The following is a 71,541-nucleotide window of genomic DNA, read 5'->3' as shown; positions in this document are numbered from 1 at the left end:
ATCCTCGACATGTCAGTCTTTTTTTGTTCTGGAAGAATGTCCGCGATGAAAACAAAGAAGATAGAAGAAAGGCAGAAGATGAAAGCACGGGAAAAGTGTTTCTGGAGATCTGTTTAGAAGAAATGAATGATAGTACTGCGAGTTGCAATGTTTGAATTATGTTGATTTAAATAAATAATCAGTATTTTGTACTATTTTTGCTTATTAACTATGTACGTGTATTGGCAAGGTGCGAAGTCGCTGGAGAGGGAAGTGGCGCTGATAGCCGCTTGAACTAATTTTACGCCATAAGACTTAACGTAGAAAGTCCGACAAAATGAGGAGCACTAGTCGTGCACCTAGCGAATTCTTCATCCAACATCCAACAGCCCATTACCTATTTTTTTAAATTCCCTTTGCCATATTTATGAGTAGGTACAAAATGTAAGAAGTCACAGCGAAAAAAATTAAATATACTATTTTTTGTTAAGTCAAAAGAAGTAAGTAACGTAACGTAGGACTTAATAACTTGGTTACTCGTAATTTTGCATAAAAATACAATACTAAAAAATAAAAATACCTACCTATACTTTTTTTTAAACCTCCCCGTGCCATGCAAATAATAGCACCAAGAACGCAAATACATGCAAAACAAAACACAAACAAATAATTGGAATTAATTTTATTTTTACTAGGTACCTATCTATTTAATCTTGTGAGATATGATATACTTACCCATAATTTTTTTCGGATCCGTCCGTAATTTACTGACACACTTGGCCGGTTTTTACCGTTACCGCCATTGTCTCTGCCGCCAGCAAGTACTTAAATACAAGCTAGTCGAACGCTCATATAAACCAGTAAGTATAAAACGTTTTCCATTTACGTAAAATTCTGAGCACTTGTATGTATAGCCACAACAGTAAGACTGCCTCAACGGGTTAAATACATTTTATTAAACTTAAAATGTATTTCTATGTACTAGATACCATATATGATATAATTATCTCAATGCCTAAGCAGGCATGGCTCACTCCGCGATTCTTCGCGTCGCTACAAGTACATGCGGCCCACACCAATTTTGGTGTCTAGGTTTAGCAGTAGTAACTAGTAATTGCCGCGCATCGCTACGGAACGGACGCCTGCTCGCGCTTGCGCTCATATCTCTCATAATAGACTCTACGCGTTTTGTTAGAGTGAACCTTCTGTACTGTACCTAGTAAGAGTAGTAAGTACTATTATTTATTCTGTGCCTAACTACATACATATACATATTTAAGCCCTATTATTTTGTTTGGATACGGCCGCGATATGACGGCGCCGCTATCCTAAGGAAACAGAGGGCCTACAGCGAACCACGTTCGACGTGTTGCCTCTCTGTCGCACTTGTAAATTCGTACGTAAGTGTGACAGGGAGGTAACACGTCGAACGTGGTTCGCGGTAGAACCTCAGAGCTTTACTACACCGCAATATCGCGAAAAATCTACACGGATCTCTATCGCGCCTACTTTCTCAATCATAAATATGTATACATACTTCCACCTTATCTCATTGACATAAGACACAAAGCTGTTTACATATTTATGACCGTGCTTAAAGGCGTGGTTGAATGTATTGAAAACGCGACGCGGCATCGTCACTACTATGAAGTGACGCTGCTCTGCGCTGCGAGCGGCAGCCATTTTGAATTACTTCCATGTGTTTGGACCGTATATCAATCAAATATAAACCTTGTGCCTGCGTAATAAGGTCTTCTTTTGATTGTGTTACTTCACCCTTAGCTTAGCTCGGTCGTTTAATTTGTTCAATGATAAAACGGCGTATCTCAATGCTAGTTTCATAAATGATGTGTCATTTTGTTTGATTGAGTGTTGTCTGAACGTTGTCTGTCGTTCTCACACATAGACGAAGGTCTTTTGTCGTTCAGTTTTACCCTCCGCGTGGTAAGAAGTGAGTGTTCTATGGTGTTAAATTATGTTTTTATAAGATTTTAGTCAATTTGTTGTAGTTTGGTGTAACGAAGATATTCGGAAAGGTATTTATGATTGTTGATTGATTGTTGATTATGCAATTTAGTCTGAATTTAGTGTTTTTCGCTGGTTTTTGTACCATTTTCAAAGGTGTGAATAGGCTTGTCAAGTTGTCACTTTTAGAAAATCTGTTAAAAATACCTAGTACTTTTATTAAGGCCAGATTTGATACGCCTTTTATAAGTCTGGACTGGAGATCAAGCAAATTAAGTTGGTAAGGCATTTGACATATGTCAAAACATGGTCAAAACGCACAGCTAATATCAATATCTATCTTCTGAGCATCTTGTACTTAATAATTTCTAATTTTCTACATTTTGTTGACATTTTCTAGGCCTAACAAAAAACTTATTAGGTATTTATAATATAGGTATATTGTTAATGTATTGTATTTAGGTATTTTGTATTGTATATTGTAAACAGGGTTTAGAAACTTTAGAAGATGCTCCAACCTGAAGCCGGTACCAGCGGTTCAAGCTCCAGAAAGACCAATAGAAACACTTCTACAGCCGGTGAGTGTGAAATTAAGCTTAAAGATTTATTAAGCCCCCTCCAGACTATGTGCGTGAATCGCGACGCGAAACCGCGAACGCGAGTGTGGAGTGGAGTCGATTTCGCTGTCTGTGAAAATCGACTCCACACTCGCGTTCGCGATTCGCGCATGAGTGTGAAGGGGGCTTTAGGCACGCAATAGCCAGTTTAGACTCGCGGCCCGCGGCTCGCGTTCGGCTTGTCATTCGGTTATAAACCTTATGCCGTGCCGTTAGTGTTTAAATTATATTAGCTCGACGAGCTTACGAGCCGCGAGACGAGACACGAGCCCACCGTTTACACTCACGTCTCGTGGCGCGGCTCGCGGCTCGGCTCGTGGCTTACGCGAGAATGTAAAGCTATTATACTGTTTTTAAAGGTTCGATACAGGGCAAAACAGAGCTAAAGTCCGTCAACCAAATCTTGTCAGTAGTAAAAGGCGGCAAATTTGAAAAATCGCGGGTTAGCAACACTGTGTTCGAATAATTCCAAAACGCGTGTCATCTGTGTTTTATCTGTGGAATGTGGATCGTGAATGACAGCCGTCACCTTATTTGTTTTCATTTGGTTTTCATTCTGAATCGTTTCTGTTTCAAGAGATATTTCTGCTGTCACCATTAAATACCAATACATTAAATAAGAATAAGCAAAGCTAAGGGGCCTACAATGTACAATCATGCTCGTTGATGGTAAACATTACTAAAAATTGAGGTTATGACAAGTACTGGAAGAACTCTTTCGAACTTTTAAGATTATGTTCAGTTTTTTTGTTTTAGGGTTAAAAAGCATAAATAAAATTAAAACGTATGCCTAAATCTATCCAACAAGACCATAAATTGTGTCCTGGAAACCGTCCATAGGCCCACATGTCTAATATTTACAGCAATCAGTTGTGACTATTTACAAAGGTAAACTTTTAAACAGTATTAAGAGCCTTGATTATATCGCCGTTCTTTCGCAATATCTACCTAATCCATACATGTTTGTTGCAGGATTAAATCTTGCCCAATATAAGGCGTTCGTAGTAGGTAGTATCTCTTCAGACAATACTTACCTATGGCGGTTTATGTACGTGTACAACGCAACCAAGTCGAAAAATAAACTTATTATTTAAAAATGTAACAAAAATATTGAGAGCAATGGAACAGGTTATTCTTGTAAAAGTTGTGATTATGTTAATCAAGAAAATAGATTATGTAGGCTGATTTGATTCACGCACTCCGTTACTGCACATTTGTACCTATGGGACTGCCTATGGGAAATCCTAGTTTATACTTGCTGAAGTAGGGATGTATCTATTTAAAAGAAGTTTTAAGTCGCTGTACATACCTGTTTGTTCAATAAAAGTCATGAAATAAAATAGGTACCAAGGTACTTAATTTTTAAATTAGACAAATTACTTTACTTACTTTAGGTAAACTAAAAACAGTTAATACCTCAGAAATCTTTGTTGTAAGTTAATTTAAGTTATATATTTCATAGAGAAGACTTAGAGTAATTCCATATGTTTGAAAACTTAAATTACACATTTTGAAACAAATCTGTTTTATGCTTAAGATGAAATAGATTACTACAGAGTATTATGCTTGGTTGAAGTGACCCGGTAACATTGGTAACTTCATTATATTTTTTCAATTAATGACCTGAATTATAGTGTAAGCTAAAGTGACCCTTATCTTATTTACCTTTAAATTAAATAAACACCCAAATATCAGTTGTTTTATTTTTAATATGTATATTGTACAATATATACCAATCAAAAAAATTACACAGGTATGTCATATTCATCCAGAAGAGTACACTAATTTACATTAACAAGTGGCATATTATATTGTAAATAACAAATATATGCACTATCTAACTATCTGCATTTTGATATGATTTTATTTTAGTAAACTTAGAAGACAGACAGGGAACAAAGAGAATATAAGCACTACGATAGGGAGTTGTTTTTGATATCTTCTAATTTGTTCATCATTTTGATTAACATTGTTTTAACATCGCTTTTAAATTGTCCGTACATGTTTCAAATTTTTTCCAAATTTTTTCAATAAACCGCGAGTGACAATTTGAATTGACGTACGCAGGGCGCGCTCAGCGAAAAAAAAATCTTTTGGTTCGATGTACATTGCTGCTTTTCTTAGCGCAATACTGCTCTTTGAGTGTTGCCCTACTTTAGTTTGCTTTACATTGCTACTGACAAGATTTGGTTGACGGACTATATAACCAAAGCTATAACCGCGAAAATCGAAGTTCCCAAATTGCGGGGATGTTTCTCTTTTACTCAAATGAAGGCGTAATTAGAGTGGCAGAGAAAGATGCCCGCAATTTGCGAACTTCGATTTTCGCGGTTATTTATAGCCCTCTGCCCGTGCCACAATATACTTAATATAGCTGGTCAACCAAATCTTGTCAGTAAAAAAAGGCGCGAAATTCAAATTTTCTATGGGACGATATCCGTTCGCGCCTACATTTTTCAAATTTGCCGCCTTTTTCTACTGTCAAGATCTGGTTGACCAAGTATAAGTTAGATTGGGTAATTTACTCAAACAACCTGCTTTTGTGCAAATTACGTACTGAAATCATAGATCGGGCAACACATTGGGGCAATTACATTGTCAGTTTAATAACCAGGATATAAAAACAAGGATTACAGTAGGTAGTTTCTTCTGCTCGTGCAATAAATGTTTAATTAATTAAAATACGTATAAGTATGACTATTGTAATCTCCCTACAGATACGTGGAGCGTGCCGTCAAAAATCCAATGCTGTGTGCCTGAATGTGGCAACACCGAACAGGGGCAACCCGGAAAGGTGTTCTATGAGTTCCCCAGGGAGCCATTATGGTACCTAATTTACTTATTCCATTTACAAAATAATGCAAGAGCAATAGAGTTAGACCAAGATAAGTCTGCAGTGATCGTTTTTCGTCGTCAGATCGCTGTGACATCTTATAAGCATTGTTCGAATTGGGCCGCGTGCGTCATATTGCGCACTTCGCAAATATCGACGGAGGCTGAGGGACCTTGACGCGCCCTTCGGATTTGCGGGATACTGGGCCTCTACCGCGAAAACCGAAATTCGCAAATTGCGGGGATCTTTCTCTTTTACTCCAATGAAGTCGTAATTAGAGTGACAGAAAAAGATTTTACGTTTTTTTTTGTATTTTAGGGGTTATTTTATTTTTAACATAAGTAGGTATTTTAAAATTGGTGGCTTCTCCTACAGGCGTTCAAAATGGCTACGTCTGATCAACCGTCTCGACATGGCACCGACAGCCGAAGACCGGGTCTGTTCAGACCACTTCTCCCCTAATCAGTACACCGTCAAGAGAGCGTTGAGGGGGGACGCACTACCGACGATCGACAAGCGTAAGTATCTATCTCTGTCTCGGTCTATATTGTACTTGAAGAAAAAAAACTGTATATTTCTTATTTTGCTCCCCCAGAGCCAACGGCAACGCCTCAAATGAAAAGGAAACCAGAAGATACGAACGTGCCAACCAACAGCAAACAACCACGCCTAGAGACACAACCCGACATAGAACAAACAACTGAAACAACAATACAGACCAAAATAGAACTGGAAGAACCAACTACAGACTTAATAATCAAAGAAGAACCGATAGATTTTTTAAACATAGAAACCCAATGTCAAGACAATGATCCTCTAGCTATCGCAGAACCAAATAACGAAGAATTAATCAAGGTCAAAGAAGAACCAATCATAGAACCTTTACACATAGAAACACAATGTAAAGACAAAGATCCTTTAACTATTAAACCTGAGCCCGGCGTACGCACTACAGCAACTCAAACATTTTCTCGCAAAAAAAATTACCTAAGCGTTGCTTGTATTACTGGTGCCGAACAGATAAATCTAGCGCAAGGAATCAATGAACAAAAGACAACCAAATTAGCTCAAACGCAAACCACGGCGCCTCTTCTAGCGTACTTTACAGAGCCAATAAAGAGAAAGATGAAGGCAGAAATCAGGGACGCGAACAGAAAGACCAAGATATTGACCAACGCTTCTATGGACAAGAGTAGATTCCTGCAATGTTGCGACAGTTATCTAAACGAGAAGATCGCTCATATTGTAAAGACTCACTCACATATACAAGAAAAATTCAAAGGGAACCGATACGGAAATGATTTCAAAGTATTTGCACTGAATTTGTGTCTAAGCAATACGGAATCTTACAAATTTGTTGAGAAGATCTTCAATTTGCCGTCCAAGACCACGCTGAAACGATTACAAATGCCGGCCAGAACAGGAACTAATCCAAATCTGATGGAATACTTGAAAGTCAAAGTGAGCAAGATGTCTGAGAAGGAGAAGGTGTGTGCTATATGCTTTGATGTGATGAGAGTTAGCAAGAATCTTTGGTACGAAGTGAACAATGACTTTTTGTGTGGGATGCAGGAGATCGATCAAGTTTTAGGGCCTGAGCCGGCTGAATATGCCGCTGTGCTGATGATTAGAGGTTTATATTCGAAGTGGACACAGCCTGTTTCATTCTCATTCATGACGGAGAAGCGCCGGTATCCGGAGCTGAAGGAATGGATGCACAAGGTCATGGGAATAATGTTTGATATAGGACTGGACATCAAAGTTCTAGTAGTCGATTTAGAGAATGACTTCATGGATGTTTCTTTACCGGACGGTGAATACTATTTCGAAATGGATGAGAGGAAAATCTACCACTTTTATGATGTGAGGTACCTCTTTAAGAGTGCTAGAGACGCGCTCATGAAATATAACTTCCACGTAGGGTCAAAAGTTGCTAAATGGAGTCATATACTAAAGGTTTATGACAAAGACAGCGATCATGACTTAAGTCTGTTGCCTAAAATCACGGATGCACACGTAAGACCCTCTGGAGATGCAAAAGATGATGTCAATTTGGCAATTCAAATATTTAGCAACAGTGTCGCTGCTGCGATGAATTTTCATGTTATTTCTAACATGGCAAACCAGAACATAAAAGATACATTGGAATTGGTAGCCAAAATGGGCAGTATTTTCGACATATTAGCTTCAAAGTCTCTGGCAAAGGCTTATAAAGGAACGGATCAGCAGAAGAAAATATTGTCTGATGTTTTAGAATATCTCCAAAACTTAAATGTGAAAGATAAGCGTGGGAATGAAATTGAAGCTCAATTCGTTAATGGACTTAAAGTAAATATAAAATCAGCAGTTTCTCTATTAGAAGAGTTAAAGAAGGAAAACCTTCAGTACCTTAACACGAAGGTTTTAAGCAAGGACTGCTTGGAAGTGTATTTCGATGAATGCCGCCGCCTAGGAGGCAACTGTTGCGAGAAACCAACACCCATCATGTTCGCTCGTTCCTTCCGTCGCCTATTTCTAGTAAATTTAGTACACAAAGATGGTGACAGCGAAGACTTGAAATCAACGTTGTACAGAATAAGCGAATATATGAAAACAGACACTGAAAAGAAAGATGAACTCGAAGTGGATCGATTGAAACGAATATTAGGTGCCGGAGTCGGTGACATTAAAATACAATGGCCGTCAACTGAATATATAGCTGGATATCTAATTCGGAAGTGTCTAGAAAAGCATCCTTGTGAGAAATTTATAGAAAAACTGAGCACACATTACGATATCCCTGTTGAAGAGAATGCGGAGACGCTACTTGAAAATTTTCGAAAGTATAATGCAGAGAACGTAAACAGTATCCATCTTCTCAAACCTCCTGGTTACCTGGTAGATTTTGTAGACCTAATGGATCAGAAATACTGCGAGTATTTCACTAGACAGGACAAAGACCCGATGTATTTCGCTTGGAACACATATAAATTTATGGAAGGAGATACTTTTGAATTACCGTGTGAATGTTTTCCATTGAAGTTTATGAAGGTGTTGTTCATAAGGCTGAAGATTGAACATTCTATCCGAGAGCATAATAAGTATAGTAAGAATCCCCGCAAACCAAGACATCTGCAGAGGAAACAAGTTACTAAGAAGAGTAAATAAATTAAGTAGGTACCTATGTAATATACTTATTTACTGTTTCTTTTATTCCTAAGGATCCTAATTGGACACAGAAAGTACACAGTTTAGCAGAAAGGATGCATTCACCAAATTCTGATCTCTGGCATTAAAATAATAACATGACGTATGTTTTTCTTATTTTTCGGTTTTTTGATTATATCTCAGAAAAGTCGGAAACTATGCGTCTTAGCGACATGGCCAGTTGGCCACTTATACAAAATGAAAGGTGATTTAATTTGTTACTTACAAGTTTTATTTGGTCAAGAGTTTCGATATCTTGTAGGTGTAGTTTTTCAGATATCCGCTTTTGAAGGTTTATTTAGGGCTCTCAATTTTATCTTGATTATCTAGGTATAAGTACCTAGGGGCTATCCACAAATTACGTCATCTATTTTTGACGATTTTTGACTCCGACGTCCAGACCCCCCCCCCCTAATTTGAAATGACGTAATTTGTGAATAGCCCCCTACCGTAAAATTTAGTAGGTAAACTTTTGTCGTCACTAGATATAAAATGACGCTAAATTGCCAAAGGTTAGTTTCAAGACCTGAAACTAGTTTTTATTAACTAAGTAAGTAGGTATAAATAAAGACCTTAAGCGCTACAGAACATATACAACATGAAACCTTTTGGTAGTGAATGTATCCCAGCGGCAGCGACTGGTTCATTCCAAATTTAGAATGATCAATATAAACAGCGACGTTGCCAGCTCGCCTTTGCTCTCTACTCGCAAGTATTTACACGATACAACGTATTGACATAAAAGGGAAATACTAAAACACAACCGTATTGCAAACCAATAAAGCTCAAATTCGAATAGTCGTTGGCATTGCTTAACCTATTCTAGAATGTTGGTACGATGTAAACAAGTTAATTAGTCATTGGATTATGAACTTTATTACGTAAGATGTAAGATGTGAAATACAAGTGGCTTTGATTCGAATTTTAAATGGCGTGACAGATTGTAAGTGGGAATCGTGAAAACACTCACGTAGCGAAATGTGTTTGTTTGTCTTACAAATCTTCCGATATAGTTATCCACAATGCATTACAGTAAATGAAAATGTTGTAATAAGTTATTATACCTACCTATAGGTTACCCAGCTTGTAGAACTTAAACTTAAATTTGTAGAAAAAAATCCGGACAAGTGCGAGTCGGACTCGGAAAAAGTACGGAACCCTCGGTGGGCGAGTCCGACTCGCACTAGTCGCACTTGTCCGTTTTATTTCCTTTGTAGGGTATGTATACCCTTTTAATAGGGTTCCGTATTTTCCTTTTTTCACGTTCCTTGGTTTATGTTATGAATACTTATGAATCACTTATGAATGAATATTAAATTTTGTCGTTTTTATTAATTAACGAACATAAAGTTTTTTTTTTAATCTTGTTTATTTTATAAGCCATACATCTTATGATTAAGTCGGCTGAGTATAATAAAGTTAATAATATAACTTTCCACCGTTTGTACCGTTATTCAAGTAAAACGTTTTAAAACCCCATTTTGAGGTTATAAACCGAATGCATGCACGTTATTATGTTAAATTACATTTGTTTATTATTTCCATATCATTTAAGGGTATAAATAAAGACAAGGAAATGAATTTAAAAACAATAATATTAAATTTCTAATTACTTATTGACAATTAGCAGTAATTTAGTAATTTTGCTTCAGAGTTCCGCAAGATTTGTATAGAGGGCACTTATTTCAATACATGTAGCGTAGATCAAGTGAATGTTTAGATACTTTAGATGCGTTACTAAGTATTGTTATAATTTTAACATTTTTATATTTACATTTACATAGGTTTTCAAATAGCAGTTAGGTATTACTTAATCAAAATAGAGGTGTTGTGGCATCTTTTAACGTACATTTTCCGTTATTAAAGGTAACTGGTAAAGTAAGTTAAGTAAAGTAAAGTAAGTAAGTTTTCAAAAAGCTCTTGAGCTACCCTACCCTTGGTGCTGATAGCACCAGCGCATCTTCATGAGTCCTGGACGCTCGGAGCAGAACCGGTCGTCCATCCGCGGCCGCGCCCGCGCACCGCGCCCCGCGCACCGCGTACGCCATTATCTCACCAACCGCGACACACGAAACACGACGGCTCGCGCCCGTCCCGCTCGCGATAGACTGTACGCGCCGCGCTCTGATTTATTGTAACGGTCAATTGGTAGTTTTTAATATATTTTTGCATAAGTTTTACAGTCCACTTATTTCTCTCCAGTAGCTAGACCAACAACCCTACTTTTCTCTTTTTCATATAAACAAATTGTAACTTGTAAGGTTAGCTACTCTATTCGTAATGTGCTGCCATCAATCGAATTTACTCTAGAATCTTGAGAAAGAACATAAATCATAATACACAGGTGATGTCAGTGTAGATAAAAAACGTTTTACACCTGTAAACTTGTAGGTTATAAAACGTCCATGTGTGAACCAGGGATGTTGCGAATATCCGCATCCGCATCCGCAACCGCGGAACTTCCGCATTATTCTCAACATCCGCATCCGCATAAAATCGATGCGGATGCGGATGCGGATGTGGAACAGGTCGGTACAGGAACGTCTTAGCATCGGTATAAGTGTTAGACTGCTAGGAAATTTCGTCATTAGCCAAAAAACCTATTAGAAATTAGCAGTCAAGCGTGAGTGGAACTTAATGTACGGAACCCTTGGAACGCGAGTCCGACTCGCACTTGGCCGGTTTTTGGAAATAAAAATTACTAAAATGTAATTATTTGACGTTTTTTATGTATCTATCTTGACATCCGCATCCGCATCCGCGGATGTGAGCCTTTAAAAATCCGCATCCGCATCCGCATCCGCGGACGTCAAAAAATCGGCATCCGCAACATCTCTGGTATGAACTACTCACCCCCATCTCCCTCAACCTCAAGGAACACTTCTTTCTCCTCCCCCTCGCCCTCCATCTCGGCGTAGAGCTGCCCGTGCACGCGCCAGAGATAATATGCGTCTTCAGATTAGCTGTAGTGGTCTTGTACGAGATGTGCTGGTATAGGCTACCTACTCACCCCCATCTCCCTCAAGGAACACTTCTTTCTCCTCCCCCTCGCCCTCCATCTCGGCATAGAGCTGCTCGTGCACGCGTCGGAGATGCGTCTTCAGATTAGCTGTAGTGGTCTTGTACGAGATGTGCTGGTATAGGCTACCTACTCACCCCCATCTCCCTCAAGGAACACTTCTTTCTCCTCCCCCTCGCCCTCCATCTCGGCATAGAGCTGCTCGTGCACGCGTCGGAGATGCGTCTTCAGATTAGCTGTAGTGGTCTTGTACGAGATGTGCTGGTATAGGCTACCTACTCACCCCCATCTCCCTCAAGGAACACTTCTTTCTCCTCCCCCTCCCCCTCCATCTCGGCGTAGAGCTGCTCGTGCACGCGTCGGAGATGCGTCTTGAGGTTGGCCGTGGTGGTCTTGTACGAGATGGTGCGCTGGCACTCGTTGCAGCTCGCGACTTTCTTCTCATTGTCGAACACCTGTGGATTAAAAGATAAAGATAAAAGATAGTTTATTCAAGTAGGCATAATTACAATGCGCTTATGAACGTCAAATAAAGTTACCTGCACCTGCACGGATTGCACCTGTTACGTAGTATACAGTGATTTTATCGCGACTCGCGCATATGACACCTTTAGTCAGCTTACTATTATGCTGACTATGTGTTCAATCGCTAACAACAACAAAAAATTAAAAATAAGACCGGAAGTAATAACACATGATGAAAATCCAATTAGATGCTTATCAGTCTTGCAAGATAGTTAATATCTTAAACAAACAAAAAAAAACGTTTTTTGCGGTAGCCTGGTTTAATTTTTAACGGCAGCGCACATGTGACACCTCAGTACTCTAGTATCAGATGGATCGTACGTTTATTTACCGCCATTGTGTCAAGACGAAATACATATGTACTTGAAAACAGCTCTAGCGAAAATTTGTTGCCGGTGCGTACCTATCAGTATGAGTGTTGAAGAACGAAACGACAACCAGCTTCAAATCGTTTATTTATTTAGGTTCTCAATATAAAACGTAAATATTTCATTCGAAAATTTACTCAAAATTTAAGTATCTTACCTCAAAATATTCCCATACAGAGGACCTACTCTTCCTAATTTTCATAACCTTCCCCGGTGTCTCAGTTACCGGAATACTCATAAATGCATCGTTATGCTTATGCTTCAAATGATTTTTGAGGTTATGCGAGGTGGACCTATAATTAAACATGTTATGGCACAATTTACATTCAGCCTCCTTATTCTCGTCGTCCACTTTATCAAAGTATTCCCAAATCATATTCTTCCCGCGTCTACCAGAGTCACTCATTTTCGTTAAATAACTGGTTAAATTAACGGGAATAACGAGAAACGCGTTGACGCCAAGATGGCGGGCCGGGCACTGACGGCGCGCGGCTGCGATTCGTAACGCATGGTTCTAAAAAAGCTTAAGTGCTTATTGAGAATAAAGAAAAAGCTACTGTAAATCGTAGTAATAAGGTTTAGAATTGGTGTTAAAAATTTAAGCTATAGGACGTTTTGCGATCCAAGTTATTTAATAAACGGATTTTATTTTTCATGGAGAGTTGGCAACGTAGTAAAAAGTTCCGTTATTTTAATACTTACAATTAGTGATAAGTGATAAATTGATAACTTCTTCCGACTTGTCGGAAACCGGTGTTGCTCGAAGATTGATAATCTGATATTTATAGTTGCTTAAAATAACTTAGTTTCATAATTCTTACTAATATTATAATATATATGCGAATGTAATTCGGTCTGTCTATTGCTTCTACTCTACAAACACAGCGCTGAACCGATTTAGGTGAAATTTGCTATGGAGATGGAGATAGTTTGAGGCCCGAGGAAGGACATAGGGCAGTTTTTATTTAGATAAATGATAGAGTACCTAACCTGTATTCGGGTAATTTTGAAACGTTCATTCACTTACCTGAACGAATTTTGTCAGAGTGGGGACTTACCTACTTTTCTAAGTAAGTAGGTAGTATGTACTTATACCTACCTACCTACTTTATATGATTTCTTCAGAACTTCCAAATTAAATAAAACTATCTATGATACAAAACATTTATTTTATTTAAATAAATCATTCATCTTTTAGTTTTGTTAATCTTATTACACTCCTTAACACTACTGAATATCTTAAGTCGAATATACAGAACCCTCAAAAACTTATTAGGAAAACATTCACATGGCATCTTAAAGGAATCTTTCTCTATAATAGAATACAAGTTCCAACCAAAATTCATATTATCCTTCGCACTTTTGTAATATTCGTTAAATCTCTTTTCCATTAAATTTACGAATTCCAGTAATAGTACAGGAGGTTGAATATCACATATTTTATCAACATTTTTATTATTATAAAACTGAAACGTATTTAACAATACATCATGGCTCTGTGTTTCAAAATTATAATAATCACATATATTTTTTACAGCTTTCTCACATGTATGGTTTTCAAGACATTTGCGTAGGATATATCCAGCTATGTACTCGTTTGAAGGCCAGGAAATCTTATAGTCGTTAATGCCTATACTTAAACGTGTAGCATCTTCTGTCACCTCCATTTTATCCATATCTCCTTTGACATATTCAGATATTTTGACTAAAGTTCCCATCATGTCTTCTCCAGTTGCAGTATTTTTTGTGTTATTCAAAATATTACTCAAAAATAGCTTTCTGAATCCTCTGGTGAATTCAATAGGAGTGGGTAGCTCCGATACACGTTTGGTGTCTTTGAAATAGTCTTGCATAAAATCCTTGCTAAGATTTTTTGTTAGTAAATAATTCATTTTACATTTCTTTAAATCTGCTGCCAAAGACTTGATACATTTCACTGTGAATATCAGTCCAGTGACGAATTTGCTTTCAGTAACATTTCCGTTATTGTTTTTCATTTGTATTCTTTTGAAATACTCAACAATTTCCTTTAAGAATTTATTTTGCGCAGTCGTAGATCTGTAAGCGTTTGTTAAACTTCTTGAGTACAATATATCGTATAATTCCTTCATATTGTTCATAAATTCAACTGTAGCTTTAATCTCTTTATTTTGCAAGCGACCGACTACGTAAAAATGCATGGCGGCAGCTAAATCGCTGCTAAAAAGTTGCGTCGCCAATTTAACATCGTTTTTTGATGTATCGTCAGGTCTCACATGTTTATCTGTCAAACTTGACAGTACTCTCAATTCCTGTGTCTTATCAGAATCATAAACGTTCAGAACATGCTGCCATTTAATGACAGAGCTGCCTATATGGAAATCGTTTTCTATTAATTCGTCTCTAGCCGTTTTCAAAAGATCTGGAAAGTCAATTATGTTATAAATTTTTCCACCTTTAATTTCAAAGTAAGGCTCTTCGGGAAGATCTAGAAATTCCTCATCTGGGCTTGTTATTAGTGCTTTAACATTTAAGCCCATATCGAAGAGATACTCTATGGTTGCATGCAGCCACGCTTGTATCTCTGGATGTCTGCGCTTCTCAGCCACGAAAGCGAAGGACACTGGTTGTTTCCATCTAGTATAAAGTCCACGCACTGCTATTAAAACAGCATACTCCGCTTGCTTCTCCCCAACAACGCCATCTATTTCTTCCAGTCCACACAAATAATCAAGACCCACATCATAATATAGATTCTTTTTTAGCTGGACCACATCAACACACACAACACACTGCTTCCCTAAGATCGACATTTGCTCTATTTTAACTTTCAGAGCCTCCATTAGGCAGGGGTTCAATCCACTCCTCACTGGCATTCTGAACCGTTTTATAACATCTTTCGAAGGCAAATCGAAGAACTTTTCAACGAATTTATAAGATTTAGGATTCCACAAGTACAATTTCATTGCGAAAATCTTAAACTCATCTGGATATTTATGTCCAACAAACTTATTTGTCAGATAAGCGTGTGATTTAACGAAATTAGCTATCTTCTCGTCTAAATATTTATCGCATCCTTTTAGAAACTGTGTCTTCTCCATAGTTGGGTTCTCAGCTCCATGCAAATTCTTATTAGCTTCGTCCAATTCTTTTCCAAGCTTTCGCTTAACATCTTCAATGAATACTTCTACCAATTCTGGGGCAGTTTGTGAAGCGACTGATCTGTTCATTATATCTGCTAGTCTATTATCTTTAGGTGGTGGTATATTGATATGTTCTACAGCAGAATACGTTGCTTTTCTGTAGAAAGCTTCTTTCATATCTGTCTGTGTTCCAATATTGACTTGGTGGTCTAAATAAGTTGGTTCGGGCAGTTCTGGTATGTTGCGCATTTTAGTCATTTTAAGTCTATTTTCTTGGTGTGGTACTTGAGTTTTGATTGGTACTTGTGTTGGTTTCAATAGTCTTGGATTAAATGATATTTGTCTTAGATTCAATGATATTTGTCTTGGATTAAATGATATTTGTCTTGGATTAAATGATATTTGTAATGGGTTGAATGGTATCTGTGTTGCGTTCAATGATGTTTTAGTTGCGTTTACTGATGTTTGTGTAACGTTCACTGATGTTTGTGTTACGGTCACTGATGTTTGTGTCGCGTTCATTGGTACAATTATCGGAGTATGTTGAGGTAGTGTGACAAGTCCTGGAGTCAGATTACTTAATTTTGAATAAAGAATCGGTGCAGTGCTGCATTGTGGTAGAACTGGAATTATGCCTGTACTGTTTACTGTTTGTGTTGTATGTTGAAACACTTGTATGTTTGGTATACTTTTAATTTCAGCCTGGCCCGGTGATGGTTGAGATTTCTCGACAAAGGTGCAGGCGGGAGGGGCCTCAGGCTCAAATTTGATTTCGATCTCAAAGTCATCTTCAGTTTTCAATGGTGCTGACAAGGCCACAGAACCTGTAATGTGAATAAATGTTGTCAAAAAACAAATCTATGTAAAAAGTTAATATGATGTGATTAATATAAAAATACTGGAGAAGAAATTAACTAGAGAAAATAGATCAATACACCGAAAGAACCTAATAAGAACTGTCTACGACAACAAGTCACCGCGCGGGGCGCGGGCGCGCGGGGAACAGATACGGACCCCACCACACTCCATTAGCTCCAGCGGCACCCACAACGCCGCACGCGTCTTACATACTATTTTTATCTCATAATACGCTTGTATCAGTATCGGATATTAAATCCCTATTTTTATCATACATCAAGATCTTTTACTTGCACCATAATCGCCTGCAAGTTTTTGGCGACCGTGACAGGACTAGTCACCTCAAGACATCTGCGCGTACGCGACATAGCAACAGGGAAGGCAGAACGTTCGAGAAGCACGAACAAAGAAACTGCAGCGCGCAACCTTTGGACTGCATGCCACGCGGGTCTCGACGGCGATCTACTTCCAGGGGAGTGCTCAATCCTTATCCTTTACCCTTTTACCTATCCTAGTTTTGATTTTGTGCTTAGCGTACTTTATTCCAAAAAATAATTACGACTTTTAGTAAATTTCTAAGATTCCGCTAATCATCTTTCTTATCTTGAGTGCATTCTTCGTCTATGCTGCTACGCGCCTATACTTGCCTATACATAATTCAGCATTAAAATCATTATAAAAATTAAAAACATTTTAAGCCTAAAAGCACTTAATCCATTGGCCTGCTGGAGCTAATCAACCTTAATCTATAAGTCATAAAGTGCTAATTGCATTGCATCTTGAATTGCACTGCTTAATATTATAATTAATCTTTAAGTTGTTTACGTAAAATAATAAGTGCTTGTGCACCGAACACGCCCTTGTTCACGCTTTCTTTATACAAAGCATTCCTTAAACATTATTTCGCTAAGATATTTCATAAAAGCAATTAATTTAAGTAACTTTAAATAAGTAAAATTACGTTTTTACCAGTAAATAATTACTATCTCACATTATTAAACATAGTGTTTATTCCTCAAAGGTCCAAACCATTAGATACCTTATATACTTGCATCATAGCTCATTTCGTTTCGGGCCGACATTTCCAGGATAAATCCTTCGGACTGACTGCGCTCGCGTCGGCGGTGCCTGCCTACTCGCTGCAGTGCCGACCTACTTCGCGTCAGCTGTTCGAGCGAGACTTGACCTACTTTCGCGCGGTGTCTCCGCGCACCTGGAACTCCTGCCTGGTTTGATGCACAGTTTTCTTATCTTGTTTATTGATTGCCCTTTACTAGATCTTGTTTATTACCGTTTTTGTGTTGGGTCATTATTTATCCATTTCAACTTTAGTGTCTCGCATATAAATATTAATATAACATAATGACTACACCCACCTCTCCTAACGGCGGCGTAGACATAGGTGCGCTTGAAAATGAATTAAAGCTTAAAGATTTAATTAAACAACGCGGTTCAATTAGAGGTAGACTGACACATTTTGAACAGTTTATTGAAGAGTTGAAAAGGATAAAACCTGACCAAATTTCTGAAGCGCAATTTAATGAATTGAATTTGCGAATTGCAAAAATGGAAGCTTTATTCTGTGATTTTGAGAGATGTCAAAGTCAAATAGAATTATCTTATCCTAACCCGGATGAACAAATTCGCGAAAGAGAGAAAACTGAAAAACGGTTTTACAGTGATATTGCCAGTGCTCAAACATTATTAAAATTGCGACCCATAAATAATGAGGATAAACAAAGTTCGTACAGTAGTTGCTCACGTCAGGATAACGTTAACGTAAAATTACCTGTTATCAAATTACCAGTGTTTGACGGTAATTACTTTTTGTGGTTGGAATTCCGCGATACATTCGAGTCATTAATAAACAATAATGAAACTATCCCTGACATTAACAAATTCCACTATTTACGATCGTCCTTAGAAGGGAGCGCGGCACTTGTAATCAAGTCAATTGAATTTTCTTCACAAAATTACAAGGTCGCATGGGATTTGTTATGCCAGAGGTATAATAACAAGAAAATTCTTATTAATAATCACCTGAAGGCTCTCTTTAAAATAGATCCTTTAACCAGAGAATCACATAAATCTTTAAGATACTTAATTGACCTTGTGACCAAAAACCTGAGGGCACTGACTACGCTTGGACAGCCGGTTGACCAATGGGACACGCTGATTATATTTATGGTGTCCAGTAAACTGGACTCGACCACTAGTGGTAAGTGGGAGGAGTATAGAAACAATCTCTCCGACTTGCCACTCTTGGACGAATTTATCGAGTTTCTTCGCAATCGAGCGGACATTTTAGAAACTACATTAGCTAACAGACATGAAAAAAGCGTCTCTCATATTCCTAAAGATAGTCATCCAAAAAGTGAACATAAGGGCTCATTCACAAAAAATGAATATAAAGGCCCATTCACACAAAATGAACATAAAGGCTCATTCACACATAGTAAATTTGCAAAAAGTTTCCTCACGTCCAGTACTCCTAAACCGGTAGGTTCATCGTGTCCAATGTGTAGTCAGGGTCACAGAATCATAGACTGCGAATCATTCAAATCTTTACCGCTCGAAAGCAAGTGGAGCGAAGCCTTAAAGTTAAATCTTTGCACCAACTGTTTACGACGCGGACATGAAACACGTAATTGTAAATTAGGAGAATGTAGATTATGTCATAAGAAGCATAACACATTACTGCATAAAGATAATAACGTAACTAAACCCTTGTCTGCGACGACACCCACGGTTGGAACATCAAATGACCTTGAAGTAGTCAACCAACCGCATAGGGCTTTATCAGTCCGATCAGATAAGCAGATTATGCTTGGTACCGCGTTAGTTAAGGTATCCAATCCCAACACAAATGTATCATATGTAGCTCGCGCTGTCCTTGATGCCGGCAGCCAACCTTGCTTCATTACTGAAAACATAAAAAATAAACTTGGATTAGGGAATCCTGAACCCGATTCTTTAGATATATCGGGCATTAAAAACATTAAACTCTCAGCATCCGATCGATGCGATGTAGTTGTCAGCTCCATGTCAAATCAGTTCCAAGTGACGCTAAACTGCTTAGTCCTTAATGAGATTACAGATCAGTTGCCCAACTTACCTGTAGACCTTACTCAACTAAACATACCTAAACATATTCAGCTCGCTGATCCTGAATTCCATAAAGTTTCTGATGTCGATATATTGATAGGTGCCGAAGTATTTTACGAACTGTTAGGTTTTGAAAAAATACGTCTAGGCCAAGATTTACCCCTTCTTGTAAGTACAGAATTCGGCTGGATCGTAGCAGGTCGTTTAATTCCAACTCATGTTCCTAATTCTAAAACGTCGCAAAAGCTTCATAGTTTTTTCACAAAGGAAATTAGTGAAAAGTTGACCAAGTTCTGGAACCTTGAAGAACTTCCAGAAGCCAAAGCTCCCTTGTCAGCTGACGAGGAGTTTTGTGAAGAGCACTTTAAAGCTCATACTTACCGTTTACCAGATGGCAGGTTCACAGTTCAGATGCCACTGAAAGAAACCCCTGAAAAGTCATTAGGCGATTCTTACCGAGGTGCTGCCAAGCGATTTTATACCTTAGAGAAAAAATTAAATAAAGATCCTAATTTGAAAAAACAATATAGTGATTTTATACATGAATACGAGTCTTTAGGTCATCTCACACGAATCGATAAGCCGACATTCGGTTATTATCTAGCACATTTCTGCGTTATAAGAGAAAATAGTGAAAGTACCAAATTGAGAGTAGTCTTTGACGGAAGCATGAAAAGTGCCTCCTTAAAAAGCCTTAACGACATACAATGTGTAGGCCCTGTCGTACAAGACGACCTCTTTAATATTTTAATCAGGTTCCGTCAACATAAATATGTTTTTACGGGAGACATAGAAAAATGTTATCGCCAAATCCTAATTCATGATTCGCAACGAAACTTACAGTTAATATTATGGCGCGAAGATGACACAAAGCCTTTAGAAGTGCTTCAATTGAATACTGTCTCCTACGGCACGGCCTCAGCACCATTCTTAAGCACACGGTGCCTTTTACAGCTCGCATTAGAATGCCCGGATCCTTTAGTATCTGAAGTCATAAAAAGTGATTGCTATATGGATGATATCTTAACAGGTGCAGACAGTAAAGAAACTTTGTCTCACGTACTCAACGGAGTAGTAGGCACACTTAATTCGGCATGCTTTCCAGTGCATAAATTCCGTAGCAACTGTCCTGAAATATTTAAGGATTCGGTAGTATCTGACAATCTAAACCTAAGTAAACAGTCCAGTGTTCTAGGTGTACAGTGGACACCAAACACTGACAATCTTGCATTTGCGATTGAACCAATTCCTAAAGATGAAATCGTTACAAAGAGAACAATCTTATCTAACACTTGTAAGATATTTGACCCTCTTGGGCTCCTAAGTGCTTGCACTATTACACTTAAAATCTTACTTCAAAAACTGTGGTCTATCAAGTTGACTTGGGATGAGGAGGTACCCGCGGACATTAAGAAAACGTGGCTTAAACTACATAACGACTTGAATGCTTTACTTTCAGTTTCTGTACCTAGACATGTACAATGTTCATCTCCTGTCGCTTGTGCGATCCATTGTTTTGTAGACGCATCTAAAGACGCTTACGCGGCTTGCGTATACGTACGCACCACGGATAGTTCAGGCTTCATAACTGTCAGATTGCTTTGCGCAAAAACCCGAGTCTGTCCCCTTAAAGTTCAGACTATACCTAAACTTGAATTGTCAGCAGCCCTATTGGGCGCTCGACTCGTTTCCAAGGTCAGCGGAGCCCTTCGTTGCTCCATACAGGAAAAGGTTTTCTGGTCAGACTCCACTATAGCACTTGGCTGGATAAAAACAAGCCCTAAAATACTTAAAACATTCGTGTGTAACAGAGTGAATGAGATTCGTGAGCTTACCTCGAGAGACTCGTGGCGACATGTACCCACTGATAAAAATCCAGCTGACCTGGCCTCGAGAGGCGTAGCTCCAAGCCTCCTTGTTGAGTCATCCTTGTGGTGGGAAGGTCCAGGTTTCCTGAAACATGACAAATCTGAATGGCCGCAAAACCCCGCCACCGAGACCGCTTTACCTGAAATGAAAGTCTTACACTCCAATATAAATCAAAACAATGAAACTAAAAACTTAATTGACATACAAAGATATTCAAGTTCATTACGCTTAAAAAGAATAATTGCATATGTACACAGATTTATAAACAATTGTAAAATTAAAGGAAAAAATAATCGGTCAGTTGGACCCCTTAAAGAAAACGAACTTAGTTCAGCCTTAACTTACCTTATAAAACTAGCCCAGTCAGAGTCATTTAAAGATGAACTTAAACTAATAAAAAATAATAAAAAACTTACCTCGTCCCATATGTTACAGCTGTCTCCGTTCCTTGATGACGTCGGCGTGCTGAGAGTAGGTGGTCGGCTTAATAATAGCGAATATAGTTATGACAAAAAGCATCCAGTGTTACTACACGCTAAACATTACTTAACAAAATTGTTGATGCGAGCCGAGCATCTACGCTTACTGCATGCTGGCCCTCAGCTACTCCTGGCAAGCTTCAAAGACCAGTTTTGGCCCCTGGGAGGTAGAACGTTGGCACGAAGCATATACCATCGCTGCGTAATATGCACTCGTCTTAGAGCCAAAGCCATGGAGCCGCTGATGGGCCACCTGCCAGCTAGTCGAATCACTCCTAACTTCCCCTTTGCTATAACGGGAACAGATTTTTGTGGTCCATTTCCAATTTCGAGCAAAATAGGACGCGGAAATCGAATTAGCAAATGCTATATTTGTATATTTATTTGTTTTTGGACTAAGGCAGTCCATTTAGAAACCGTTAGTGACCTTAGTGCTAAAGCATTCATTGCCTGCCTTCGCAGATTCATTTCGCGTAGAGGAAGACCTAGTAAAATTTATTGCGATAACGGTACTAATTTTGTTGGTGCAAACAATGAACTGGGACGAGCATTACAGGCAGGCATGAGGTCCATATATAATTACACAGCCGAAGAGCGCATTCAGTTCATATTTAATCCCCCTTATTCCCCCACATTCGGCGGATTGTGGGAGGCCAATGTTAAATGCTTAAAATACCATTTAAAAAGAACAATAGGTAACTCTTGCTTAACGTTTTCGGAGTTGAGTACCCTTTGCACGGAAGTTGAAGCGGTCCTTAACTCCCGACCCCTTACTCCTCTTACATGTTATCCCAGCGACCTTTCTCCCCTCTCCCCAGGGCACTTCCTCATCGGGCGCCCTCTGACTTCGCTGGCGTCCCCTCCTGCTGCATCCGGAAAGGGCATAAAGACGCGCTATCAGCTGCTCGAGTTGCTACGTGACAGTTTCGCGAAGAGGTGGAAAAACGAGTACCTCTCCGAGCTACAAAAACGAACAAAATGGAGACATCCCTATAGAGATCTCAAGGAAGGCGCTATGGTAGTGTTCAAAGAGGATAACCTACCTCCCATGAGATGGAAACTTGCACGTGTCCATCGACTATACTACGGCAAGGACGGAATCGCCAGGGTAGGCGATTTTAGAACCATCAGAGGGATCGAACGACGGGCACTGAACAAGGTGTGCCCCCTCCCTGATGACAATGACGAGATGTTGGAAGAAGCTTCAGCGCCAGCCAGTCCTACCGACCCCTCAGCTTCCTCCAACGGCCCCCCAGCATGTCTACGACAACAAGTCACCGCGCGGGGCGCGGGCGCGCGGGGAACAGATACGGACCCCACCACACTCCATTAGCTCCAGCGGCACCCACAACGCCGCACGCGTCTTACATACTATTTTTATCTCATAATACGCTTGTATCAGTATCGGATATTAAATCCCTATTTTTATCATACATCAAGATCTTTTACTTGCACCATAATCGCCTGCAAGAACTAAGCCGTGGATGGTATTTTTTTTTTATAAAATAATATGTGTTTTAATAAATAAACGAATGGACGAACCGCCTGATGGGAGGCGGTCATCGTCGCCCATGGACATCATAAGCAACATCACAGGAGCCACTTAAGTTGCCGACCCTTGAGAACCCTAAATACATCTTGAAGAACCCCATGTCGTAGCGTGAGTGAGATGCATGTGCGTAGAGTGAGACGCAATGCACATTGGACAAAGAAATTGGACAAGTGACAAGTGGACACCCTTAGACGAGCAACCAATGACCAAATTTTGATGTTAATACTCTTATCAGGCGTGGCTCACTCGCTACAAGTACCTACAAGTACATGCGGCCCAGACCAATTTTGGTGTCTAGCCATAGTAGTTGCCGCGCACCGCTACGGAACGGACGCCTGCTCGCGCTTGCGCCACCTAGCGGTCATATCTGTCGTAATAGACGCGTTCTGTGGTTGGGTTAATACATACCGTCTACTACGAACTGATGTTTCGTTGTAGGCAGTAGCAGGGACGGTAGAGCGTTCTGAACCAATACCCCGTTCACAATTTGTTCAGGTAGAAAATGTATGGAGCACACCACGGCGTGTTGCCCGGAGCGAAGCTTGTCGGCGAGGTCTTGTCTGTTGATGAGCTTCAGCCATTGGCTGCATCTGAAATCAAAGGATTTAATTTTTAATGCCAATAAATTTAAGTATTGCTTGTATTTCTGTTTTATTTGTAGTCTTCTTTTATTGAGGTGTGCAATAAAGAGTATTTGTATTGTATTGTATTGTATAATAAAGTGTAATCTTATTTGAGTAATAAATAAATAAGTTTGATATAAATAAATATTTTTCATTTTTATTTGATACCACCACAAATGTCTGTCATGTCTGCAATGTTCTGCCGCCAGAGTGCTAGTGCTGCACCTATCGTAAACCATAAAGAAACTTATACCATACATACTGTGCCTTAAACTGTTTATTGACAAGTTTTCACAGACAATCAAATATGACATCGATACAACAAAGGGCCTACCGGGAAATGTGAAAATCGAAACTCAGCTATCTGCCTCTTTATCACTTGAATATGCAACAGTGTCAACAGTGATAACAAAATTTCGACTCTCTCGTTTGCGGTAGACTCAGATTGTGACGGACTGTGGAAGTGGCGCCCCCTACACAGTGTCGCGTAATATTTCCTATTACCAATTAATTTTAGGACAAAAACATAATAATTGGATAGTTCATTGACTGATCGAAATCCATTTAGTATTTTGGATACAAAATTCAACTTACCTGTCAGGATCTTGTGGCAGCGGGTGGAAGCTGACCTGGTCTCGCTCAGAGCTGCGGCAGCCGAAGACGGAGCACTCCACGCGAGGGGCCAGGGGCGTTGCCGCCGCGGTTAGGATGGGGCATTCTGGAAATATGGTTTGTGAAATATAGAAAACGTGCAAAAACAATTGTTCTTCAATTTGCTACAATGAATTTTATAGAGGGGCGAATTAAATCAGGGACCAGACATGATAAATTATTATATTCTTATAATAATGTTTTATTTTGTATATGGGTTCTCATATTTAAATACAAAGATTGTCTGGAGCGGAGGGCATGAGCGTTTTATATCTCACCGCTCACTCCCCGCCCGGAAAACGCGCTTGTGTGACGAATCCTTTAGCCCTCTACACAATGATATTATATAACCATAGATAGGTTATACTCATACTTGAGGAGCACAAAAAATACTTCCATATTTATTTCTGTGCCTACGAAGAAATCTGTTATTTTTGATTAATTTTCTCATTCCATCCATCTTTGTCACACTCTTTGTTAAACATAAGGTCGTCTCTTTCTCTTTCGGTGTGCGGGAGCTCGCTAGCACGTGCACATTTCTCGCTTGTCCAGCCGCGTCTAAAGGGAACTTGTCCAATTTGTCACAAGTTAAGCGCTTCAATTTTGGAACGCCTATAACCTATCTTGAGTTAGGTAATCTATTTAAATACTTATAACAGGGAGGTGTTAACATAAAAAAAATACAATAAATACATTACCTAAGAACTTTCCCCCTTTGTTTATCATACGTTTATCCATGATAGTTACAGCTGAGCTTATACACTGATCTACTCATGCTTTATTTTATCATTCTGTAGTCCATCAAATTAGGATAATTTTATTTACGCCCGATGCGGCGATGCAGCCGATACAACAATTACAACAAAACAACTCTTTGACTTGTCAATAATGTCAATGTCAAGCAAATGGACGTCGGAGCGTTCAGATATTAACCTATGCATCACAACGATCGTTATCTAACTTAATGATTTCTGCATTATTTTACTACTGATTGCAGTAAGTTTAATATTTTTGTAATATTATCACTATTTTGCATTTCCGCGCGTCAAGATCCGTAAGGCATGCTAATGTGTTCGAATATTGAAGCGATTACAAATAGGATATGATGAGATATATGAATACTTCCACGAGCTGTCAATAATTTTTTTTTTTAAACAGTTATGGCCTGGATGCGAGTTCTTTAAGCCAAGTCTTTGTTTTGTTTTTACATAGATGGTAGTATTAAAATGGTATTTTTAAAATGTCAATCAATTTATTCAATGGTGTTTGGTGATTATTTATCTATGTATATAGTATTATTCCAAGCTTATCAACGTAACGGCTTAATAAAACAATATGGCCATACAGTGTGCCAACATAAGGTGATTGTAATATTAATTCTAATGACAGTTATTGAAAGCCCGCCAAAACTATACTTTGAGCGCGTAGGGCTGATATATGTTATCTGTGACAACTTAGCTTTTGCCTGTCACTTATCAAGAATTACCAATAGAATTACCGCTAAGATGAGAGACCAGCTTTGTAAAACTAATATTAATTATAAACCTGTCAAGAAGAACATCGTCTTTACATTTTTAAGCAGTACCCGAATCCCCAGAACGAAGCCCACAGGGTGTGCTACTATGGTTTACGATGGGTGCTAGTGCTGCACTCTGGTGGCAGAACATTGCAGTTAGCCTCGTGTATGGCGGCAGTTACGTGGGGTGACAACAAATTAGAATACACCAAAAGGTTTACCAAGAGGTCCAAGCCTTGCTAAGTATGGCAAAATGTTGAAATAAAATTAAATACATTAGGAAATAGAAAACTGGTAAGTGCATCAGATTAAAACACTATTTACAAAAATTACAGTCTTTATTTATAAATCCATAATAGTATCATTTGTTTGTCATTTACCTTAAGTATAGTACATATACATTTTATTATAGCTAAGTACATTAAAATTGTGTAGGTAATAGTAGGTATGTATAGAAATGTTTACAATGAGAGAGTCTTAAAATATATTATCTAACCTAAACAAAGTAAAAAGTTCGTAAATATAGAGTACTATACATATTCCAGAAATAACGAATAGACGCAATTATCCCACATGTATGACGGTGGACGCACATATGCGTTGGAGGCAGTGTGTTAACTTGCGGTGGTGCCACAGAATACATTATAGTATGTACTATCATACAGAAAGGACACTTCCTACAAAACCGAAGTTTGACAGCAATTCAGGGACGAATCCTTCCCCTTCCCTCCACTATCCCTTTCGGCTATTTAGGGTTGTCAAAATTCAAGCCTTTATCTTATCTATGGTCGTGCACGCAAAAGGACATGAAGTGGTGCCAACCCTAATAATTGCTCGGAGCAATGCTGAGCCGAATGGAGCCGAGTTTGCCCGAAAGGAGGAGTGTCTCCTACTAGTGGTGGTGACTTCTATTGTGGTTGCCTCTTTTAACACATTCAGTGCCGAAAACTATCGGGTATTTTATGATTTTGTTCCCAGGCCGGACGACCCGATAGTCGAGATCGTGGTATTCGTGGTACTAGAGCTTTATATGACGAAATTTTTGTGGCCTGGCGCGGATGTCTTGTTTGGCGGGGTGGCATGAATGTGTTAAAGTTTACTGACCCCTGATGGGGAGAGTATTTAAAACAAAGGCCTCTAAAATCATGGTACCGTAAAATGGGGTGATTAGGGGCAAAACTGACATTCAAACCTCGATAACATTTTATTTGTACATATGTAAACTGAATGTTGTATATAATAAGTATTCCGGACGTTTGTATTTTAGTTTTTATTTTATTTTGGGTAGTTCCATTTCATAACTTTAACAATAAACAGGAAATCCCACCTCACCCCGTAGTCCCTCGTAATTGGGGTGAGATGCGATTTCATACAATGGTGATTTTGGAAGATTGTAGGATCGATTTTTTTTATTATGAGTATTATTATTATTATATAGCCCTTTATTCTGAACATATTTGTTGATTTTAGTAGTAATTTTAGTTTTGAATATTTATATGAAGTCTCTTAGTTCAGTGTGCCTGTCGGCAAAGGCCTCCTCCTCCCCCAGTATTTCCTCTCTCTTGCCACCCTTGTCCAGAGTGGTCCCACTGTGAGTATAATTTCGTCTTCCCATCGTGTTAATTGAGTGCCTCATTATCGGGTTCCGGTTCCGCCGCCATAACGAAAACACGTACGACAACGACCTCCGAGAACATTATTAAATATCAGTGCAAAATCACGGCGTACAAGTGTTTATCATAACTTTTCATAAGGGATGAACCAAGAAAAACGTTCAAAAAAGTGAAAACAGTGCGGAACTAACATATTTCAAATAAAAATAGTGCAAAACTTGTGTGCATCATAACCTAAAAAAGGTTGCATTCCCGGATGTCAACATAACTAGAACTACCAACCTGACGTTAATTGACATTGACAGTTATAAAGTGTTGCCAGTACTAGAGAAAAAATTACCCACCAATCTGCGAAAAATGGATGAAGCCAGCATAAACCTATTGCTGTCAAAACTCGACAGCAAACTGGATGAAAAATTGGAGAAACAACCATTACTCATAACAACAACGGTTACACAAAACGTCATGGAAGCGCTAGACGAAAAAGTAAAGGCAATCACTGAAGAAAACAAGGTCCTTAAAAACAAAGTAACAGAATTAGAACAGAAACTCGGCAACATCGACAAGGAGAAACGAAAAAATAACTTAATATTTTTTGGAATAAGTGAATTGGGAAAAAGTGAAACTGAACTAGTAGATTACATTAAGGATATCATAATAGAAATGGAAATCTATATAGAAAGTCACGAAATTAATAACATTTACAGAATTGGAAAATGGACTAGCAACAACAACCGTCCTGTCGTAGTTTCCTTCTCAACGGTATGGAAAAAACACCTGATCCTAAAAAATAAATCTAAACTTCCTGAAGGTGTTTACATTAAGGAAGACTACTCCAAAGAGGTGCTAGAAAAAAGGAAGCAACTACAGCCAAAAGTAGAAGAGGAAAAAAAGAAGGGTAATATCGCATTCCTGGTGCATGATAAATTAGTTGTGAAAAAACCAAAAGAAAGCACTCGAGAAAAAAGAAAATGGGAAGAGTCGAAGTCACCCAACTCATCAGCGCAGAAGAAAACCACTGCACCCAATAACGGACCGATTGAAGAGCCGTTAATGCCACAAACAACAGAAAAAGCAACACTAAAGCCAAGTATTCTAAATTTTGTCGAAAAACGCAGCAAGCCACAATTACCAGCACTGGAATCTTCAAAAAACTGGACAGCACCCTAGCCAACACAACACAAAACAGGAACCATAACAAGAAAAAAGCCATAACAAAATCTAAAGCAACATGTTCAAAACTCCCCAATCCGGCTGGTCACCGTGGGGTTAGAGACCATCACCCTCCATATCCATTGTCAACAACAATTGGAAACATTCCACTGGAAAAAAGCAACAAGTATTCACCAACTGCAACCCATCCAAATAACCTAACACCAAACAAGAAAGATACCGTATTATGAGTATTACTATAGCTCCATTTTAAATTGGAATACATTATTTTTGTAGCAGTAGCCTTAAAATCCCATCTCACCCCCCTTTCATCCCTTCTCTAATCATTCACAACCCAACTCTCCCCGCGAACCCTACTCACCCCATTTTACGGTATCTTTCTTAGTAATAAAATAAGTAGTTATTGGTGCTATAACAACTGCTGATCATACAACACTGATATCTTAAGTCCGTGTTCGGGCCATGCGAGAGTGAGAGGCAACGATGGCGCCGGCGGCGTGTCGTCCTCGTCTGACTCCGAGTCATCCGCCAGTCGGGAGAGCGGGGCGACGGAGGCAGACACGAGTTTGGCGAGCTCGGGTGACAGCAGGATCTGTGGATGGGAAAAAGTGGCGTTAGAATAGGGATGTTGACACATGTTGAATTTTATAACAAAATCTAGTAAAATAGATAGCAAACGAGCAATTTATCACAATAATGTGGATATTAAAATAAAATATTGAAAAATTACAAAAATACAGGACCTGAAAGTTTCAAAATTTAAGTTTTTTTTTTAACTTCCAAAAACGATAAAAGTAAGGGTACCATTCGATTCCTTACATTTCACCAAAAAAAATATTGTATAGCAACTATATACATAAACGCAATATTTCACCGACAAAACGCAATTTTCTTGTTTTGTCCATACTACAACGTGGGCGATGACGTCACGGCCTCTGGCCGTTTTGAATAGGGCGTTTCGCGAGTGAAGTGCGACTGTCGGACTTTGACTACAATTTCTGACTTTTGTGTTACTTTAATGCAATGGGTCCCATATAGACATTTGATCCTAAAAACAAACCCGATCGATTGACACCATAAAAAAAAATTAGTCATGTAGCCTATTCATTTACCACTTTGAACGCAGTGTAGTTTAGGATGCCTGATTTTTGCAATCGGTTAATCATTAACCGTTAATGGCACAGAAATAGGGAATATTACGCGAAACTCTGCGTAGGGGGCGCCACTCCCACAATAAGTCACAATCTAAGGGTCTACCGCAAACGAGAGTCGAAATTCTGCACAATACATGCCTGCCCCTGTTGTCCACCATAGTTTATTAAGTTATGCTTAATTTCTTTGTCATATTGGTGAGCAATAATAGTACATTATTGCAGAGGCCGTGAAGTAAGGGATTGCAGGACGAGATTGCGGATAAAGCGAGTCTTGCAATCCCAATCTGGCCAAGGATTGTATATTGATTTTCTCAAACATTGTAAGAAAATAAAAATGTAAATTGCCGCCTTTTTTATTTTTTAAACTTGACATTTGAAAAAGCTATTCGAGCACCATGTTTAACTGCTTATAAAATATACTTGGTCAACCAAATCTTGTCAGTAAAAAAAGGCGCGAAATTCAAATTTTCTATAGTACGACATCCCTTCGCGCGCTTCGCGCCTACATTTTTCAAATTTGCCGCCTTTTTCTACTGACAAGATTTGGTTGACCATCTATAGTAGTATAGTACTTTAGTAATAAGAAATAAATAAAAAAGTTGCAAATATGCTTACAGAGAGAGTGGTCGTTGGCTGTATGTGATATTTCCTCTGTCAGTCTAATCTTAGTGAGCAAATTTAAAAAGTTAGAGCAGCGGACAATAATGTACGTTTCATACTAACTCCCTACATTACTTCTTGGCCTAGGTCAAGAAGTAATGTAAGGAGCCATAAATGAGCAACTTCATGTCTTCATTTCGTGACATTACATACATTTTGGAGTATGTTTGAGAAAAGAATATTTGTATTGTATTGTACATGAAGGTACAAATGTCAAGTGTACAAGTGTACCTGCAGCCAGTCTCCCCGGTAGCCGTAGGGCTTGGGGCCCGTGACGCAGGCGCCGGCCACGCGCGGCGACAGCACGGTGACCGCGCGCGACCCGTCGCGCCAAGTGAAGTGCCGGTCGTGCAGCACGCGCCCGCTGTTGTAGCAAACAAAACACTTGGAAAACTTCAAGTCACCACACCGACTGGTAAAGGCTCCTTTGATTGTTCAAAAACCGATAGCGAAGTTGCATTTTATCATAGAGAAATATAGTAAGACAAGAGTGCTCACTCCATACATCAGTTCAGACTATTAATTTCAGTGTCTACATCTAGCATCGAGTAGCGGAACTATCAGTACTGCTACTGGACAATAGATGTAGCACCGACCGGAAAGTCTTATCTCAACAGCATAAGACTTTCCGGTCGGTGCTACGTCTATTGTCAAGTAGCATTAGTAGGTTATTCACTACACGGCTAAATTAAGAAACATTCGCAAGTGATTCACAATCCTTGTCAGGTAACAGTGGATTGTCGAATTTCTACCCTCATTAAATTTACAAATGAAATTATTGCCATGTCAAAAAAATTATTTGAACATAAAAAACGTAAATAATATCCGTATGACCAATTACCGTCCCATTTTTATTAATTTATAACATAAAACATTTTGTATCGATAGTTGTAAAAAGTAGTATGTTAAAAAAATCATATTTCAAAAAATAGGCAAAATAACAAAACTTTTTTTTCTAAATCTAATTAACGAAGATATCTGCTATATTTGCTGACTAAAATCGAATTTTTATTTTATCTTCCACATGGATTTTTTTAGAGTCAAACATGAGCATTTTTCGAATTTCTCAATTTTCACTTATATTTTTCTATTAGAAGTAATTGATCTAACACAATTATATTTATTTTACAAGATGAACACGGCAAGTACTTTATATTTCAGAAAAAAGTAATATTTGATATGCACCAGGGTTGGCACAAGAACCAATTTAAAATTGCAATAATTGACCAATTAGGTATACACTTCGGGTGGTCACCATTTTTTTGTAGTTAATTCAGATAAATTTTGTCATACAGTATAATATCCACATTTCTTACCTAATCAAAAAAAGTAATAATTATTTCGTTACCTTTTATAGAAAAAAAGTTAGGTCTGATTTTGTACAAGCATGAATTTGACCCCACTGCTAACTTCGAATGGGCAGAACTTGAAAATTAAAAGATAAAAAAAAAAAACTGGTGGTGGTTCAGCACTTCTGCCACCATGAAATATATCCTCAATTTTTTTTATGCAAATCAAAAATCATGCGGCGCACTTTTTAATTCAAATTTGTTGAAATCACATGGAATGACCCTAGAGTAAGACAAAGATAATATGATTCTCTCTGTCTATGTTTGAAATGAGACAGTCCTTTGTCAAACTATAAATTGTTGTAAATTTAGGGTCGGTTGCACCAAACGGTTAGACTTCGTTTTTTTTTTTTTTTTTTTTATTAAAAATGGGCTTACTCATGGCCACAGACTAGCCGGGACGAAGACGTGGCCTACGATGGAGCGAGTCTGCCCAGAAGGTGCCTGTTCACCCTTGATTTGAAGGTTGCCGGGTTATATGAGCTCGGAAATATAGACGCCGGCAAGGAATTCCATTCCTTGGCAGTGCGCATAAGGAAAGAGGAAGCAAAGCGCTTCGTGCGGATTCGTGGAATATCTACCAGGTAAGGATGGAAACCGGCCGTGCGTCTAAAAGTCCGATGGTAGAATGGGGACGGTGGAATAAGCTCGTGTAGCTCTTGAGCACACTCCCCGAAGTGCAATCTGTAGAACACCGACAGACTGGCGACTTTCCGCCGATGGGCCAAAGACTGAAGCTTACCCGTTAGCTTCTTGTCACCAATCATCCTCCTGGCTCTGCGCTCCACTGAGTCTAAAGCAGCGAGTTGGTATTTAGCTGAGCCGTCCCACAGGTGACTGCAATACTCCATACACGATCGGACTTGAGCTTTATAAAGTGTTAGAAGCTGTCCAGGTGTGAAGTATCGCTTCACCTTATAGATCGAGATTATTATCGAGAGTTTCATAGTGGGTGTCATTCTGAATCCCTAACAACGTTTGTCCTAAAGTCACTTGCCCTAACTGGTTTGTCCTAATGGGCACATGCCCTAACGATCAATTGTCATAACGATTATTTTCCATAAAGGTTCTGAAAAATGGTTAGGTTTTAGAACTTGCTGCCACAAAGGTGGGTTAGGTTAGGGTTAGAACTGCGACCCTCGCAAAAAAGAAAATATGCTTAATAACATTAGGATAAGCAATCAATAATTAGGGAAACCAAAATTAGGGTTTTTAGTGTTAGGACAACTGATCATTATGACAAACAATATTAGGGAATGCAAAGATAGGAGAAAAGACTTTAGGGATTCAGATATAGATCCTTTCATAGTAAATCGCTGCGGCGCGCCGGCTGACGTTGATCAGTCTGTCAAGTATGGATGGTGCAACTGACACTTACTCTATGGCGAGAGGCAGCAAGCTAGCCGCTTCAGGGTTCATGATGAGATGCACTCCCTCCAGATACTCCACACGCTCCTCGCCACGCCACGACCCCTGAAAAAAAATCAGGTTCTACTACACACCAAACTATAAAGATTTTAATAAGAAACGAAAACATTAATATGTAGTTTAGCAAGCCATTTCCGTCAGTAGAAAAAGGCGGCATATTTAAAAAATGTAGGCGCGTAAGTGTCACATAAAAAAAACCGGCCAAGTGCGAGTCGGACTCGCGCACGGAGGGTTCCGCACCATCAACAAAAAATAGAGCAAAACAAGCAAAAAAACGGTCACCCATCCAAGTACTGACCCCGCCCGACGTTGCTTAACTTCAGTCAAAAATCACGTTTGTTGTATGGGAGCCCCACTTAAATCTTTATTTTATTCTGTTTTTAGTATTTGTTGTTATAGCGGCAACAGAAATACATCATCTGTGATAATATCAACTATCTAGCTATCACGGTTCGTGAGATACAGCCTGGTGACAGACGGACGGACGAACGGACGGACAGCGGAGTCTTAGTAATAGGCGGTAGTAATCCCGTTTCTACCCTTTGGGTACGGAACCCTAAAAAACCGGCCAAGTGCGGGTCAGACTCGCGCACGAAGGAATCCGTACCATTACGCAAAAGTCATGAATCTAAAATGTCATTTTATTTGCCTTTTCTTAAACTCATCTTCCTCGCGTTATCCCGGCATTTTGCCACGGCTCATGGGAGCCTGGGGTCCGCTTGGCAACTCATCCCAGTAATTGGCGTGGGCACTAGTTTTTACGAAAGCGACTGCCATCTGACCTTCCAACCCAGAGGGTAAACTAGGCCCGTATTGGGATTAGTCCGGTTTCCTCACGATGTTTTCCTTCACTGAAAAGCGACTGGTAAATATCAAATGATAATTCGTACATAAGTTTCTGAAAACCTCATTGGTACGAGCCGGGGTTCGAACCCGCGACCTCCGGATTGCAAGTCGCACGCTCTTACCGCTAGGCCACCAGCGCTTCCTGCATTTGCCTTTTCTTAAACTGCGAGATCTTATCTGCACCACAGAATAAGTAATAGTATTATCATACAGAACGGCCACGCACCGCCCCGCCCCGACTCGCATTACCTCGCCCCGCGACATGAATCTGACAGACTTCTGGCGTACTCTCAGTATAGCGACTTACCCACACATACACAATGACGTGTACAGACGTGCCGTGCACACATATAAACGCAATGATTTTTGATGTATGGCGTGTCCGCCCTGTGACAAGAGGGCGCAACTATTTCAAGGTAGGGATTATACAGTAACGGATATTGGGGTTTTCCAATCTATATTGGCGGAACCCCTGTCAAAAAGTGCGATATTTGTGTACAGTTTTTTTTGATGTTTTTGTTTTGTAACACTCGTTGAAATTCTTTGTTATAGAGGCCCAACGGAGCCGACATGTCTTTTTGATAAAGGCTCCTTTTAAATAAGTCGATATAAAAAAAATCTATTTTATTTTACCTGCATGAGTTCGGGTATCTCCGGCAGCGCTTTCTCTATGCTCGACATTTCGAAACTGTCTGTCGACATATGTCCCGACACTGAAAAAAGGTTTATTATGTATTTTCACCACACCAGCTCGGAAATACTTGTAATTGGGTTAATCAACTTTTTTTTGTCACACGTTGCTATGGTTACGGTTTCCCGAGTCACTCTTAAAATTCTAGGTTTTTCGTATTTAAATGAACCAAACTTGCATTTTATGGTAGTTATAAGAGCTTTCCATAATGGGACACCTACTGAGCATGTTAGTAGAACATGGTATAGCAGTTCTTCTAACAATCTATGCTACTATTGTCTCCTCGCTGATGGGACAGAATAACAACAAGAAATAGTTGATTGACTCACTTCAAAATCTGATGAGACAGTTGCATTTTATCCACGTGAACCCATAGAGAAATGTAAAGAAAGAGTGGTAACTCCATACATCAGTTTTCTTACCAAAACGCGAGTGGTTTCGTAGTCGACATAACGTCAAGTAGTGGAACTATCAGTACCGCTATTTGACACCAGATGACACTAGTTTCGCTAAAAATAGTCGAGCATTAGAGTTTTTGTTTGCCGCGATATCTATTGTCAACTAGCAGTACTGATAATGTCCGCTACTAGACGCTAGATATCGACTACGAAATAACTCGCGTTTTCTCTCTTTATTTTGGCTCAAACAGTGATTACAGAAGAGTTACATTGAAAAAATATTACATATAATATTGACAAAAGCGTTGTGGTAAGAAAACTGATGTATGGAGTTGCCACTCTTTCTTTACTTATACAGAGTGTTGCCTGTAACATGACCAAATAATCAAAACACATATTATACTCTTCAATCTATAAAACTTTTGTTAAATAACTTTTAAAAATTACGAATCCTATAGTAGACTTCGTATTTTTCATACAAAATAAATATTGCCTTCAATGTACGCTGACATCAGTGTGTTTGACGATGCTTGTCACGCCTTACATAACAACATTTGCAGTACATTGCGTCTTAGAATAAACTTTAGTGTAATAAAAATCAAAACAAGTTATTTTTAAAGGTAGCTGAACAAATGTTGGTCAGTTTGAGGAGTATAGCCTACTGTTTAATTTTTTGCTCCTGTTACAGGAAACACCCTGTATTTCTCTATGGTGAAGCACAGTAATCTGATGCTAATATTAGGAAGGCCCACGGTACCTTCAGTGGGTCTGTCAGACATGGAGCTGAGCCCCCGCTTGAGGGTGTCCTTGATCTGTTGCTCGACGCGCGGGGACAGGGCGCCCGACTCTTGCTCCTTGCTCTGAAAACACAAATATACAGGGTGGATTTTCTTTTTGGGTCAGTGAGGGCAGCTACCAGATCCCGTGCTGCTACGAGAAAACGGTCTTAGAAGACCTTCCCTCGATTTCAAATGAATGAAGATTGGCTTTTACAGATTTTGGAAAAAACATACAGGGTGCGAGAAAAAGGTCATTTTTGAGAAAAAATTTTTTTGATGCCAATCGATCCCATTCCTATTGAGGATCAAAAGCTTGTATGGAAGCAAAAAACAATTTCCGGCTAGAAAAGCCACAAATTGAGGAAAACTTTTCTTTTGGGTGCTAGTACTAGTGTAAGACAATGGTAGTATGATTATCGCTGTCTATGGTTGACATAAGACAGTCCTTTGACAACCTATATGTCAATGTATAAAACACAATGAGTACTGTATGTTTCGTGTATATTTTTTAATAGCGACCCGCCCCGGCTTCGCATGGGTTAACAAATTATGCACTTGAACCTTCCTGAAGAATCACTCTATCGATAAGTGAAATATTCGGGTACTATCCGGTATCCGACCTTTATTTTAATATGCGGCCGGATACCGGATCGTAACCTACTACTATACGGCCGGATATACCGGATAGTTGCTCGATTTCGGAGTAAACAATTTAAACATTCCACTCACTAGCACGCGCACTCATTTCGAACCTAGAAATGAGTCCGCGTGCATGTTCACTACGAAACAGGTCAAAATCTGCACAATGCGCACCTCAAAATGTAGGTATACTTCGGCGGGCCGAATATTCGGCCGATGGTCAGGCCGAATATCCGGAGCCGGCCAAACGGGTCTCTATTGTTTCCCAAATAGTTTTAAGCCATAATGTATTGTTTGCCCGCATTTTCGTTAGTCATAATTGATTTGGTTCAGAAACGCGTCACTTTTCAGGATTGCCATAAAACAAACCTAACATAACCTAACCTATCTACAGGATAACCTAACGAAAATCCTGAAATGTTAACGGTTTCAGTTTTATGACTAATGATAATATGACAAACAATACATTATGATTTAAAACTTTATGGGAAACAACGGGACCCCCGGCCAAACAACTATCCGTTGCATCTCTATAGATGGTCAAGCAAATCTTCGCGAAATTCAAATTTTCTATGGGACGATATCCATTCGCGCCTACATTTTTCAAATTTGCCGCCTTTTTCTACTGACAAGATCTGCTTGACCATCTAATACCTTTAAACGAGCAATTCTTGTTTATTTATTTATTTATATATATATATATATATATATATATATATATTTCGGGATCTCGGAAACGGCTCTAACGATTTCGATGAAATTTGCTATATGGGGGTTTTCGGGGGCGAAAAATCTATCTAGCTAGGTCTTATCTCTGGGAAAACGCGCATTTACGAGTTTTTTTAGGTTTTCCGAGCGAAGCTCGGTCACCCAGATATTATACAGGGTGTAATCTAAAACGTGATACAAGATAATCAAACCTGAATCTTTTCATGATTTTGAACAACTTTTACTATGGGGTCAACTTTGTAAATTAACAATAAAAAAAATCTTTGCCATACATTTTTGTCTACCTCTCCTTGACCATTTCTATGGAACAGCTCAATTTTTTTTTAATATTACAAAATTGACCCCATAGTAAAAGTTGTTCAAAATCATGAAAAGATTCAGGTTTGATTATCTTGTATCACGTTTTAGATTACACCCTGTATAATTATAAGGCGTAAACATACTGGTGTCCACGGCAGCGCGGTGACCCTGGCCGACACGCCGGCCAGGTGCGCCGGGCTCCGGATTAGTCGCGCGACTCGCACCTTCCGCGCGGACGTGCGGCGCGACACGTGCGTCACCAGCCAGCTGCCGCCGCAACTAGGTGAAAAAAAAAATAGTTGGTCACGTATGGATACCTCCGCGCTGTCCCTGCGGTGCGGAGGTATCCATAACGGATTTTCCTCCCAAAAAAAAAAAAAAAAAATAAATAAATAGTTGGTCAAACCAAATAGACTACTTTCCTACTAGTCAATTCAGTTTTTAATTCTTATGGCTTATGGCATCTGTCCATTGGGACAATTTCGCCAATTTCCTACTAATCAAATCAGTTTCTTTTTTAGAACTGTCAAAACGATTTGCTAATATGGAACTTATAGATGGTCAAACAGATCTTGTCAGTAGAAAGAGGCGGGAAATTTGAAAAACGTAGGCGCGAAGGGATATCGTCCCATAGAAAATTTGTGTAAAATAAGCTTGAAAACTTCAACGAAGAGCGCCAAAACCCGATTTCGCTCTACCCTGATCAAGGGCTCGGGCCGGCACTGGTGTTATGTATGCCGACGCGCACGAATAAAGGTAGACCGAGCGCGGTCTACACGACTTTGACACCCGCCCGCCATCTTCAGTTACCCGTGAACAAGATGCATGTAACTGCGTCCAAATATCGGGAGCTTAAAAATAATACAAAAGGTAATCACGGTTCATATCCCGGTCGATATAAGTCTAGTGAAACTTAAAGCAGGCGTGGCTCACTCCGCGATTTCGTCGCTTTGCTACAGGTAGCTAAAAGTACATCCGTTCGGCCCCAATTTTGGGGAAAGCCATAAGCCGCGCGTGGCGCTGTCGCCACCTAGCGGCCATATCTGGCTGATCGTAACAGACGCGTTTTGTTAGAGAGTGAGTCTTCTGTACTTAGTAATATTATTTATTCTGTGCTTAAAGGTAATAAAACGGTCCGGACCTGGGGTCTTCTTGTAACAGTTTGAGCACCTCGAAGCCGGAGCTGCGCTGCGCCGCGCGCAGCTCGCGCCCCGTGCACCCCACCAACTGAAATATAAACAAACACATCCTTAAAAGGGGCCGTTCCATTCTCCGTTTGTCGCCGGTCCCGTATTGGGTTACCCTCCTTCCTTCCTTAACCTTTTGGACGCCAATGACCGATATACAGGGTGGAAAGATAAGTCGGGCCCTGGCGGGAAACTACCTTAAATCCTTAAGCTGGCTCATTTTACTTAAAGTATTTTTCTTTTTTTCTTCAATTTGGCTTGTCTAAAAAAATCTTGAGTACTAAATATTAGATTTTATGGATATTTCGTACGGCAGACGAGTGTAAGACCTAATGTTTCTTGGAGAAATGTTATCATTAACATTAACTGTATCGACTAGTAGAATAAAATTGCGAGTTTTTATTTTTTGGAATTTTTAGTCGGTTCGAGTCCCGGGCGAGGCAAGCGAGTTTTAGAAAATCTTTGAATGCAGTTTTGTTTCTTTTTAAAATTAAAGGAATGTCTCCTTTAAGTAAAATGAGCCAGCTTAAGGATTTAAGGTAATTTAAGGTAGTTTCCCTCCAGGGCCCGACTTATCTTTCCACCCTGTATACGCAGTTACGCACCGCAGGTCCAACGCCAAAGACGGATTAATCGGTCATAGACCACAGAGCAACATAGACCTACGTGCATATGCATAAAGTTCAATTTCAGTCTTGACACTTCGGTGACGTGGCGTCTGAGTGACAGCTTTTGTGTTTGACACGGCGTCGAAAAGGTATAATATCATGTAGTCTCGACTTGTGTCTGTTTTCATATCCTCTATTTACAATCGGGCATTAAACAAACTGTCTCTGTTTAGCCCAATGGTTGACTGGTAGAGAATGCCTCAAGGCGTTAAGTCCGCCATTTGTACTCTTTTTGCGTAAATTTGTGCAATAAAGTTTAAATAAATAAAATACCCTCCTCCAATTGAGGGGGCATTTAAATCATCTCGAGGCAGAGGTGACGGGACTTATAAAACGTAGACTAGTAGACGGAATAGCCCCTATGACGGAATTAGCCATATTGACCTTATAGTCTTTGAGAAAATGTACTTCAATTGGGAATATTAAGCGAAAATCTGCGTAGGGAGCGCCACTACCACAATCTATCACAATCTGAGGGTCTACCGCGAAACAAGAAAATCGAGATTTCGTTATCTAGCCTCCCTATCACTCTTGCATATTCGAGCGATAAAGAGGCAGGTAACTAAATTTAGATTTTCGCGTTTTCGAAATTGGGGGGGGGGGGGGGTCTGGATGATGGTAGCATGACGTAGGAGGAAACGGGGTCATTCGAAGCATGATTTTCGGATGATTTTAAGGAGGGGGGGTCAAAAATAGATGACGTAATTTATGAACAGCCCCTAGGCCCTTTGTAAACAATGTTGATGTATCAATGTCATATTTTATTATCTGTGAAAACTTGCCAAAAAATCGTTTAAGGCACTGTATATGGTTTACGATGGGTGCTGCACTCTGGCGGCAGATCATTGCAATAATTACCTATTACCTATAGATGGTCAAGCAGATCTTGTCAGTAGAAAAAGGCGGCAAATTTGAAAAATGTAGGCGCGAAGGGATATCTACCCATAATTTGAATTTCGCGCCTTTTTTTACTGACAAGATTTGGTTGGCCATCTATATCTATTTCCTACCTGCAGAAAGTTGACTCGTCCGTACGGCGTGTCGGTAGTGCGCAGACGAGCGTCCTCGGCCACGAGTAGATGGCGCACGCGCGACGCGCTCGCGTCTAACGGCGCGTGCCAAGACACGTGGTCGCCTGACACAAACTTGTTGCCTGCAAACATGACATTATATCACAGGGCGGACACGCCATACATCAAAAATCGGCCAAGTGCGAGTCGGACTCGCGCACGGAGGGTTCCGCACTGTAATAACCTGACAGTGATTGCTGTGGCAACACTGAGATATGCCTGTCATTGTTATCATGTAACGGAACACATTTTCGTATAGCGCTAAATAAACCGTAATTAATTAATTTACTGTTTTATTTGGCTCCAAAATATAATAATGGCGACGAGAAAATAACGTAATACGCGTGTGGACTGAAATACGTCAAAAGTTTTAGTTCCAAAAAGTAAAAACTCTGTTTGTGATACTCTTGTGAGGTTAGCATATATAACCTCCAAATGTCACTAAGTGAACACTTTTGGAGTGATATTTCGCAAAAAAAGACAAGTTTTGTGCAAAATTTAAGCAAAAGTGAACTATTACAAATATTAGAAGAACTGCAACTGAACCACGAGTTAGAAACAATAGACGAATTAAGGAAATTCCTAAGGGACGCGATCAAAAGTGGACAACTTATAAAGACTCCACAAACGCAGGAATTACCAGTCATGGCGGTGAATTATGTAAATTATCACATAGAACCCTTTGATGGACGTGATTTTGACACATTCGAGTTGCAGTTGCAGTGCCTAATTAGCTTGAATAATGTGCCGGAAGACAAGAAAGTGGCCCTGCTAATCACTAAAGTTACACCAAAAGTGTTAGAAACACTTAATCACATGTGTGCTCCTGCCAAACCAAATGAAAAGTCATTTACTGATCTCATCAAGCTATTGGAAGATAGATACAACAAATCCACTTCCGTTCCTGTGGATCGGGCAGAATTTAGAAAATGTAACCAGAAGGCAGAAGAAAGCATAGAAGACTACATTATACGATTGAAGAAAGCTGCAAAGAAATGTAATTTTAAGGATTTTAAAGACCAGGTGAAAGAAAAACTTATCGACGGAGTGTATTCATCTCTTGTTAAATTTGAATTACTTAAGAATGGCAACCAAACACTTGATGAATTAACCACCTTAGCGAGTACTGTGGAGGCGGCGTGGCTGCAGACTAAAATGAAGATGCCAGTGGAGGAACCAGCTTCTAGTATGTTTTTTGTCAAGCAGAATGCACAGAGTAAGCCAAAACAAATTCAGAATAAAGTCAATCGCGGGTCAACAGCATCTGGTAAGTCACTGAAGTGTTTTTGTTGTGGTAAAAATAACCATTTAAAAAGTGAATGCAGTTTAAAAAATAAATATTGCTCAGAATGTGGCCAACAAGGTCATCTGTACAAAATGTGTCCTAAAACCCATAAAATGAACATACTTGAAATTAACAGTGAAATGGAAAATAAAAACTCTGACATTGAGCAGTCTATTCAAGGACTTTTTCCAGACAGTGACGACTATTATAATATTTACAGTTGTAAATCAACCACAAATAAGGTACCCCCTTGTTTGGTGGATGGTAGTGTGAATGGTGTGATATTCAAGTTTGAATTAGATACCGGGGCTGAAACATCAACTATTTTGCAAAAGGATTTGGAAATTTTAAATTTAACACATGAAGTAAAAGAGACAAATGTCAATTTCAAAAATTATGACCAAACCATCACACAGCCATTGGGAATAATACATAACATAAAATTTAAAATTAATAATGACACTAAAAATGTTGACTTATTTGTGGTTGAAAACTATAAGCCTAGGTTATTGGGCCGAGATTTGTTAAAAATGTTCGGAATGTGGCCATTAAAATTATACAGAAACGAAGGGACAGACCCCGTCAACACCATAAAAGAAAATTTTTCTGAGGTATTTACCCCTGGGTGGGGTAATTTTAAGGGTGAATGCATATCCTTGAAATTAAAAGAAAATGCACAACCCAAATGTTTACCTGTTAGAACAGTGCCATTTGCACTCAAAGAAAAAGTATCCCAAGAAATTAAAAGGTTATTAGATAACAAAAGAATAGAACCTGTCAAATATAGCAAATGGGGAACTCCCGTGGTGCCTATATTAAAGCCGGATGGATCTGTACGCTTGTGTGGAGATTATAAGGTAACTTTAAACCCACAACTCGAAATAGATCGCTTTCCACTACCACATGTGGAAGATATTTTCAATAAATTAAGGGGTGCAGATTATTATTGTGAACTGGACCTTCGAGAGGCTTATCTACAGGCACCACTGGATGATCAGTCCCAAGATTTAACCGTAATAGTGACAGAAATAGGCACCTTCAAATATAAATACCTACCCTATGGTGTTAGTACGGGGCCTGGGTCTTTCCAAAGGTTGATGGCACAAAAATTACAAGACATACCTAATGTGATTGTTTTTATTGACAATATATATATGTGCGGAAAAACAATGACGGAAATGACAAATACACTTGAGTTGGTTTTGAGTAAATTAAAAGAATGTGAATTTAAATTAAAAGTCGAAAAGTGTAAGTTTTTCCGGAAAAATATAGATGTTTTCGGTTATAGAATAGATAAACAAGGCATTAAAATAATAAAGGAAAATATTGAACCCATATTAAACCTAGATCCACCAGAAAATTTGACAATGCTACGTTCATTTCTAGGTAAGATAAATTATTATGGTAGATTCTTAAAAGATTTAGCGACAACGCTTCATCCACTTTATGAATGTACAAGGCAGGGAACTTTTGTCTGGACTGATGAGTGTCAAAAAGCATTTAATTTAGTAAAAAGAAAATTAGGTTCTGCCACTAATTTAACTCATTACAATCCTGATCTTCCGTTAATTTTAACATGTGATGCCTCTGCATACGGTGTTAGTGCTATAATTTCAAACCGAGGCACTGATGGAATAGTGAGGCCGATTGCATTTGCTAGCAAAAAACTTAATGACACAGAACAAAAATATACCACCTTAGACAAAGAAGCTTTTGCAATAATCTTTGGGGTTACCAAATTTTACAATTACACATATGGCAGACCCTTTGAGCTAGAGACAGATAATGCTGCTCTTACTCGGATATTTGGACCGCATAAAGCAATACCCAGAATGGCAGCTAAACGCCTTCAGCATTATGCAATATTTCTTTCAGCCTTTAGTTACACTATTAAACACATCAGTACAGACAGAAACCCAGCAGACTATTTGTCAAGACTGCCAAAAGAGAATGACGATACAAAATATCATGCATTATGTATAAATAACACAGAAATTGTAAATGTAAATTATATTAATGACTCTGATTTGAAATCTCTAAACTGGAAATTGATACAAAATAATACCAAAAAAGATGTAATTCTTTCTAAGGTACATATGTACTGCCAGGATGGCTGGCCAGAAAAGGTGACAGATAAAAATTTAGATCCTTATTACTTGAGGAGACATGAAATTAGCACAGATAGAGATTGCATAATGTGGGGTCATCGGATCATAATACCTGAAAACTTGAGACAAACTGTTTTGGATGAACTCCATCTAACACATTTTGGAACCTCAAGAATGATAGAAATGGCCAAAGCTTACTTTTGGTGGCCTAAGCTTAATGAATGTATTGAAAAGATTGCGGGCTCTTGCAAATTATGTTTAGAAAATAGACATAACCCGGCTAAAGCGGTTCCAAAGTGTTGGCCAATTCCTCCGGGACCATGGTTTAGAATTCATGCTGATTTTTTAGGCCCATTATTTGGGAAAATGTACTTAATAATAGTTGATAGTTATTCCAAATGGCCTGAAGCATTTCAAATGGCTAATATTGGTTCTAACTTAACAATAATTAAATTTAAAGAATTATATGTAAGATATGGGTTCCCTGTTCACTTAGTAACAGATAATGGCACTGCTTTTACAAGTCACGAATTTCAAGAATTTTGTAGAGTTACAGGTGTTAAGCATACTTTCACTTCTCCTCACTATCCGGCCACTAACGGTGCGGCCGAAAGATTTGTAGAGACGTTTAAATCACATATGAAAAAAATTATTGAAAGTGGCAAATCGCATAACTATGCCTTAGGCATATTTTTGTTTGATTACCGCACGACCACACACACAACCAGTGGAGCAACTCCAGCTCGGTTGATGATGGGTAGAGAATTGCGAAATAGATTTTCACTATTAAGACCTGCACCCATATATCAAAATCTTGTAGAGGCACAAGAAAAACAGTTAAAGTATGCTAAGGGTGCCAGAATTGTAGACTTATCTGAGGGTGACTTAGTTAATGTTAAGGATTTTAGAAGGGGGAAGAAGTGGTCAAAAGGTCACATAGTTCAGGTTTTGATGCCTGGCTCTACTTTCATGGTAGAAGTGGAAGGAGTAAAATGGAAGCGTCATGCTAACCAATTGCATAAACTTAAATAAGTATTAAACTGTTATTTTGTTATATGTAAGACTTAGTTAGAACTTGATAGAGTCGATCAAAGAATATAATACTCATAGTATTATAGTATAATATAGTTTAAGATCTAGCCTAGCCTTATAGTTTAAGGGGGTGGAGAGTGTAATAACCTGACAGTGATTGCTGTGGCAACACTGAGATATGCCTGTCATTGTTATCATGTAACGGAACACATTTTCGTATAGCGCTAAATAAACCGTAATTAATTAATTTACTGTTTTATTTGGCTCCAAAATATAATACGCACCATCAACAAAAAATAGAGCAAAACAAGAAAAAAAAAAACAAGCAAAAAAACGGTCACCCATCCAAGTACTGACCCCGCCCGACGTTGCTTAACTTCGGTCAAAAATCACGTTTGTTGTATGGGAGCTCCGCTTAAATCTTTATTTTATTCTGTTTTTAGTATTTGTTGTTATAGCGGCAACAGAAATACATCATCTGTGAAAATTTCAACTGTCTAGCTATCACGGTTCGTGAGATACAGCCTGGTGACAGACGGACGGACGGACGGACGGACAGCGGAGTCTTAGTCATAGGGTCCCGTTTTTACCCTTTGGGTACGGAACCCTAAAAATGATTTGCGTTTATATGTGTGCGCGGCACGTCTGTACACGCATCATTGAGTTTCTGACGGAATCCTGACATGCTCTCAGTAGAGCGACTTACGCACACATTCATGTCGCGGGCGAGGTAATCCGAATCGGGGCGGGACGGTGCGTGTCCGTTCTGTATGATAATACTATTACTTATTCTGTGCTTATATTAATTCTGTATAACAGGAATCAGCAGGAATTAGCATTAGAAAAAAGGTAAACAATCTTGATGTGTCTTTTTTATTGAAAAACACTTTTGAAAAATAAGTCACGGCAAATATGTAACATCCTTTTAGTAATAGTTACTGATTTAATAAAAGCGTTTTTAAATTTAAAAGTAGTATTTTTCTAATGGGGCTGTTCATAAATTAAGTCACCTATTTTTGACGAGTTTTGACCCCCCCATCCCCTCCTAAAATCATCCAAAAATCATGCTTCGAATGACCCCGTTTCCCCCTATGTCATGCTACCATCATCCGATGTCCAGAACTCCAGACGGTTCTGCCCCGCCCCAATTCGAAATGAGGTAATTTAGCCCCAATGCTAAAAAAACGAAGTATAGCATAGAAATAGGCATCTGACTTAGAGCTAAAAAATAACTGTGGCGCCGCGAGCCGAGTCATTCAACTGTAAGGCCTGACAACATCACATATAGATTGACATGTAGAATTTTTCATCACACTTGCTCGAAAAATATCTTATTTCATGCAGGTGTACAGTCAGCAGCAAAAGTTGCTAAGCGGGCGAGGTGTTCATAATTACCTTGACGCGCTCTTATTCTCTTAACAATAAAGTCGCGTCAAGATCATTTTGAACACCTCGCCCGCTTAGCAACTATTGCTGCTGACTGTACTGAAGGGTAAAAGTCTATATTGTTCCTGCGGGAGTTATGGACTGCGAAAAAAAAAGCTATAACTCCCTAGGAAGTTATAGCTTTCTTATTAGGGTTCCGTGCCTCAAAAGAAACATACACAAAAAAGTTGGTGTGTACACGTGCCACACGGGTCTCTATTGTTTCCCAAATAGTTTTAAGCCATAATGTATTGTTTACCCGAATTTTCGTTAGTCATAATTAATTTGGTTCAGGATAACCTAACGAAAATCCTGAAATGTTAACAGTTTCAGTTTTATGACTAATGATAATATGACAAACAATGCATTATGACTTAAAACTTTATGGGAAACAACGGGACCCCGTGCCACACATGTACAAAAACAGTCTAAGTGAACTTACCCGTGCTGAAGATGTATCTAGCGAGCGCCTGCAGCAGTGCAGCGGGCCACAGCGGCGGCGGAGCCCCGGCGGCCGGCGCGGCCAGGCGGAAGGTCAGCTCCAGCCCGTACCCCGAGGGCTGCGAGCGGTCCGTCCCGGGGACCGGGTGCACGCGCCCGTCTCCGTGCAGGTCTGAGAGACCGAAGCTGGAAACATGGTTAAAGGTATTACTTATCAAAGTAACGGCATAGTTATATATGTGATGTAGCTGTAGCACCATAATTTCAACATGCCTAACTTCCTATTATACTGTACTAGCGACCCGCCCCGGCTTCGCACGGGTTAACAAATTATACATAAACCTTCCTCTTGAATCACTCTATCTATTTAAAAAAACCGCATCAAAATCCGTTGTGTAGTTTTAAAGATCTAAGCATACATAGGGACAGACAGCGGGAAGCGACTTTGTTTTAAGCTATGTAGTGATTGATTGCAATACCTGACATAGTGCCAGTGCGGAGGCACTTGCTCCTCGGGTACTCCGGGGTGCCAGTACATGCTGATGTAGTCCAACGGGTCCTCACCACCCAACCTGCAACCATGTTTACTTATCTCTTATAAGATAAGATAAGATTTCTTTAATGTCTAAGCTTAATTGTATATTCGACGCTAAGCGCGACGAGCTGAAAACGCACCAGCCTGCTCCCATTCACTACCACTACATGGCGGTGTCCTCACGTGCCCTCAATGTGCGCGGGGGTTCACCTCGAAGATCGGCTACGTCAGCCATCTTCGGGCGCACGAGCGCCAAGCAAAGTACGAGTCAAAGTGGTCCCCATGGCCGAAATCGGCCGGAAGGATCATATTTATAAAAATAAATATTGTTGTGAGGCAGAATATCAACACATAACAAGTCTCATCAGAAGTCGTAGGCAACATCAAGGGTCTGCTAGGCTTCCTGGTAGAGCTGGGTTGGCAGGAATAGTGCCGCCAACCCATCACGCAAAATAGGCGCAATAATATGACGTCGAGTTGCGGAAACCAAGCCCGCGAATACATATAAAGCCCCGTCTCCATATCGCGCAAACCATCGAACATTGGCTCGCGCGCGGCAGCCGCGCGCAATGGATACCGGGCGCATCGAGTTGGCTCGCGCGACAGCCCGGTATCCATTGCGCGCGGCTGCCGCGCGAGCCAATGTTCGATGGTTTGCCGCGCGATATGGAGACGGGGCTTAACATATAACAAGTCTCAGTACTTGAAAATTGAGATATAGATATGTATTAATAATTATGTTATTTAAAGCACCATTTCATCATAAAGCAAAATAACTATACCTCTTTTTTTTAGCATGAGACAAAGGGTAAACCATTTGGATGTAAAGATAAAAGATAAAGATAAAAGATTTTTAAGTGGAAGTTTTTAAGGATGTGTATTTTTATTGAAAAATACTTTTTAAAAATGAGTGCTGTACTTAACAACAATTATATAGCAAGGATATATAATTATATGTTTACATTCTTTTGGTTTCATAAGTTAGTTACTATTTTATTAAAAGATTTTTTTCAACCAATTTAGTCAAGACATACATATCACTATTTGAGTCACACTTAACACTTAACTCACCAATATTTTAAGCGTGTGGTGACCTGTAGTGGATTAGGCTGGTCAGGGTACAGTTCGGAGCATGCATCACACAGAGCTTTAAGTCCGGCTGGGACCAGTCTATCTGTAATTAGTAAATACACTTAATATTACTAAAATACCCAGGAGATCCTCTGGAGTTACTTAACCTATGCAAAAACTCATCCTAGATATTAATTCGTAAATTTGTAAAGCAACCAAATGTATTAATGCCATACAACTAACTAAATTACTAAAAGTATTGCTTATTTAGTTCAAAATGTACTGAGGCATTTCTGTAGACCTAATTGACGCTATTATTTCATAATTGTTAGTCACAGGTTTAGATATACCGTTGAGTAAAAAGTATTTTGAATAGTACACTAGCCCTGCCTGTAAATTATACAAATATCTAACTCATCATCATCATTTTAGCCTTCGGTCGCCCACTGCTGAGCTCTAACTAATATGCAGATATGCAGGTCCAATCTAGGTCCATCCAGCAAAATCATCATGGTGATTTATAATACACCTTCTCCTAGTCCAATGACTAATGTCGTTCTTTTGTCTAATGTCTAGTCAAAGGAACGATTAATTTATCACATATAGATTAATAGTAATTCTGCAAAGGAAACCTACCAGCTTGAGCAGCAGCCTGTTCAGCCTCCTGGCTGTTGGAGGACTCGCCTGTGCCCAGGCCCTGCGCCTGCGCAAGGAAGCTCAGCGCGCTGCTCCGCACCACCCCGTCGCCCGGCGGACCGGGCCCGCTGGCTGCCATCGCACAATACACCGAATTACTTAATTAATAACCAATTAACGCGTAGGAAACGAAATAATGGATAAATGCGAGTTTGTCGTCAACAAAAGAAACAAAAGCGATGAAATGTCATGTCAAACCGCCTGTGTCCAGTGTGTGCGTTCGGAAATGATGATGATTAGAATTTTAATAGCGAAATGAAGATGAAATCCAAGTTTGAGTTTGGAAAAATACTTAAATAGGGGTTATAATTAAAACAAGAAGAATATATTACTCAATTAACCAATTTATTTAATTTGCAATCTAAATCATAAAATGAAATAAGTGACGGGACTGATCAAATCAGTCGATTTGATCAGGAAAATAATTGGCCAATTTGCATTCCATAGATAATTACGAAAATTGGCATTTATGTGTCCGCACCTGCTGATTCGATCGGAGAATTTCATCAGATTGGCGAAAAATTGTCTCGTCTGGATACCACGTTACGGAAAATATAACGTTATAACGCGTTAACGTTGTTAAGTAACGAGTTAATACGTGTAGTAAGGCTTTAACACACTTTATTGAAATGTCAGCTGTCAAATGTTTAAAAATATCACAGTATTCGGAACGCATCCCGCCCCTATATTTGCTACATGTTTTGCTCGTTTTCTTTGTTTTTTACTCTATAAATAAACATTAAACACTTCGAATGGTCCTATAAATAACTCGCGTGATTGTGCGTTCAACCTAGTATCAGTTTAAAAGTCAACTTCGTCTAGTAACCGGCGAAATGCGATATTATTTATTAACGATAGTTTTCAGTTCTGTGTTTGCGTTTGAAAAAGATGTTACATTCACAGTTCAGCCTGGCCACACGGACTGTTTCTTCCAGAAAGTCAAGCCCAATGAAGTTATCGATATTGAATATCAGGTAAACTATGATTGTGAAAAAATCTTACAAAAACTAACCTAAATCTTTCGTTTTGGTTTCCCAAAAAATAACCTTATGAACGAAAAAAATATGTTTTATGGAAGTGATGACTTGTTTATTTATTAAACAAGTTAACATTTGCACTGTAATTATCTTTATGATTGAAATGTTCTGTAATAATTGTTTACAAAATAATATCTCTGGCTATCAGAGTAGAACTATTTGAATGTTATAATCATAATTATCTAAACACATATTCAATAAATATGAAAAAGATATGCCAAGAACCTGCAAGGTGGGTTCATTTTGTATTGGGAATAAAGTGCTTGGCTTGGCACTGAAAGTGTGAATACATATAATTGATTTTTGCCTGTCTGCAACTATTGGTAGGGTATGTTTTTTTAAATATTTCAGACTGATTTCGAAACATGTTGTTGAAAAGTGTCTTTCCATATAGTCTGTGCGGAAAGAGAAGAGGCGTAAAATGTGTTGGCTCCCTTGCATTCCACAACTCTTTTTCTTTCCGCACACACTCTAGCTTGGGTATGGTGACAGCTGTCATCTTAATTACGTCTTTCCTTGAAGTCTAAAATGAACAATATTTTTTAATAGCCCTATTAAAATGGTCTACCTTGGTCTTATCAGCTGCGTTGTTAGCAGCCACGTGTTGTAATTACTGCTATCAGTAAGTTATAGATAATAAAATGTATATGTTATAGTTCGTTTTTTTTAGCATTAGAAAAACACTACTATCTTTTAATTGAAGTGTAAATAATCGTATATGATTCATAATAGTTACATATTTACCGTGATTAATTTTTCAAAATTGCTTAAAAGTTGACTGGAAGAGATCCCTTATAGGGATAAGTTCTCCTTTTTATTTTTGAACTGTCTTATGTACAACAAAGTGTTTAAATTGTCAAAATGTTGTTTATTAGTGCATACAAACTTAATATACATAACTAGGAAAAAAAACATAATTAAAAAGTGTTTACATACATATAATTTTCCTTGTTTTATCAGGTGATAGATGCGACACATGGGGAGTTGGACATCTCGTTCCAGCTGGCAGACGCAGTGGGTCGGGTCCTGGTGGCGGACTACAAGAAACCTGAGAACAGTCACCGACACACCGCCACCGTGGAGGGCGACTATAGGTTCTGCTTCGATAACAGTTTCAGCACATTCAGCACCAAAACTGTAAGTTTACAATCATCAGTAGCCCTTATTAGGGTCGGTTGCACCAAACCATCTGTCACCGTTAAAGCGTTTGCTAAATTTTATCGTATGGGAAGTTTCATACTACACTAAATGTGGTTAGTGCAACTGGCCATTAGTCCGACTGAATACAAGCACAGTGTGGACATGCCACAGTAAGCATCAGTAGATAGAGTAGACCATTATCACAGGCCTTTGCATCTATTGCAGACTATTTATGCATAGGGTTATTGACACATGTTGAATTTTACAACTAAATTTAGTTAAATAGATAGAAAATGAGCAATTTATCACAATATATTGGAAACTTAAAAAATATATGGGAATAATAAACAAATACAAGACCTTAAAGTTTAAAAAAAAAGTCTGTTTTTAACTTCCAAATAGGAAAAAATAATGGTACCATTCGATTCCTTGCATTTTCTTTAAAAAAAATATTGTATGGCAATAATATACATAAACACAATATTTGATCGACAAAATCGCAATTTCCTTGATACATCGAAACGGCTTCTAACTAGGGCTTGCAAATATTCGAAACTTTCAGATATTCGAATATTCGACTTTTTCTGACGACGTATTCGAATATTCGAATAATTATTCGAATATTATAAAAAATAAGAAAAGAAACGAAAAATCGGTTTATTATCGTTTTATTCAAAAGCTTTTTTCACATATTGCTAAAACTAAGGATATTTGGCAGAAATCCACTTAATTGACTAGATTTTATCATCCTACTATTTATAAGATGCCCACAGTTATAAAAACAAGTAAAACGCCAAAATTAGACGTATTTAATATTTCTAGATATAACTTATTATAAATGCGTCGTTGCGTGAAATAATATAACTTTAACTATCCAAACACCTAGGTATGTAAGATATTTTTTTTAGTAGGTAATTATTTTCCGATTTGAATTAACTTGTAATCACCCTGTAAAAAGGCCTTTAATTTAATTGTATTTTGAATCTTTATTGACTTTATTTGTTTTGGCAAGTTATTATTCCTAATGGTCGGCTAATTATATAATATTGGAATATTTAAGGGAAAAAGTTAGTTGAGTACTGGGTGGATTATTCGTCAGCTAAAGGTGCATGGTTAGATTACCAAGTTGGGCAGGTTTGGTATGATTAAATTTGAGAATTGCGATAAGTGGCAAGGTTTAGACTTCAAAAATTCGCTTAACGTACGCTTGTGCTGAATAAACAGAATGACCCTTTAACTTAAAACTTACGCACCGTAAAAATAACATACTTTTTGATTTCGTTTTCTTTTAAATTGAGTTAGGATTCACTGAATATTCACGAAGTCTATCGAGAGGAATACAGTAAAAATATTATTTCCTTCGTATTTGGGTACCTACCGTTCCTCATTCACTGTAAATACCCGTAAAACACACAGAAACTGTAACTACAGCGGATGACATAAATTTTTTTATAGTAATAAAAAATATTCGAATATTCGAAACCTGAGCGGCCGAATATTCGAATATCAAAACAGGTCGAATATTCGACAAATTCGAATATTCGAATATTCGAATTGCAAGCCCTACTTCTAACGTTACATGGTGACGTCACGATATATTGTCATTTTGTTAGAAGCGTTTCGTCATTCTTTGACCATCATTTGTGACTTTTGTATTGCTTTAAGACAATGGGTCCCATACAGACATTTGATCCTCAAAACAAACTTGATCGACTGATACCATTCATAAAAAAATGTCAATTAGCCTATTGCTGTTATTTATTTTACGTCACTCTAGGGCTGTAAGTGGTTTCTCCTCGCGTAGCGGGGAGAAAATCTCACTTCCTGGCCAAGGCAAGACGTAAAACTTTAGACAAACCACGGGCGGTAATTCGTAAAGCCCCAGATCGCATATTTATGGCCCTCGCCACAAACACCTGCGATCTGGACTCTGGAGCATTCACGAATTCACCTCCCTAGGTATGTAATGTACTATATCGTATGGCATTATACACTAGTGTTTTTAAGTATTAACATGCAAATCATAACTTAAATTTAGCATTCCGTTAGTAGTCTATATTAGCGTCGCTCGTTTTCAGGTATTTTTCGATCTGATGACGACGAGCGACGACGCGCCCGAACACGACTACGGCGGGGACAAAGAGATGGAGCTGGGTGAGTCATACCATAGATAAATATAGTAAGACAAGAGTGCTCACTCCATACATCAGTTTTGGTACCAAAAAGACTATTAATTCAGTGTCTACATCTAGCATCGAGTGGCGGAACTATCAGTACTGCTACTTGACAATAGATGTAGCACCGACCGGAAACTCTTATGTTGTTGAGCATAATGAAAATAATCGTCTTTTTGGTACCAAAACTGATGTATGGAGTGAGCAATCTATGTGTTTTTTTCTCTATGGTCATACCAACGTTTGACAACCTGTCTGGCCTAGTGGGTAATATGAAGCCGATGGTCTCGGGTTCAAATCCTGATAAGGGCATTCATTTGTGTGGCGAGCACGTCCCACAGTAAGTACTTAAATACATAGGAAACACAAACGCCCATGACTCAGGAACAAATATCTGTGCCCATCACACAAATAAATGCTCTTACTGGGATTCAAACCCAGGACCATCGGCCTCATAGTCAGGGTCACTACCCAGTACCCACACAGGCGGCCTAGCCAAGTGACAATCACTGTCGCTTCGCCATCGAATCGCTCTCGTGTCTCTCGCTCTTCCATATTACTGCAACAGTGACAGTTGCGTTTCGATCGCTACGGAGCTATTGGCATGTTGGCTACGCGGCCAGGTTGTCAAACTAAGTCCAATTTGTCTTTAATGCCCGATTCTAATTTCTGTATTAGTGGTCGATAATTTGCCATATTTTTCGACTAGTCTCGTTCGTAACATAATTTTAACGGAATCTTTCAGGCAACTCTCTGGAGTCGTACATAATGAAAGTTCGCGACATCTCCGAGTCCATAAACCGCGTCAAGGACAACGTGGGCGCGGCGCGGAGGCTCCAGGAAGCGCACTCCGCGAGAGAAGCCAGGGACAGAAACATAGCTGAAGAAATGAACGCCAGGTATAAAGCAAATTTCACGATTCTAGGACTTCAGGAACCAATGTTTTTAGGTTAACCGGTATTTATAGGTACCCCCATTAAAGGTTCCGTCACACAGGCGCGGTTTCCGGGCGAGGCGTTTTATATGTAAAAGCGGCGCGCCCCGCTCACGCCCGGAAAACGCGCCTGTGTGACGGAACCTTAAGTAGCAGGGCGAAAGTTACGAAATTATTTTTATGAAAATATTTTGATTTGTGTTCTTTAAGTAGTCACCCGGCCACAGCTATACGTCCCAAATTCTAGTGCTAAGGACGGCCGCGTAAGCTGAAGACGCGGGTTCGATTCCCGCCTCGGCACCGGACTCGGACTTGGTCACTTTTTCTTTAGTGTTTTATCTATTTCAGTTTATAAATTACTAGCGACCCGCCCCGGCGTCGCACGGATTATCAAATTATACATAAACCTTCCTCTTGAATCACTCTATCTATTAAAAGAAACCGCATTAAAATCCGTTGCGTAGTTTTAAAGATCTAAGCATACATAGGGGCAGACAGACAGCGGGAAGCGACTTTGTTTTATACTATGTAGTGACTTATTTAGTTTTGTTGCAGAGTAATGACGTGGTCCATGTGGCAAATCGTGCTCATGATCGGAGTTGGGATCACACAAGTGAGTTACAAGCCGCCCGAGGGCAGCACTAGCACATAATGTAAACCATAGACTTATACATACTATGCCTAAAACATTATTACATTGTACAACGGGACTTAATCGCGTATCGTCCTCGAAACGTCGGAGGTAAATCTTAAAACTTAGATACGCGTTTAAGTCCCGTTGTACAATTTAATAATGTGTAAAAATCGTGAAAGTTTAAATCATATATCAGTGTTATGCCTAAAACAGTTTTTTTGACAAGTTTTTAATATGACATTGATGCATCAAGGCGGTTTGTAATCAGAGGTCTACCGCGAAACGCGAAAATCGAAATTTCGCTCTATCGCTCGAATATGCAAGAGTGATAGACGCAGATAACGAAATTTCGTATTTCGCAGTAGGCCCCCCGGAAGTGCTAGTGGCGCCCCCTACGCAGAGTTTTGCGTTATATTCCCTATTTACTTTTCAATTTTTGTACCTACTAGACTAGACTAGATACAGGCAAGAAATTGAAGAAATGTATTAACCTTTTGGACGCCAATGACCGATATATCCGCACCGTAGGTTCAACGCCAAAGACCGATTAATCGGTCACAGAGCACAGAGCAACATCGACCTACGTGCATATACATAAAGTTCAACATCAGTTTTGACACTTCAATGATGTGGCGTCTGAGTGACAGCTTTTATGTTTGACACGGCGTGGAAAATGGCGCCATTGAGATGCATATGATGTATATTTTCAATTTATTATATAGCTCATTGTCCGTAATGTCCTTTTTTCTGGCATATTTTAATTGTGAATATAATTTTTTCCAGGTAATCTTCGTGCGGAGTTTGTTCGAAGACAAACACAATCGCTTCAGGAAGCTAATTCCCAGCTTCAGCTCGCAATGACACTAGTCACAACCCACCCCAGTGCGTCTCAACTAGCCCCAGTACGTAACAACTCGCCCCAGTACGTAAAAACTCGCCCCGGTGCGTCACAACTCGCCCCAGTACGTAACAACTCGCCGCAGTACGTAAAAACTCGCCCCGTGCGTAAAAACTCGCCCCGGTGCGTCACAACTCGCCCCGGTGCGTAACAACTCGCCCCAGTACGTAACAACACGCCCCGATGCGTCACAACTTAGATTTTTTGGTTGCCATATCAAACATTGTGATAAACAACATTTTTTTAAGAACGCGTACTAAAATGGTTTACAAATTGCTGTATACTTGTGTAGCAGTTGTAGCACACGTATAGTTTGTTTTTATTTGAATCAATGCTATTAGAAAATAGTGTTATATTTGTTTTGTTTTAAAATCGAACGAAATGTGAAAAAAAGTAGCTAAGCGGGCGAGGTGTTCAAAATTACCTTAACATGCTCTTATTCTCTTAACAATGAAGATTATTATGAACACCTCGCCCGCTTAGCAACTTCTGCTCCTGACTGTACTAGTTTTATTTAAACAGTTAGCTATCAAAATTGCGTAGTTTGTCGCAAATTAAAGTAGGTTGGGTTTTTTGTATTTAATAGTTATAGTCAATTTTTACGATATTTTAGTAAAATGTGTTTCTACAATTTTGTTAGATTCATATTAATATTAAATAAGTGAGGTGATAAAATAAATAAACCAAAAATGCACAAACTATGGTAAAGATTTAAGATAGATATTAACATGATAGGTATGTATGATTGAGTGCCAAAGGATAATCAATATGTTGAATTATGCTTACTTATGTTAAAATTATATTTAAATTGAACTCTAAATGTAAATCAAAACTTGTCTAAATTTTTCTTGTCATCTGAACACTTTTATTTCAACATACAAGATATTTTTTAGACAACATTATAGGTAACATAAAAAAAGAAAAACTGATAAGTATGATATATAATTTTTTTTTAATATTAAGTAAGTAGATGATGAAATCATCAAGGCTAAAGGCATGTTTCTTATTAGGATGATTTTACATAGTATCATATTTTGAATAAATATGATAAAAATGTACACCTACCTATACCTATCAAAGTAGATCAATAAAATTGTTTCGTAAAAATATGTTTTCTTTGCATCTTGTTTGTCCAACTGTATTGAATAAGTCCCTTTATAGTGCAGTCCAGACGAGACAAATTTTCGCCAATCTGATTGTCCGATCGATTCAGGCCGTGCGGACGCAAACGCCAATTTGATTCCCCGATCAAATCAGCAGGTGCGGACACAAAAATGCCAGTTAAGTTAGTATCTATGGAATGCAAATGGTGATTAAATTGTGTACGTGTGGACGCTAGATGAGATTGGCACCAATTATTTTCCTGATCAAATCGGTCGATATGCCCAGCTCGTCTGGATACGGCTTACCTTTGCAGGCCATGAATAATTGACAGACCGGCAGGGTGTGCAATCCAAGCTCCCTTTATCGGGCATAAAGATGTCAATATTACGCAAAATTGAACCCTATCACTTAGTTGTAGAGCTCAAAATTCCCTCTGCCTTACAAAAGTCAATATTGTCGTGGTCATCACATTTTTTCGGTGTCCAATTTCTTTGTCCAATGTGTGTTTTGTTTGAACAAAACCTTTAAGCCCCTTCCAGACTATGTGCGTGAACCGCGGGCGAAGCCGCAAATGCGAGTGTGGAGGGGGCTTTAAAGCAAGCTCGAAACTTGCTACTCACCACTAGATGGCGCTACTCCTCTGAAACTCGAACGATTTTAAACGTAGCTCGAACAGCGGTCGCTTTCATTGATTAAAAAAAAAAACGTCAATAAAATAATGGCCGATTGGCCGCCAGAGTTGTTTATATTGCGGCTTATGAACTAAAAACTTGAATGTTTTAGCAATATCAAATAAAATATCAAGAATTACTTTCACATAAGCTTCTATATGAACAAATTTGATGTATCTTCGTGTTTAACAAACGGCTTCCATTGTAAATCAAGTCGCAAAACTTAGAAAATGTTGGCCTTATTGATGTTAAACAGAATGAGCATGAAGCGACGTAGTTTACGTGCTAAAGAGACTGCATTTAAGGCCGAAAGGAAGCCGGACACGCAGTCCATGTACTGCCGGACCTGCCTGAGCGATGAGGAGCTCGTGGCTATTTTCTACAGCCCTGGCATGGAAAAGAAACGAAGCGAGGAATTGAGACTCGTCACAGGTTTAGAGGTATAGTTTTACTGATATTGTTGCTTAAAGATGGTCTGCCGTGTATATAACAGGCTAAAGAAAGATAAATATCATTCCTATAATTAATTCCACAGTCAAACAAATGTAGTTTTGTGGAGCTCTGTCTTTAACAAAAAAGTTGTAACTTCTGTGTAATAAATAACAAATTAAAAAAAATTGCAGACATCAAATACTTCAAACTTCGGTTTTGTAGGAAGTGGCCTTTCCGTTTGGTAGTACTATTACTTCTCTTATTATATAATAAATAAAGGCTATATTATTTCTCTTTCAGATAGTGGAGAATGATGGCCTCTCACAAAAAATGTGCACTATCTGCATAGAGAAAATGAACAACGCCTTACAATTCCGGAAACAGAGCAAGAAAGCTGAGAAGTCCCTCTTAAACATGTCAGGGCTGAAAACAAAGAGAAAATCAATATCGAAAGCGACACGGAAAACAGTGAAACTAAAAAGCCCAAGGGCGGTAAAGATTAAGCGGAAAGTGGAAAAAGAGGAATTGGACTTTGACTGTTCGTATGATGATTTTCAGAACGATGATGATTATCCGGAGGTTCCGGTGCTTGAGTATCCGGATGTGGATGAGAAACCTAAAATAAAGCGGGTAATTAACAAATTTGGCAGCCTTTTGAAAAGATAAATCTCCAGTTTTAAGAATTTCAAAGAGCTACCAATAATGGTTTTCTGTATCCTCCTATAGCCCAGCCATACAAATTAAAAATCCAAATCTTGCCACTGAAATATGCACCTAAAGTGTAGGAAATAGAGTTGATTTTGCGTTGTTTGAAAATGGAACGAAACAAAGCAAAAGCGTTTCTATTCCAATTGAATAAGACTTAAATTTCATCGAACTGAAGTAGTACTATAGGTAGGACCTTGGGCCTTAGGAGGATAAACCTTTCGCGAGTCATAGTTTGCCTAGACAATATATTATTGAAATGCTTTTATTGTTTAGTCGTAGCGGGTTCTATGATTCAGTTCAGAAAGATTATTTTTTTCCAAAAGTGCACAGCCATGGGTGTCCGCGAACTGTGGTGTGTCACGTACCTAAAGCCGCGTCTCGATTACTGTTCGACAGCGGCAAACCTGTATTTAGGCTCGCGAGCCAATTTTGGCACCATCTAGAACTATAGCGCGGCCGCCACGCGCGGCAGGCGAACCGACGAATTACTCGGAATAGGCGATCGACGAAATAATTATACGGAACGAAGTACAGCCAAATAGAAAAATGATATGTTGCGATAATCACTACATTTACCTACTGTTCCATAGAAACTGTTTAGTGCCGTATAATTTAATTAATGTACGACACTTTTCATTATCCATGTATGCGGCCGCGCGAGCCAACTGAAATATGTACACATCCGTCCCAACTGCGCGCGAACATTCATTTGCCGCGCGTCGAAACACCGACAATGAATGGTTCGTCGCGAGCCGCGTTCGAGCGAGCCAATGATCGAGTTGGCTCGCGAGCCAGCCCGGTATCGATTGCGCGCGGCTGCCGCGCGAGCCAATGTTCGATAGCTTGCCGCGCAATATGGAGACGGGGCTTAATATTATAAGAATAAGAATAATTTATTAAGAAAACCTTATTGCTAATGTTAACATTATGCGTGAACTTTTACATATTACGTACATTGTTACGTGCGCCTGAACTAGGAATATAATCCTGTATCTCAGGCAAAGAGATAATATACTAATTTAATGATCAATATAGCAAAATAAAATCATGAACAAGAGACATAAATAGGTATTGAGATATCTTACACTTTGTAACCAAGTAATGCTGTGTCAGTGTCTATAGTATACAATCTATAAAGTAGGGCGATCGTGTTTATTTTATTATTGCGTTGTTATTAGTTTACCTTAAAAATAGTTACGAGGCATGAATTACATGTGATATTAACTATCTCTAAATGTTAACTTCTTTCCCCAGCTTCTAAAGAAGCCAGGGGTCCGAAAGCGGGTGTCCATCCCGAACGCGGCGTCCTACAAGTGTCCAACTTGTAGCAAGGAGTTCCGTATGAAGGCCACATACAAGGCACACTTGAGGTTCCACACCAACTACTGTGTTTGCGAGGTAAGCAACTTATAGAATATTATAGAAAACGTTTATTCCAAAAACCATTTATATACAGCACCATATAAGCTTAAAAAAAGAAGATCTTATACACTATAGTTCGTTTTTTTAGCATTAGAAAAAACTTGCAAGAAGGTAAGCAATCTTGACATGTCTTTTAATTGAAAAACGCTTTTTAAAAATCAAAAACGATTACTTATGAAAGCAGAAGAATATAAATCATCGTATTAGATTCATAATTGTTACATATTTGCCGTAACTTATTTTTAAAATGTGTTTTTCAATTAAAAGACACATCAAGATCGTTTTTTTAGCATTAGAAATAAGGTAAACAAACTATAAACAGTTAAAACTTATACACTAAACAGTTAAAAATTATACACTAAACAGTTTCCGTGCATGTCGAAAGTTGATAGTGCCGTATGTACTGTATAACGTTGTACGATACACGTGCGAATAGGCAATTCGCAACTCGTGTCGATTTAAAACACTCCCTTCGGCCGTGTTTTAATTTAATTTATCGCCACTCGTTGCGAATTTCCTACTTTCCGCACTTTTTTCAAAGAGAACATAGGTACATAATAAAAGTACACAATAATGCTTACAAACTAATTGAAGGTGGCTCAGCTGATGTCTGTGCCAAAAGACTACGGGGCACAGCGGCACAGAATAAATAATAGTACTAGGTACAGAAGACTCACTCTCTAACAAAACGCGTCTGTTACGATCAGCACAGATATGGCCGCTAGGTGGCGACAGCGCCACGCGCGGCTTATGGCTTTCCCCAAAATTGGGGCCGAACGGATGTACTTTTAGCTACCTGTAGCAAAGCGACGAAATCGCGGAGTGAGACACGCCTGACAGCGGCCCTAAAGACTTCCAGCAACGGACGCTGTTATTCTGCCACCGCAGTATTTATATCTAGCTAAGGACAGTAGACTAAGCTAAGGACTTGTATCGTAAATAACTATTTTGGCGCAGGCGTGCGGTAAACGTTGCCGCAACAACAACCAGTTACAAGAGCACAAACGCGCGCGGCACGGACTCGGCCGGATACACAAGTGTGCCTACTGCGAGTACAGCTCCGCCACCAAGGAGGCGCTCACCGTGAGTCTGGTTTAGTTTCCCGATCCACTCATTAATCTGTTGGAACTTACTTTAATTACAACAGTGATGTTGGCGTGTGTCTAATATACCTACATTATATAGAGTTCGTATATTTACTATGTATATACATATGTCATTCTCTTCTGATTGTTTGCCTGTGCGGATGCACAATACATTTTGGGAACTATAACTATGTTATTTCATTGAGCAGTCTACGGTATAACCAACAGATTCATCCTGATTTTGTACCAATTTTCTCCTAAAATGACAAATTGGGGCAACGGGGTTGGCAACTGTCAAAGGTTTGCATAGATGGCGCCATCATAGGTCTAGGGGGGAGTCTAAAGGGAACTACAATTTTGAAAAAAAAAAATACATAACAAACAAACGTTAACTATCAAAAATTCATGTAAGCGTCTTTAATCTCCTTATAATCGGGAAATTACCATACCGGCTTATAGTTCGTTTTTTTTAGCATTAGAAATAAGGTAAACAATCTTGATGTGTCTTTTAATTGAAAAACAAATTTAAAAAATAAGTTACGGCAAATATGTAACAATTATGAATCTAGTACGATCATTTATATTCTTCTGCTTTCATAAGTAATAGTTTTTGATTTTTAAAAAGTGTTTTTCAATTAAAAGACATGTCAAGATCGCTTACCTTCTTGCAAGTTCTTTCTAATGGTAAAAAAACGAACTATAAAGTGTCATTCAATAGAACTTGCTAACTATGTAAACAAACCGCCATACTAAAATTGACACTGAATGTCAATCTACTAGTAACTTTTGTTTACATAGTTAGCAAGTTCTATTTAATGACACTTTAGTTAGAAATGTACAATCAATAATTTAGCAATTTTTTCCTTAGACTTTATTCATCTTATACGGAGTTACATATATAATATGTCTTTAGAATATAATAGATTGTTCAAGCAACCCTAGGCCACAATACAAAAATATGCTAAATCAACCGCGATGCATGACTGACATTTACAGAAGGAACGCTTACAATGCAAGTATTGTAATATACAATAAATTACCAGTCCAAATAAAGGAACTCGAGGGCAAGGAATTTACTAAAAAACTGAGATATTGGCTCAATGATCGCTGTTTTTATACTGTAAAGGATTTTATGAATCATACGGATTCCGATTCTTAAATTTTACTGATATAACTCGTCGTTATGTTACCAATTGTCGCATTTATTTTGTATGTAGAATTTAAATGCTAAAATATCCTTTGTAATTGTAAAATTTGCATACTGTTTAAAACGGTCGGAAAAGGTGAAACATACTTATTTATTACACTAACACATGTAATCTTAACCCTTTTTCTGCGAATAAATTATTGTTTGTTTGTTTGTTTTGTTTGTTTCGAGTAGTTTATTTGTGTAAAAAAGGGTATAAATTGATATATGTTACATAATATTGTACTATTGTATTGTACTGTGTGTTGTCTATTGTATTGGGTTGTCTTTGGTTTGGTGCTAGGGCGATCTGTGTAAGATATGTCCCCTAATTTTTTTTTTTTTTTTTTTTTTTGTGTCTTATAAACAGATTCATGAGCGGCGTCACACGGGCGAGCGGCCTTACATCTGCGACCATTGCGGCGCCTCTTTCCACCGCCGCTCCAACCTAGTCCAGCACATCGCTATACACCTGCCCGAGAAGAACTTCCAGGTGTGTAGTATAGCATACCAAAGAGAATAGAGTATATAGAGAGTTACTGTCATGGTAAATATGTAGCCACAGTACATTTACTGCCATCTTTCGAGAGAAGATTAAAACTGTTAGAACGCCATTTGACTTTGATTCTTACTCATTCACTAATATGTGTTAATAGGGAGTATTACTGCGATGTTTTGCCGCCAGAGTGCAGCACTAGTGACTTAAGTATACCATAGAGTAACTTAATTATACATACTGTACCTTAATCTTTTTTTTTGACAAGTTTTCACAGCATTCACAGACAATCGAATATGACATTGATACATCAAGGCGGTTTGTTTACAAAGGGCCTACCGGGAAACGCGAAATCGAAACTCAGCTATCTGCCTCTTTATCGCTCGAATATGCAAGAGTGAAAAAGAGGTTGTTATTAGATAACAAAATTTCGACTCTCTCGTTTGCGATAGACCCTTAGATTGTGAAGGATTGTGGAAGTGGCGCCTCCTACGCAGAGTTTCGCGTAATATTCACTATTCCATAGAGAAATATAGTAAGAATAGATTGTTCACTCCATACATCAGTTTTCTGCTGTATGGAGTGCATCTGTCAGCTATCTGCCTCTTTATCGCTCGAATATGCAAGAGTGATAGAGAGGTTAAATAACAAAATGTCGACTCTCTCGTTTGCGGTAGACCCTTAGATTGATTACTTGTTGTTGATGTGACGCCCCTTACGCAGACTTTCGCGTAATATTCCCTATTAGTTAATAATCAAATAGTAACGCCATCTATTGGACAGTAGGCCAAAGGTATGGCACCATCGCTCGAAAAGATTGCACCATATATTTGGCCTAGAGCAGCGGTCGGCAACCTTTTAGCAGCCAAGGGCCACATAGTAGTTAATGAAGTTGACGCGGGCCGCACTTTGTTAATATTTATGACTTTATCAGACATTGTTGTTCGTCAATATTACATACAAAATAGCCAGCGAGGCTCGCGGGCCGCAAGTGACAGGTTCACGGGCCGCATGCGGCCCGCGGGCCGCGGGTTGCCGACCGCTGGCCTAGAGTATTCGTAAGTAACTATTAAAAACGGTTTTCCGGGCAGTGCGACATGTGCCCGAAGCGGCTCAAGTCGCGCAAGTTCCTGCAGATCCACATGTATCTACATGTAAACAAATTAATTTGTGCCTATTTAAGTTTAATTCTAAGGCTTGTAATGTTTTGTAGCATTGCCTGTAAACATTTTTCAATGTGGTGTTAAATAAAAAATTTCTATATCTATTCTATGTCTATGTCTACAATCTTAGAGGATATAATCAAACGGAGACGCCTTGTCTGTAATTTTCTGTACAAAACAGTCTGCCGATTTTTGCGGGGGAGGGGAACGTCAAATGTATGCGTAACGTAAAAATAGCTATGTCAGATAAACGTCAGTCCATACATTGTGTATGACCGTTGGCCGCCTATTTTCGACAGAGGGGAAAGCCTGTTAATGGCTACTCCGTTTAGTTGTATTCTCCAAGTCTACAATAGTTCTTTACCTATAGATGACAGGAAAACCTATTAGTTATGTGCAGTCAAGTGTGAGTCGGACTTAAGCCCTTGCTACACGGTCGCCGACAAGCCTTCTAACCGTCTGTCCTTGGTCTGACCTTGGTCAGTTTTGGTCAAATTTTGTTGGAAACAACTGTCTACACGGTCCGTCCAGACCAAGGCCACGCGGTCTGAGGGGCTTGTCGGCGACCGTGTAGCAAGGGCTTTAATGTACGGAACGCGAGTCCGACTCGCACTTGGCCGGTTTTTTAAAAGCGGTTTTCCGGGCAGTGCGACATGTGCCCGAAGCGGCTCAAGTCGCGCAAGTTCCTGCAGATCCACAAGCACAACGCGCACACGGGCAAGCGGTACGGCTACCTGTGCCCCGTGTGCGCGCACCGCTTCGAGAAACCCAACAAGGTGCGCGCGCACGCGCGCCGAGTGCACGGGCACGACGCGCGCGCGCCCATCGTGCGCGTGCAGCTCTAGCGACCACCACGACATGACTATACACAATGATATTATATAACCATAGATAGGTTATACCATAGACAGACTCACAGACAAGACATCCTCGAGACTGAGCATAGTAGCGCTACCCCCTCTGCCACAAATATACGGTAGTTTTACTCCATTTTCGAGTCAAAGTGTCTTTGTGCGACGTCCGTGTGTTTGAACGGACCAATCACGGCACGGGACTCGCTCACCTCGTCCCCCGCACCCCAGTATTTTTGGCAGCATCGGTTTCATGAAATAATTGCTCTAAACTCCGTCTAGAGGATTCCTAGTCTATGGACAGACTATACGATCCCATAGCGACTGTTTTAGTAATATGATGTCACCAAGTTATACAATTTACAAAGAGAATAGATAGATTAGAGGGGTCCTGTGTTAGGAAAATTAGTTTACTGCCACCTATCGACACACGATTAAAACACTAAATGAAAATGTATGAAACTATAAAAATATTTATATACCTATATGGATAAATGATTTTATTATTTTTATATCATTTCGACCCATGCTTTTTCACTGATAATATAACTACATACGATCCCATAGCTACTTTTTTAGTAAGGCCAATGTGGCTAATTCCGTCATAGGGGCTATTCCGTCCACGAGCGTATATTTCTTATCAATCAATCGTAGGAAAAAAACCATTTGCTTTTGCTTGCTCAAATTAAAAGCAATCGCTGCTTTGTCGATGATTTTTAAATTTTGCTCGTTGATCGAGAAATACATCGAGAAATAATGGACGGAATAGTCCTTCTTCACCTAGCCTTTTCCCATATCATATGGGGTCGGCTCTCCTAAGTCCTTGCGTACAAATGTTTGTACATATTCCAAAAAATATATTGAACTTTCATTGAGTAACTAAGGGTTCCAAATTCAAAAACAAAAATGCTTCTGGGTCTCAGGAGGTTTAAGTTTAAAGTCATAATGTACGAGTATCGTTTGTCCGCATTTTAGTTAGTCATAATTTGGTTTTTCTCAGAAACGCGTAACTTTTCATGATGTCATATTACCAGTCATATTACAGTTTTTTATGTATTTATATTATTATCATACATCGGGGTTTTCAGTGCGGGAATGATTACCATTTTTTTGGCAAAAGACATTCAAACTCATATATATATTTATATGAATGCATTCAATTTATCCCTTTTTAATTCTTTAAAATATACAATTATTATTTAATGTGTCTAGTGTATATATACTTTACTATTTATGTTTTATGATCTAATAAAATAACTAACTTTACATTATATTAAATCGCTAAATAATCAGTGTTTCTAATTAAATTAGTTATATACCTAATTTATATTTTATACGGTTTTATTTAACGTATTTATTTAATATTAATTTTAAACTTAAATTAGCTTTAGCCCCTTTTTTAGGCTTTTTATAAAAGAAGGTTCCTCATGCACATGGAGCATAAGGACCCTTTAGGCAGGGAATGACACATAAAAATGACAATTGAAATAGACAAGGACATATTATGACACTCGCTAGGGCTGCGCCGCACTCGCTCGGCATTTGTAAGGTAAGGTAACGGCACTAGTTCACACTATTTAACAAAGATGCAAATATTTGTTTAACTTTGCCCACTATAATACTTAACGCAAGCTCCTGATGATACTACTCGGTACGCTACTTTCGGCTATTTAGGGTTGTCAAAATTCAAGTCATTATCTTATCTGTGGTCGTGCACGCAAAGGGATATCAAGTTGTGCCAACCCTAATAATTGCTCGGAGCAATGCTGAGCCGAACGGAGCCGAGTTTGCCCGAAGTCAGGAGTGTCTCCCCACTGGCCAAGGTTAAAAAAATATTTGCATCTTTTATTGTTTTGAAATAAAGACTTATATATGTTTTATTTATTTGCGTATAGTGCACTAGTGGTTGACATTAAGGACTGTTTACAACTTGCATTTAACTCGTGTCCAGACGAGCTGGGCAAATCGACCGATTTGATCAGGAAAATAATTGGCGCCAATCTCATCTAGCGTCCACACGTACACAATTTAATCACCAATTTGCATTCCATAGATAATATAACTTCGAAAAATGGCATTTTTGTGTCCGCACGTGCTGATTTGATCGGGGAATCAAATTGGCGTTTGCGTCCTGATTCGATAGGACAATTTCATCAGATTGGCGAAAAATTGTCTCGTCTGGACTCCACTTTATATTTTCAACCGACTCAAAAAGACGCAATAGTACTTTTATGATAATTACCCATGGCAAACGTTTCATGTTTTTTTTTATTGTCAACTACTGGTCCTATGACAAACACTAGTGCCTTTACCTTATTTTTATGTCTTCTCTTAAAAGCCCATCAACGTGCACACTAACGCCTCTTCTAAATAATCGTGATTATTTAAATTTAACGAAAGATATTTAATAAAGGGGCCGCTACGTACTGTATCTTGTATTAATACCATTTGAATACATCAAACTAGTTTTTATGATGCTGGATTCGTCGATCTATGAACTCAAAACAAAAACGGCCGTTTAGACGACAACAGTTTCCCTCACTTGAATTTTTAGTCGCTATTGGCAACATGTTTCGGGCCCTTCGGGGGTCCTTCCTCAGGCTCGAGTGTTCGCGGCGACTGCAACTCGTGCATGTCGCCAATAGCGACTAAAAATTCAAGTGAGCGAAACCGTTGTCGTATAAACAGTTTAAAATGTCTCACGAAAGTTTTATATCGAAAAACGGCCGTTTTAACTTTGGACGCATAGATAGACTCCACTGTCCGTCTGTCTGTCAGCAGACTATATTGTGTTGGCAAGTGTTTCGTGTTGCAGTGTGCGTTGTGCGCTAAACGGGAGAAGTCGAAGAAGTTGCTTCAGGTGCACGTGTTCAAGGCACACCGGGAGAAGAGATACAGGTAAGGGAATAGGCATAGAGAACAGAATATATAGAGTGCTCACTCCATACATCAGTTTTGGTACCAAAAAGACTATTATTTTCAGTCGACATCTAGCATCATAGAGAAATATAGTAAGACAAGAGTGCTCACTCCATACATCAGTTAGACTATTAATTTCAGTTTCAGTTTATTTATTCAAGAACAATTTACATCGTGTTTGAATATTCAATATATATACAGTTATGATTAGCCTAGTGGACAAAACAAAAAAGCATGCAAAACATACATGATTATTCAATAAATAAATTCTATTATGACATTAAGCGTTTCAACAAACAACCACAGCGAATTCATCATAAAGTAAGAAAATAAATAAATAATAATCAATTATATACTTAAGTTTATGTCAGCAACAATAAATAATAAGTGTTACACTAAAAATCACTAATGTCATAACAGCATTTTTCTAACAAATATACTTTTAACTTATCTCTAAAAGTTCTACATCAGTGTCTACATCTAGCATCTAGCACCGGAAAGTCTTATCTCAACAGCATAAGACTTTCCGGTCGGAGCTACATCTATTGTCAAGTAGCAGTACTGATAGTTCCGCTTCTCGATGCTAATAGTCTTTTTGGTACTAAAACTGATGTATGGAGTGAGCAATCTATGTACTTTCTTCTCTATGCTAGCATCGAGTAGCGGAATTATCAGTACTGCTACTTGACAATAGATGTTGCACCGACCCAAAAGTCTAATGCTCAACTTCGATGCTAGATGTCGACTATGAAAATAATAGTCTTTTTGGTACCAAAACTGATGTATGGAGTGAGCAATCTATTCTTACTATATTTCTCTATGGAATAGGGAATATTACGCGAGATTCTGCGTAGGGGGCGCCACTTCAATCCTTCACAATCTAAGGGTCTATCGCAAACGAGAGAGTCGAAATTTTGTTATCTAATAACAACCTCTTTTTCACTCTTGCATATTTGAGCGATAAAGAGGCAGAGTTTCGATTTCGCGTTTCCCGGCAGGCCCTTTGTAAATAAACCGCCTTGATGTATCAGGGTGAATCAACTTTTAGAACACTGATTTCGTGTCCCTAGACTTCCTAGCAAATAAAATAGATTTTTCAAAAGCCATGTTGATTTTCTTACTTTTTTGTTTACGCGGGCATTATTAGATACGTAAATATTTAATTAACACAATAAATTAACAACTTGATCAGATAAAAGTTACATTTTGTACGGTAACGCAGTAGAAAATGGCAAAAATGGTGTGTCCCTGATTTTTGTATGGGAGATAACTTTTTTTCTCCTGCGTTACCGTACAAAATGTAACTTTTATCTGACCAAGTTGTTAATTTTAATGTGTTCTTAAATACTTATGGATCTAATAACGCCTGTGTAAACAAAAAAGTAAAAATATCGACATGGTTTTTGAAAAAACAATTTTTCTTTGGTAGGGAGTCTAGGGACACGAAATTAAGTATTTTATTGTCTTTGAAAACTTGTCAAAAAAGAGTATGAGAGTATGTATACCTAAATTACTCTACAGTTTACGACGGGTGCTAGTGCTGCACTCTGGCGGCGGAACATTGCAGTAATACCCCCAATTAAGCTTAGATTAAATTAGTTAATAAAATTCGCTTTTATTGTACAGATATATTTGCCCGGTGTGCCGCGACACGTTTACCCGGCCCGGCAACGTGCGACAGCACCTCTCTCGCTCGCACGGCGTGCCGCGCGCCGACCAGCCGCATATCGACCGCTTCCAGGTGACTTTACCCTACACCAGGCCAGCGGGGAGACACGCTTGACTTCGGGCACAGAATAAATAATAGTACTAGGTACAGAAGACTCACTCGCTAACAAAACGCGTCTGTTACGATCAGCACAGATATGGCCGCTAGGTGGCGACAGCGCCACGCGCGGCTTACGGCTAGCCACCAAAATTGGTGTGGATCGGATGTACTTTTATCTACCTGTAGCAAAGCGACGAAATCGCGGAGTGAGCCTGATTCGACCCTGAATCGCAGTCAGACTTCGGTTTTGTAGGAAGTGGCCTTTCTGTACAATAGTACTATTACTTATTCTGTAACCAGGGCCCCGTAGACAGCTAACGGTCCGTAGCGAACGAAACGCAACTGTCACTGTCACACTAATATGGAAGAGTGATAGAGTAAGAGAGCCACAAAGCGATTCGATAGCGAAGTTCAAGCGATCGTCACCTTGGCCAGACCGCCAGGTCGCTCAAAATATCGAAACTTACTCTAACGCCTTGAAAATTAACTATATCTAACTAAATTCGAGTAACTAGGTCTTACGTTTTTTTAACAGACAAAATAATGTAAACCAAAACAATATCTAGTAATATGTATGTTATTTATTCCAACAGGTACACAGCAACGCAACAGAAGACATCACACCGCGGATGCTCACTTATTTATAGATCTATTGAAATTATTTGTTAATTTATGTAAAAAGTGTCGTATTTTGTCAAAAACGCAAATATGAATAAGTATTTGGATTCATGGTAATGTTAAAATAATGTGAACAATAACAATAAGGCATTTTTTCAACATTGTATGGCAGTATCAAAATTTTTATGGCACTTTATAATCTTCGTGGCATTTGTAAGACCCTGACGACATTTGTATGGCACTTTTCCGACATTTGTATGGCCCTATGTCGACATTTGTATGCCACATTCGACATTTGTATGGTCAAAGTGACCGTACAAATGTTGCCATACATTTTTTTCATTTGCAATGACACTATTTAAGTTTATAATATACATACCCCGCAACGGAGCTAGCAAATCTGTAGCAGTTGTACGTCAGAGTTATCACTACTAAGGTCAAGTGAGGTAAATGCAACTATGGGGTTATTGCGTCTCTCCGTTCTTTCTCGAATACGATTGGTCGAAACGGCCTCTACTATGCAACGTTTCATGCCTGAGCTACTTGGAAATGAAACGTTGCATAGTAGAGGGCGTTTCGACCAATCGTATTCGAGAAAGAACGGAAAGACGCAATAACCCCATAGTTGCATTTACCTCACTTGACCTTACGCATAAACTAAAGTACAAAAAAAATCTTTGTTTTTAAACACACCAATATTTTCAAGCAATGAAAATTCCATGTTAATAGGTATTTGAAAGAAATGCGAAAAAAACGT

General features: G+C 39.0%; 6 protein-coding genes and 1 long non-coding RNA gene across 7 annotated transcripts in view; 4 read left to right on the top strand and 3 right to left on the bottom strand.

Moving 5' to 3' along the window:
• LOC134659648 (uncharacterized) overlaps nucleotides 1-155 on the top strand; it is a 4,801-nt gene extending 4,646 nt beyond the window's left edge. Inside the window, exon 3 of the mRNA XM_063515323.1 lies at nucleotides 1-155. This exon is cut by the window's left edge and continues 1,114 nt beyond it. Within this exon, the coding sequence (XP_063371393.1) occupies nucleotides 1-155 (155 nt within the window).
• A 5,137-nt stretch (nucleotides 156-5,292) lies between these two features.
• LOC134659631 (uncharacterized) lies at nucleotides 5,293-6,089 on the top strand. Its single transcript, XR_010097820.1, has 3 exons — nucleotides 5,293-5,387; nucleotides 5,770-5,912; nucleotides 5,990-6,089. It is a non-coding gene; the product is annotated as an uncharacterized LOC134659631 (long non-coding RNA).
• Nucleotides 6,090-13,662: 7,573 nt separating this feature from the next.
• Nucleotides 13,663-15,925, bottom strand: LOC134659494 (uncharacterized). Its single transcript, XM_063515138.1, has one exon. The coding sequence runs from the start codon at nucleotides 15,870-15,872 to the stop codon at nucleotides 13,680-13,682; it is 2,193 nt and encodes a 730-aa protein (XP_063371208.1). The 5' UTR covers nucleotides 15,873-15,925; the 3' UTR covers nucleotides 13,663-13,679.
• A 7,949-nt stretch (nucleotides 15,926-23,874) lies between these two features.
• On the bottom strand, nucleotides 23,875-25,535 carry LOC134659647 (52 kDa repressor of the inhibitor of the protein kinase-like). Its single transcript, XM_063515322.1, has 3 exons — nucleotides 25,450-25,535; nucleotides 24,695-24,818; nucleotides 23,875-24,067 (listed from the first exon to the last, which is right to left on the bottom strand). The coding sequence occupies exons 1-3, from the start codon at nucleotides 25,487-25,489 to the stop codon at nucleotides 23,875-23,877; spliced, it is 357 nt and encodes a 118-aa protein (XP_063371392.1). The 5' UTR covers nucleotides 25,490-25,535.
• A 3,915-nt stretch (nucleotides 25,536-29,450) lies between these two features.
• Nucleotides 29,451-49,737, bottom strand: LOC134659600 (suppressor of fused homolog). Its single transcript, XM_063515276.1, has 12 exons — nucleotides 49,485-49,737; nucleotides 48,849-48,951; nucleotides 47,722-47,814; nucleotides 47,244-47,428; nucleotides 40,892-41,034; nucleotides 39,168-39,253; nucleotides 38,170-38,305; nucleotides 36,337-36,439; nucleotides 35,124-35,203; nucleotides 33,595-33,689; nucleotides 31,099-31,231; nucleotides 29,451-29,645 (listed from the first exon to the last, which is right to left on the bottom strand). The coding sequence occupies exons 1-12, from the start codon at nucleotides 49,621-49,623 to the stop codon at nucleotides 29,463-29,465; spliced, it is 1,479 nt and encodes a 492-aa protein (XP_063371346.1). The 5' UTR covers nucleotides 49,624-49,737; the 3' UTR covers nucleotides 29,451-29,462.
• A 450-nt stretch (nucleotides 49,738-50,187) lies between these two features.
• LOC134659486 (transmembrane emp24 domain-containing protein 5-like) lies at nucleotides 50,188-56,390 on the top strand. Its single transcript, XM_063515130.1, has 6 exons — nucleotides 50,188-50,518; nucleotides 51,542-51,718; nucleotides 53,800-53,875; nucleotides 54,641-54,794; nucleotides 55,385-55,442; nucleotides 56,247-56,390. The coding sequence occupies exons 1-6, from the start codon at nucleotides 50,378-50,380 to the stop codon at nucleotides 56,322-56,324; spliced, it is 684 nt and encodes a 227-aa protein (XP_063371200.1). The 5' UTR covers nucleotides 50,188-50,377; the 3' UTR covers nucleotides 56,325-56,390.
• Nucleotides 56,391-58,199: 1,809 nt separating this feature from the next.
• Nucleotides 58,200-70,879, top strand: LOC134659603 (zinc finger protein 551-like). Its single transcript, XM_063515279.1, has 8 exons — nucleotides 58,200-58,576; nucleotides 58,869-59,198; nucleotides 60,531-60,674; nucleotides 61,656-61,781; nucleotides 63,340-63,462; nucleotides 68,295-68,377; nucleotides 70,025-70,139; nucleotides 70,760-70,879. The coding sequence occupies exons 1-8, from the start codon at nucleotides 58,367-58,369 to the stop codon at nucleotides 70,811-70,813; spliced, it is 1,185 nt and encodes a 394-aa protein (XP_063371349.1). The 5' UTR covers nucleotides 58,200-58,366; the 3' UTR covers nucleotides 70,814-70,879.
• The last annotated feature ends 662 nt before the right edge of the window (nucleotides 70,880-71,541 follow it).

The sequence above is a fragment of the Cydia amplana genome, chromosome 25 (genome assembly GCF_948474715.1).
Source record: "Cydia amplana chromosome 25, ilCydAmpl1.1, whole genome shotgun sequence".
Lineage (NCBI taxonomy): Eukaryota > Metazoa > Arthropoda > Insecta > Lepidoptera > Tortricidae > Cydia > Cydia amplana.
This window is presented reverse-complemented; position numbering and strand designations above follow the sequence as displayed.

What these genes read in the sequence shown, in the direction of transcription:
- LOC134659603 (XM_063515279.1), top strand. Translation starts at nt 58,367, where the DNA reads ATGTTGGCCTTATTGATGTTAAACAGAATGAGCATGAAGCGACGTAGT. An exon ending in GACTCGTCACAGGTTTAGAG is followed by an intron (nt 58,577 to 58,868) that starts GTATAGTTTTAC and finishes TTTCTCTTTCAG; the next exon opens with ATAGTGGAGAATGATGGCCT. An exon ending in CACCGGGAGAAGAGATACAG is followed by an intron (nt 68,378 to 70,024) that starts GTAAGGGAATAG and finishes TTTATTGTACAG; the next exon opens with ATATATTTGCCCGGTGTGCC.
- LOC134659486 (XM_063515130.1), top strand. Translation starts at nt 50,378, where the DNA reads ATGCGATATTATTTATTAACGATAGTTTTCAGTTCTGTGTTTGCGTTT. An exon ending in GCTGAAGAAATGAACGCCAG is followed by an intron (nt 54,795 to 55,384) that starts GTATAAAGCAAA and finishes GTTTTGTTGCAG; the next exon opens with AGTAATGACGTGGTCCATGT. An exon ending in TCGGAGTTGGGATCACACAA is followed by an intron (nt 55,443 to 56,246) that starts GTGAGTTACAAG and finishes AATTTTTTCCAG; the next exon opens with GTAATCTTCGTGCGGAGTTT.
- LOC134659600 (XM_063515276.1), bottom strand. Translation starts at nt 49,623, where the DNA reads ATGGCAGCCAGCGGGCCCGGTCCGCCGGGCGACGGGGTGGTGCGGAGC. An exon ending in GACGAGTCAACTTTCTGCAG is followed by an intron (nt 39,254 to 40,891) that starts GTAGGAAATAGA and finishes TTTATATTTCAG; the next exon opens with TTGGTGGGGTGCACGGGGCG. An exon ending in CTGTTACAAGAAGACCCCAG is followed by an intron (nt 38,306 to 39,167) that starts GTCCGGACCGTT and finishes TTTTTCACCTAG; the next exon opens with TTGCGGCGGCAGCTGGCTGG.
- LOC134659494 (XM_063515138.1), bottom strand. Translation starts at nt 15,872, where the DNA reads ATGACTAAAATGCGCAACATACCAGAACTGCCCGAACCAACTTATTTA.
- LOC134659647 (XM_063515322.1), bottom strand. Translation starts at nt 25,489, where the DNA reads ATGGATAAACGTATGATAAACAAAGGGGGAAAGTTCTTAG. An exon ending in CAAAGGGGGAAAGTTCTTAG is followed by an intron (nt 24,819 to 25,449) that starts GTAATGTATTTA and finishes CCATATTTCCAG; the next exon opens with AATGCCCCATCCTAACCGCG. An exon ending in CTGCCACAAGATCCTGACAG is followed by an intron (nt 24,068 to 24,694) that starts GTAAGTTGAATT and finishes CTTTGATTTCAG; the next exon opens with ATGCAGCCAATGGCTGAAGC.